General features: G+C 45.6%; 2 protein-coding genes and 1 long non-coding RNA gene across 5 annotated transcripts; 2 read left to right on the forward strand and 1 right to left on the reverse strand.

Moving 5' to 3' along the window:
• The first annotated feature begins 24,703 nt into the window (after positions 1-24,703).
• LOC125519949 (lysine-specific histone demethylase 1 homolog 2) lies at positions 24,704-31,017 on the forward strand. Its single transcript, XM_048684731.1, has 2 exons — positions 24,704-26,323; positions 30,020-31,017. The coding sequence occupies exons 1-2, from the start codon at positions 24,778-24,780 to the stop codon at positions 30,751-30,753; spliced, it is 2,280 nt and encodes a 759-aa protein (XP_048540688.1). The 5' UTR covers positions 24,704-24,777; the 3' UTR covers positions 30,754-31,017.
• Positions 31,018-36,724: 5,707 nt separating this feature from the next.
• Positions 36,725-37,504, reverse strand: LOC125519951. Its single transcript, XM_048684732.1, has one exon. The coding sequence runs from the start codon at positions 37,474-37,476 to the stop codon at positions 36,925-36,927; it is 552 nt and encodes a 183-aa protein (XP_048540689.1). The 5' UTR covers positions 37,477-37,504; the 3' UTR covers positions 36,725-36,924.
• Positions 37,505-38,807: 1,303 nt separating this feature from the next.
• Positions 38,808-42,203, forward strand: LOC125521096. 3 transcript variants are annotated; one of them, XR_007289015.1, is made up of 4 exons: positions 38,808-39,065; positions 39,218-39,364; positions 39,780-40,213; positions 41,443-42,203. It is a non-coding gene; the product is annotated as an uncharacterized LOC125521096 (long non-coding RNA). The 3 variants fall into 3 exon arrangements; XR_007289014.1 differs by having other exon boundaries at positions 38,809-39,065; positions 39,245-39,364; XR_007289013.1 differs by lacking the exon at positions 39,218-39,364 and having other exon boundaries at positions 38,813-39,065.
• Positions 42,204-69,860: the final 27,657 nt, after the last annotated feature.

Here is a 69,860-nt window from a genome sequence, read left to right on the forward strand (position 1 = left end):
CAACCTAAAGACAGGAAATAATTTGCCGGCTCAAATTACTTGGTGGGATACAAGTCAACAATTGTAGTGCATGTTCAGAATGGCGGCTTAAGTAAGGGCTAATGATATATGAAGTAACGATAAGCCCGCAGAATAAGCCGCCATGACTAAGACATCCAAGAGCTACCAAGAGTAAAATTTGCTAAGTGTTAGGACAAACAGGTTCCACAGGTTGAGGCTATAAATTCGGATCTACCGCTATTCATAAAAGGGAATAAATTCAAAACCTACAAAGGCGACAATGGAAAAACAGAGGTGCCCTGGAAGAAGATCTATTGTGATGAGGATATATTCTAGTATCAGAAATAGGTGCTAAAACTACTACCGCGCAAGATTTATGTAGTTTTTGGATCTAATCTATGGATCTAAACAAAGAAAAAGAAGGGCGGCGATGAACACCGACGAAACCTAATGGAAGATCTATGGCGAAAGAAAGGATGGCTTACTAATGCTGTTAGGGAGGCGGAGCGGCACTGCGGTTTTCTGGTCTGTTCAGGGTGATGCAGCGGCTGGAGTTGAGGTCGGAGATGAAGGTTGACGGCGGCTGAGCTCGTGCGGGTCGGTGCGTCGTGAGGAGGAAGAAAGCGAGAAGGAGAAAGAGAAGAATGAAAGGTGACGATGTGGTCATATTTATAGACTTGGAAGTACAAACGGCAGGCGCGAGAATTGAGGAACAGTAAAATGGATATGTGACAGCACAGGCGCCTCGATTTTAGGAGGGTCAGTAAAGAAAGAGATTTATTAAGATTTGGATTCTATGTAGCATTAATCGCAGATGACGTCATGATGGGTTATCGTAACTTTTGGACACAACGTGATGGCGGGTTACAATGTTTCACAGTAAGAAGAGGAAGGATTTTTCTAAGTGTTGAAGATTGACATGAACAAGTTCAAATCAACCTGGGGCCTAATGTTGGGGATATGACTATTAGGTATGACCCGCCCAGGAGGGGCCGGGTCATCCCTATGGCGATTCATCTCTATGAAGCCCAAGAGCATATTAACAATGGCGGTTCATAGGTAGGCTTAGTAGAAGGCCCAAACCCGAAGGCGGCTTAAGGCCCACGGATATAAACCGCCATGTATGTAAACTTATATTGTAAGGTATGTAAGAAAGGACACCGAGCCGGATACGTTGTATAAACCGGTCGGGACTCTCTAAGCCGTAGGGAATCAACCCGTGTATATAAGGGGACGACCCAGCGGCGGCTTAGGACAATAAACAACAGATCGAGAGCCAGTTTAAGCGTATTCCCTCCCTGCTCATCGAAACCCTAGCAATACCACTTCAAAGGGGATTAGGCTTTACCTTCACCGTAAGGGGCCGAACCAGTATAAACTCCTCGTGTCCTATGTCCTGATTAACCCCTTTAAGCTAACCTCATTGCGATGGCTCCACGACTAAGTCCTCACACTAGGACATCTGCCGTGACAATTCCATGACACCTACCTAAGGATTGAGCAAGATCCTTCAAGTAAGTTGTCATCGATGCAATAAGGCAATAAAAATTGCTTCTAAAAGTGTTAGATCATTTAGTGTAAGAGAAAATTGAGTGTTGTACGAACTTGTGATGGCAAAGAATAAAAGCGACATACTGCATAATAAAGGTTGCTATCATAAGGGGCAATATAACGTGACATTCTTTTGCACTAAGGGATTGAGCATACAAACAAAAAAGCGCATGGCAACCTCTGATTCCCTCTGCGAAGGGCCTACCTTTTACTTTTGTGTATTTACTTTCATGCAAGAGTCAAAGTTTTTCTCTCTATTCCTTTTTATTTTTCTCTTTTGGCAAGCACCATGTGGCGAGGAAAGATCTAGTCACATATATCCAGTTGGATATGGGTAGCATGAGTCATTATTGTTGACATCACCCTTGAGGTGAATACGTTGAGAGGCGAAATTATAAGCCCCTATCTTTCTATGTGTCCCGTTGAAACGTTTTGCTCATGTGTATGCGGTGAGTGTTACCAATCATAGAAGACTATATGATGGTTGAGTATGTGGATCTCTTCTTAAACTCTGTTGAATAAGTTGAATTGCAATTGCTTGGTGACTGAGAACATAGCTTGTTGAGATTCAAGAGAATTCGTTGTTTGAACCTTAACATGTGAATTGGTTGCTACTTTACATGAGAAGTTTTATAAGAAAGAATTGTTTTTATGATGCTAGGAAAAGTGATTGAAATTGTCATTGATTAAACTTGTGCACTTTGCTAGCACTCACACTTCATAAATTATTTCTTTTATCATTTACCTACTCGAGGACGAGTAGGAATTAAGTTTGGGGATGGTGATACGTCTCCAACATATCTATAATTTATGAAGTATTCATGCTAATATATTATTATTCTTGGATGTTTTATAATCCTTTTATAGTAATTTTATATCATTTTATGGGACTAACCTATTGACCCAGTGCCCAGTGCCAGTTGTTGTTTTTTGCTTGTTTTTTACATCGCAAGAAATCAATATCAAACGGAGTCCAAAACCGCGAAACTTTTTGTGGATTTTTTATGAACTAGAAGACATCCAATGGGCCAGAGCAGCACCTGGGGGTGCCCTGAGGGGAGCACAACCCACCAGTGCGCTCCTGGGGGCCTAGGCGCATCCATGTCGGTTGTGCCCACCTCGGTGGCCTCACGTACCCCTTCTTTGCCCTATAAATTCCCAAATATTCCAAAAACCCTCAGGGTAACCCTAGATCAGAAGTTCCACCACCGCAAGGCTCTGTAGCCACGAGAAACCAATCTAGACCCCATTCCGGCACTCTGCCGGAGGGGGGAATCATCACCGGTGGCCATCTTCATCATCCCAGTGGCCACCATGATGAGGAGGGAGTAGTCCACCCTCGGGGCTGAGGGTTTGTACCAGTAGCTATGTGTTTAATATCTCTCTCTCTTGTGTTCCTAATGGCACGATCTTGATGTATCGGGGGCTTTGTTAATATAGTTGGATCATATGGTGTTTTCTCCTGTCTATCTTGTTGTGATGAATTGAGTTTTCCCTTTGAGATTTCGTTTTATCAGATTGAATACTTTTATGGATTTAAGAGCACTTGCTATATGTCTTGCATGTGGATACCCGTGGTGACAATGGGGTATTACATTGATTCACTTGATATGTGTTTTGGCACTCAACTCACGGATTCCCGAGGTGACATTGGGGTAATCTATGCATAGGGGTTGATGCATGTTCTTGTCTTTGTTTCTCCGGTAGAAATCGTGTGGCACTCTTTGAGGTTCTTTGTGTCGGATTGAGTATTATGAATCTGAATTTGCTTTGGTGTTATTTTAGTACAAACTCTTGGATAGATCGATCGGAGAGAATAGCTTTAAGGTGGTTTCGTACCCTACAAACAATTTATTCTTATGTTCTCTGCTAGATAGGAACTTTGGAGTGATTCTTCATCGCACTTTGAGGGATGGTTATGTGATCCAATTATATTAGCATTGTTGAGAGATTGCACTAGCGAAAGTACGGACCCTAGGCCTCATTTTCAAGCATTGCAATACCGTTTGTGCTCCGTTTTATCAATTGCTACCTTGTTGTTTTATTGTTCTTATTACAAAAATCAATATCTACTATCCATACTACACTTGTATCACCATCTCTTCGTCGAACTAGTGCACCTGTACAAATTACCATTATATTTGGTGTGTTGGGTGTTGGGGAACGTAGTAATTTCAAAAATTTCCTACGCACACGCAAGATCATGGTGATGCATAGCAACGAGAGGGGAGAGTATGATCTACGTACCTTGTAGATCGACAACGGAAGCGTTTGGTTGATGTAGTCGTACGTCTCCACGGCCCGACCGATCAAGCACCGAAACTACGGCACCTCCGAGTTCTAGCACACGTTCAGCTCGATGACGATCCCCGGACTCTGATCCAGCAAAGTGTCGGGGAAGAGTTCTGTCAGCACGACGGCGTGGTGACGATCTTGATGTACTACTGCAGCAGGGCTTCGCCTAAGCACCACTACAATATTATCGAGGACTATGGTGGAAGGGGGCACCGCACACGGCTAAGAATATGATCACGTGGATCAACTTGTGTCTCTCTGGGGTGCCCCTGCCTCCGTATATAAAGGCTCAAGAGGGGGAGGCCGGCCGGCCATCATAGGGCGTGCCAGGAGGAGTCCTACTCCCTCCGGGAGTAGGACTTCTCCCCCAATCCTAGTTGGAATAGGATTCGCGAGGTGGGAAAAGAGAGAGAGAGAAGGAAGGGGGCGCCGGCCCCCTCTCTCCTTGTCCTATTCGGACTAGGGGGGGAGGGGCGCGCGGCCCAGCCCTGGCTGCCTCTCCTCTTCTTCCACTAAGGCCCATATAACTCCCGGGGGGTTCCGGTAACCTCCCGGTACTCCGGTAAAATCCCGATCTCACCCGGAACACTTCCGATATCCAAACATAGGCTTCCAATATATCAATCTTTATGTCTCGACCATTTCTAGACTCCTCGTCATGTCTGTGATCACATCCGGGACTCCGAACAACCTTTGGTACATCAAAATGCATAAACTCATAATATAACTGTCATCGTAACCTTAAGCGTGCGGACCCTACGGGTTCGAGAACAATGTAGACATGACTGAGACATGTCTCCGGTCAATAACCAATAGCGGGACCTGGATGCCCATATTGGCTCCTACATATTCTACGAAGATCTTTATCGGTCAGACCGCATAACAACATACGTTGTTCCCTTTGTCATCGGTATGTTACTTGCCCGAGATTCGATCGTCGGTATCCTATACCTAGTTCAATCTCGTTACCGGCAAGTCTCTTTACTCGTTCTGTAATACATCATCCCGCAACTAACTCATTAGTTGCAATGCTTGCAAGGCTTAAGTGATGTGCATTACCGAGAGGGCCCAGAGATACCTCTCCGACAATCGGAGTGACAAATCCTAATCTCGAAATACGCCAACCCAACATGTACCTTTGGAGACACCTGTAGAGCTCCTTTATAATCACCCAGTTACGTTGTGACGTTTGGTAGCACACAAAGTGTTCCTCTGGCAAACGGGAGTTGCATAATCTCATAGTCATAGGAACATGTATAAGTCATGAAGAAAGCAATAGCAACATACTAAACGATTGGGTGCTAAGCTAATGGAATGGGTCATGTCAATCAGATCATTCAACTAATGATGTGATCCCATTAATCAAATGACAACTCTTTGTTCATGGTTAGGAAACATAACCATCTTTGATTAACGAGCTAGTCAAGTAGAGGCATACTAGTGACACTCTGTTTGTCTATGTATTCACACATGTATTATGTTTCCGGTTAATACAATTCTAGCATGAATAATAAACTTTTATCATGATATAAGGAAATAAATAATAACTTTATTATTTCCTCTAGGGCATATTTCCTTCAGTCTCCCACTTGCACTAGAGTCAATAATCTAGTTCACATCGCCATGTGATTTATTAGCAATAGTTCACATCACCATGTGATTAACACCCATAGTCCACATCGATATGTGACCAGCACCCAAAGGGTTTACTAGAGTTAGTAATCTAGTTCACATTGCTATGTGATTAACACCCAAAGAGCACTAATGTGTGATCATGTTTTGCTTGTGAGATAATTTTAGTCACCAGGTCTGTTATATTCAGATCCGTAAGTATTTTGCAAATCTTTATGTCAACAATGCTCTGCACGGAGCTACTCTAGCTAATTGCTCCCACTTTCAATATGTATCTAGATTGAGACTTAGATTCATCTAGATTAGTGTCAAAACTTGCATCGGCGTAACCCTTTACGACGAACCTTTTTTCACTTCCATAATCGAGAAACGTATCCTTATTCCACTAAGGATAATTTTGACCGCTGTCCAGTGATCTACTCCTAGATCACTATTGTACTCCCTTGCCAAACTCAGTGGTAGGGTATACAATAGATCTGGTACATAGCATGGCATACTTTATAGAACCTATGACCAAGGCATAGGGAATGACATTCATTCTCTTTCTGTCTTCTGCCGTGGTCGGGCTTTGAGTCTTACTCAATTTCACACCTTGTAACACAGGCAAGAAACTTTTTCTTTGACTGTTCCATTTTGAACTACTTCAAAATCTTGTCAAGGTATGTACTCATTGAAAAACTTATCAAGCATCTTGATCTATCTCTATAGATCTTGATACTCAATATGTAAGCAACTTTGCAGAATAATTCTACATTATTTCCGATCAACAATATGTCATACACATATACTTATCAGAAATATTGTAGTGCTCCCACTCACTTTCTTGTAAATACAGGCTTCACCGCAAGTCTGTATAAAACTATATGCTTTGATCAACTTATCAAAGCGTATATTCCAACTCCGAGATTCTTGAACCAGTCCATAGATGGATCCCTGGAGCTTGCATATTTAGTTAACACCTTTAGGATCGACAAAACCTTCTAGTTGCATCGTATACAACTCTTCTTTAGTAAATCCATTAAGGAATGCAGTTTTGTTTATCCATTTGCCAGATTTCATAAAATGCGGCAATTGCTAACATGATTCGGACAGACTTAAGCATAGATACGAGTGAGAAAATCTCATCGTAGTCAACACCTTAAACTTGTCGAAAACCTTTTGCGACAATTCTAGCTTTGTAGATAGTAACACTACTATCAGCGTCCGTCTTCCTCTTGAAGATCCATTTATTTTCTATGGCTTGCCGATCATCGGGCAAATCCATCAAAGTCCATACTTTGTTCTCATACATGGATCACATCTCAGATTTCATGGCCTCAAACCATTTCGCGGAATCTAGGCTCATCATCGCTTCCTCATAGTTCGCAAGTTCGTCATGGTCTAGTAACATGACTTCCAGAACAGGATTACCGTACCACTCTGGTGCGGGTCTCACTCTGGTTTACCTACGAGATTTGGTAGTAACTTGATCTAATTGGTGTAGTAGTCACAGGAACAGATTTCTGTGATGAACTACTTTCCAATAAGGGAGCAGGTACAGTTACCTCATCAAGTTCTACTTTCCTCCCACTCACTTCTTTTGAGAGAAACTCCTTCTCTAGAAAAACTCCGAATTTAGCAACAAAAGTCTTGCCTTTGGATTTGTGATAGAAGGTGTACCCAACAGTCTCCTTTGGGTATCCTATGAAGACATATTTCTCCGATTTGGGTTTGAGTTTATTAGGATAAAACTTTTTCATATAAGCATCACAACCCCAAACTTTAAGAAACGACAACTTTGGTTTCTTGCCAAACCACAGTTCAGAATGTGTCGTCTCAACGGACTTAGATGGTGCCCTATTTAACGTGAATGCAGCTGTCTCTAATGCATAACCCCAAAACGATAGTGGTAGATCGGTAAGAGACATCATAGATCGCACCATATCTAATAAAGTACGGTTATGACATTCGGACACACCATTATGCTGTGGTGTTCCAAGTGGCATGAGTTTGTGAAACTATTCCACATTGTTTTAATTGAAGATCAAACTCGTAACTCTAATATTTTACTTCTGCGATCATATCGTAGAAACTTTCATTTTTGTTACGATGATTCTCCACTTCACTCTGAAATTCTTTGAACTTTTCAAATGTTTTAGACCTTTGTTTCATCAAGTAGATATACTCATATCTGCTCAAATCATCTGTGAAGATCAGAAAATAATGATACCTATCGCGAGCCTCAATATTCATCGGACCACATACATCAGTATGTATGATTTCCAACAAATCTGTTGCTCGCTCCATTGTTTCGAAGAACAGAGTCTTAGTCATCTTGCCCATGAGGCATGGTTCGCAAGCATCAACTGATTCATAATCAAGTGATTCCAAAAGCCCATCAGCATGGAGTTTCTTCATGCGCTTTACACCAATATGACCTAAATGGCAGTGCTACAAATAAGTTGCACTATCATTATTAACTTTGCATCTTTTGGTTTCAATATTATGATTATGTGTATCACTACGATCGAGATCCAACGAACTATTTTCATTGGGTGTGTAACCATATAAGGTTTTATTCATGTAAACAGAACAACAATTTATTCTCTTACTTAAATGAATAACCATATTACAATAAACATGATCAAATCATATTCATGCTCAACGTAAACACCAAATAACACTTATTTAGGTTCAACACTAATCCCGAATTTATAGGGAGTGTGCGATGATGATCATATCAATCTTGGAACCACTTCCAACACACATCGTCACTTCACCCTTAACTAGTCTCTGTTTATTCTGCACTCCCGTTTCGAGTTACTAATCTTAGCAACTGAACTAGTATCAAATACTGAGGGGTTGCTATAAACACTAGTAAAGTACACATCAATAACATGTATATCAAATATACTTATGTTCACTTTGCCATCCTTCTTATCTGCCAATCACTTGGGGTAGTTCCGCTTCCAGTGTGATAGAGGCTAAGGTGTCCCGATGTTTCGATGAGATGGTGGCTATCGTTTTCTGTGGGAGTCAACCTTGACGATCCGACTACGAACGTGCGAGACGTCGCGCCTTAGCAATCGCTAAACCAACTTCCGAGGGTTATTGACCACGCCGGAGCACGATCAACCTGACCACGAGGGTCTGTTTCCTGCGAGCAAACGAAGAACAAGCAAGAAACTGAGATTGCAATCGGGATATTGCGAATATAAGATGAAAGCTTTATTGATCAAGGTGGGGTTCTGTGACGTCTTGGTCTGGTCGTTGGACACAAACGAAGTACGCGAAGTTGCAGCTATGGTGAACTTTTAATCTAAACAAAACCCAAAGTCTAAACGATGCCCTAAGGGCTGTATATATGGAGGAAGAGGGGGGGAATTTCGTGGCCCTTGAGGGTGGGGTCCGAAACCAACCCTAACTCTTGTTTCCCCACACATACGGACTCTAAAAATAGCCTATACTTAAGTATTTCGAAATTACATGGGCCTGGCCCATTAATAAGGTGACGCAGCACCTAGAATAGCCTATGGACGAATATTATGAAGTGGCATCTTGTATATTTCGTCCAAGGCTTCATGCACTCCTTATGGCGGCTTCAAAGTCCTGAAATCATCACTTGTAACTCCGTTCTTGATCCCCTTGCGCATGCCATCAACTCCATGCGTGTTCTTGCTCCAATGTTCATCCTTCTCCAAGCTAGGCCCTTCATTTGTAAGCAAAACAAATGTATCCAATTTAGGCAGCATCATAATCTCATGAACATTAGAATCATTACCAAGAAACGAAAGTACCTGGTAATTTAATTGGCGTGCGCGAGCTCTAGTAATTGGTCCAGTATATGTAACAGTAGGGGCTGTGGGTGTAACAATGGTATTGATGTCCTCATCATCCTCCCCTTCTTGAAATGAAGTCGTCCTCGACGGAAGCTCATCTTCCTCACCCAAATAAGGCTTCAAATCTGCAATGTTAAAAGTGAGACTAACCCCAAAATCTACAGGTAGCTCAAGTTTATATGCATTATCATTTATTTTCTCTAACACCTTAAAAGGACCATCAGCACGTGGCATTAGCTTTGATTTGCGCAAATTAGGAAATCTATCTTTACGCAAATGTAACCAAACAAGATCTCCAGGTGCAAACACAACATGTTTTCTACCCTTATCTCCAGCAAGTTTATATTTAGCATTCATACGCTCAATGTTTTCCTTAGTTAACTCATGCATTTTTAAAATCAATTCAGAACGTTCTTTAGCATCAAAATTAACCTTCTCTGAAGATGGAAGAGGCAACAAATCAATAGGTGCACGAGGTAGGAAACCATACACAATTTCAAAAGGGCACATCTTAGTAGTAGAATGCAATGAACGATTATAAGAAAATTCAATATGAGGCAAGCATTCTTCCCACATTTTCTTGTTATTCTTCAAAACAGCCCTAAGCATAGTAGACAATGTTCTATTGACTACTTCAGTTTGTCCATCAAGTTTGGGGGTGACAAGTAGTACTAAAAAGCAGCTTAGTCCCCAACTTAGCCCATAAACATCTCCAAAAGTGGCTAAGAAATTTAGTATCACGATCTGAAACAATAGTATTTGGCACACCATGTAAGCGAATAATTTCACGAAAGAACAAATCAGCAACATTAACAGCATCATCGCTTTTATGACATGGTATAAAGTGTGCCATTTTCGAGAACCTATCCACGACAACAAATATGCTATCCCTCCCCTTCTTTGTTCGAGGTAAACCTAAAACAAAGTCCATAGATATATCCTCCCAAGGAACACTAGGTACAGGCAAAGGCATATATAAACCATGAGGATTGAGTCGTGACTTAGCTCTTTGACATGTAGTGTAGCGAGCAACAAAACGCTCAACATCCCGTCTCATCTTTGGCCAAAAGAAATGTGTAGCAAGTATATCCTCTGTCTTCTTGACGCCAAAGTGTCCCATTAATCCTCCTCCATGCGCCTCCTGCAACAACAAAAGACGAACGGAGCTAGCTGGAATGCATAGCTTGTTAGCACGAAACACAAATCCATCGTTAAGAACGAACTTGTTCCAAGTTCTCCCTTCCTTACAATTCTGCAATACATCTTTAAATTCAGCATCATGAACATATTGATCTTTGATGGTCTCCAAACCAAATATTTTAAAGTCAAGTTGTGAAAGCATAGTATAACGACGAGACAAGGCATCAGCAATAACATTTTCTTTACCCTTCTTGTGTTTAATGACATAAGGGAAAGTCTCAATGAATTCAACCCATTTAGCATGTCTACGGTTCAGTTTTTCTTGACTTTTAATGTGTTTCAATGATTCATGATCAGAATGTATAACAAATTCCTTGGGCCATAAATAATGTTGCATGTTTCTAAGGTCCGAACAAGAGCATATAATTCTTTATCATAAGTAGAATAGTTCAGACTAGGCCCACTCAATTTTTCAGAAAAGTATGCAACGGGTTTTCCATCTTGTAATAACACACCTCCTAATCCAATTCCACTAGCATCACATTCAAGCTCAAAAGTCTTATTGAAATTAGGAAGTTGGAGTAAAGGAGCATGTGTCAACTTATCTTTCAATACCGTGAAGGCTTCTTCTTGTGCAGTACCCCAAACAAAAGGCACATCCTTCTTTGTAAGCTCGTTGAGAGGTGCAGCAATGGTGCTGAAATCTCTCACAAAACGCCTATAGAAACCAGCGAGGCCAAGGAAACTCCTCACTTGTGTGACCGTTTTGGGCTGCGGCCAACTCTCAATAGCTTCAATCTTGGCTTTATCGACTTCAATTCCCTGTGGAGTAACAACATAGCCAAGAAAAGATACTCGGTCGGTGCAAAAGGTGCACTTTCCAAGGTTTCCAAACAAACGTGCATCACGTAGAGCAATAAAAACAGCACGTAAATGTTCCTCCAAAGATTTGCTATAAATCAATATGTCATCAAAGTAAACTACCACAAATCGTCCAATGAAAGCACGTAAAAATTCGTTCATTAACCTCATGAAAGTACTAGGTGCATTAGTTAACCCAAAAGGCATGACTAACCACTCATATAATCCAAACTTAGTTTTAAATGTTGTTTTCCATTCATCTCCCAATTTCATACGAATTTGATGGTATCCACTACGCAAATCAACTTTGGAGAATATTGTAGAGCCACTCAATTCATCAAGCATATCATCTAACCTAGGAATAGGATGACGATAACGAATAGTAATATTATTAATGCCTCTACAATCAACGCACATACGCGACGTACCATCCTTTTTCGTCACTAAAATGATAGGAACAGCACAAGGACTAAGGGATTCGCGTATATAACCTTTGTCGAGCAGTTCTTATACTTGACGCATAATCTCCTTTGTCTCCTCTGGATTGGTACAGTATGGTGCACGGTTAGGTAGCGAAGCACCGGGAATTAAGTCAATTTGATGCTCAATCCCTCGAATAGGTGGTAATCCCGGTGGCACGTCTTGTGGAAAGACGTCAGCGAACTCCTGCAAAATGTTAGTGACAGCAGGGGGCAAAGAGGAAGGCACGTCCTCGAATGAAAATAATGCCTCTTTGCACACAAAAGCATAGCAAACAGATTTGCTAAAATCTAGCTCATCAATATCAGATTTGGTGGCAAGTAAACATGCAATTTTCAATTTAATTTCAGAAACAACAACAGATGGTTTATTATTAGGCTTCATTTGGTGCTTAAATTCTTTTGCCACAATCTGATTTTCACTCTTATTTATCTCCTGTTTTGCTTTATTAGCTCTATTAATATCATCTTTCAAAATGGAATCAGGAGTCATAGGAAGCAAAGTAATATTTTTATCCTTATGAACAAGAGCATACTGATTGTTTCTACCATGGTGTACAGAATTTTTATCAAATTGCCATGGTCTACCAAGTAATAAGGAACATGCTTGCATAGGTACCACATCACAATCAACATAATCAGCATATGTAGAGATACTAAAATGCACACGAACAGTACTTGTTACCTTAATCTTGCCGCTATTGTTGAACCATTGGATGTATAAGGATGTGGATGTGGTCTTGTGGTGAGAGATAGCTTCTCCACCATCTCCATGCTAGCCAAGTTATTGCAGCTCCCTCCATCTATGATCACGCGAACAGAACGTTCCTTCACAACTCCCTTTGTATGGAACAAATTATGCCTCTGATTTTGCTCAGCTTGTGTAACCTGCACACTCAAAACACGTTGAGCAACTAAACATTCATACCTGTCAGCATCTTCAGGAGCCATGTATTGCATCTCATGATCAGAATCGTCTCCACCGTGTTCGTCACGTGTAATAAGAGCCAAAGTCTCCTCATCATAGTCACTAGCGGACTCATACCCACCATCCTCAGTAACAATCATCACACGCTTAGATGGGCATTCTCTCGCATAATGACCTCCACCCTTGCAACGTCGACAAATAATATCATGTGTTTGCCCTGTTGATGCCATGGATGAAGAAGAGCTCTTTGCAGGCCCAGAAGGTGTGCTCTTGGCAGATAGTGGTGATTGTGCCTGCTTTATTGTATCACGGTTGGAGGTGGCAGCCGACGGAGGCACCAGTGTAGCAGAACGTGTGGAAGTAGATGATGCACGTGGTGTCCATGATGAAGGTCGACCTGCAGAAAAGTTAGTCCGCACCAATGCATGTCGATCCTGCACTTCACGTTCAGCTTTACAAGCAAGATGGAATAAACGAGTGATATTAGTATACTCCTTATACTCTAGAATCGTCTGAATCTCTCTATTTAATCCACCCATAAAACGTGCAAGCATAGCTTCATTCTCCTCAACAATACCACATCTAATCATGCCGGTTTGTAATTCCTGATAATATTCTTCTACAGAATTTTTTCCCTGTCTTAAGCGCTGCAATTTTTGAAGTAATTCACGTTGATAATATGGTGGAACCCAACGAGTACGCATAGCAGTTTTCAAAGCAGCCCAAGTAGCCGGAATAGGATATAATCTACAATGCTCAGACCACCAAACACATGCAAAACTAGTGAAAGCACAAACAGCAGCAGGAACACGTCTCTCCTCGGGATATTGTAAACATGTAAATCATTGTTCAGTTTCTAACTCCCAAGTAAGATATATATCAGGAACATATCTACCCTCAAATGGTGGAATATTCAATTTTAGTTTAAGGAGATGGGCATGATCTCGTACCTGAGGGTGAGCCCTACCATTGCCATTATTTGCATGTGGACGACCTGGTGGTTGCTGTACTGTTGGTGGCACGTAGTTCTGATTTTGATCAACCTCATCCTCATAATCTCCCACATAATCATCCTCCTCCACATCAGCAGTAGGAGCCACAGAAGTATCAACAGCAGCACCAGCAGTTTGGCCCGACTGAAGAGGGACACGGCTCGCTCGGTGGAGGGTTGTTTCCCGACGTGGAGGTAGTCGGTGTTGTTGCTGTTGTTGCAGAGGTGCGGCAGGAGCAGCCGGTGGTGGTGGTGGAAAACGTGAAAGCAATTCAGCAAACTTGTTATCGAGCTTTGTTTCAAACGTTTTCTCCATGCCATCTATCTTCTCCATGGCCTCTTCAAATCTGTTTATCACATCTTGCACCTGTCCACTCATCATTTGCTGAAACGTATCATGAAGCTCCTTGTTCGTCAAGTTCTCCCAGTCAGTCTCGTCGGCTTGTGATCCTGGCATGGTTAGCAGCAATAGAAACACACAAGAATATGATCCTATAGACTACTAACAAGTGGTGGTGGTGGCGGGTGTCACAAATCCGTCAAGCAAATCTCACATTCTTACCAGTTCTTACCCAGCAGTAGGCGGTGATCGGCAACCGTTGTAGTCAAAAACTCTCAAAAGCTTGGATAGAGCGATTGCCAGGGAGAGTCAAACGCACGACGTAGATGTATGTGGAGCTGGGAAGGCTTATAGTATGGTAGCAAAAAGGGTCAGCAATAATCAATTCAGAGATGCAAAGTTGAATAAACGCTCAACGACGGTACTGTGCTGGTCCTAGGCTAGACCGTGCTAGAGACGCGAGCCTAGAACACTAACAAAATCACAGCGCTGCACGTAAATAAGGGAAAAGCACACTCTGGAACTCTCTTTTTTTCGCTCTTTTTTTTGCGCTCCTTTTTTTTGTGCTCCTCTTTTTTTTTGCGAAAAATCACTATAATGGCGAGTGTCTCAAAACTCTTCCCTCGTCAAACTGATAGGATGGGCACGAATTTTTTTTTTCACTTTTTTCGAAAATCAGGGCAGCGACGACGAAAAAGTGCGACAAAAAATCACTATGATGGCACGTGGCTCAAAAGACTCAGAAAAGCCTAAAAATAGGATAGGGAAAAAAATTTGCCCGTGAAAATTTTGGCCTAAAAACTGCCCGGGGGTCTCCAGACTTTTTTTTTCCGAGACCTACGCAGGCAAGGAAACACGAATCGGAATTTAGATTGATCTCAAGAACAAACCTAATATGAGAAGAACTCGGATTGGTGGTGGATATATGGTTGTGGTATATGGCAGCGGTGATGGTATATGGTAGCGGTGATGGTATATGGATAGAGATTGGTGGTGGTATATGGATACGGATTGGTGGTGGTATATGGATATGGATTCAGAGCGGTGGCGGATAAGCAAAAGTGGTAGATGGGCGATGATGATGGTGCGGCGGCGGCGTGACAACTTATGACCAGAACTCGAAACTCTAAAAGACTAGACTCTAAGACCAGCAACTTGACACGACGATGCAACCGCAAATTCAACAAAGCAAAAACCCTAAAAAGATTATGCAAAGGCTCAGATTGGTTCGGATATGATGAACTAACCCTAATTTTTTTTGTGTGGCTTTTTCGTGGACTGTAGGTATGAAGAACAGACTCGATCTAATCTACGAAAAACTGTAAAATCTCACCGAGCAACCTGGAAATCTGATACCACTTGATAGAGGCTAAGGTGTCCCGATGTTTCGATGAGATGGTGGCTATCGTTTTCTGTGGGAGTCGACCTTGACGATCCGACTACGAACGTGCGAGACGTCGCGCCTTAGCAATCGCTAAACCAACTTCCGAGGGTTATTGACCACGCCGGAGCACGATCAACCTGACCACGAGGGTCTGTTTCCTGTGAGCAAACGAAGAACAAGCAAGAAACTGAGATTGCAATCGGGATATTGCGAATATAAGATGAAAGCTTTATTGATCAAGGTGGGGTTCTGTGACGTCTTGGTCTGGTCGTTGGACACAAACGAAGTACGCGAAGTTGCAGCTATGGCGAACTTTTAATCTAAACAAAACCCAAAGTCTAAACGATGCCCTAAGGGCTGTATATATGGAGGAAGAGGGGGGGAATTTCGTGGCCCTTGAGGGTGGGGTCCGAAACCAACCCTAACTCTTGTTTCCCCACACATACGGACTCTAAAAATAGCCTATACTTAAGTATTTCGAAATTACATGGGCCTGGCCCATTAATAAGGTGACGCAGCACCTAGAATAGCCTATGGACGAATATTATGAAGTGGCATCTTGTATATTTCGTCCAAGGCTTCATGCACTCCTTATGGCGGCTTCAAAGTCCTGAAATCATCACTTGTAACTCCGTTCTTGATCCCCTTGCGCATGCCATCAACTCCATGCGTGTTCTTGCTCCAATGTTCATCCTTCTCCAAGCTAGGCCCTTCATTTGTAAGCAAAACAAATGTATCCAATTTAGGCAGCATCATAATCTCATGAACATTAGAATCATTACCAAGAAACGAAAGTACCTGGTAATTTAATTGGCGTGCGCGAGCTCTAGTAATTGGTCCAGTATATGTAACAGTAGGGTTGGGTGTAACAATGGTATTGATGTCCTCATCACAGTGACCAGTCCCTTTGCAGTAGAAGCACTTAGTCTCAGGCTTAGGATCAGACTTGGGCTTCTTCACTTGAGCAGCAACTTGCTTGCTGTCTTTTTGAAGTTCCCCTTCTTCCCTCTGCCCTTTTCTTGAAACTAGTGGTCTTGTCTACCATCAACACTTGATGTTTTTCTCGATTTCTACCTTCATCAATTTCCGCATTACGAAGAGCTTGGGAATCGTTTCCGTTATCCCTTGCATATCATAGTTCATCACGAAGTTCTACTAACTTGGTGATGGTGACTAGAGAATTCTGTCAATCACTATCTTATCTGAAGATTAACTCCCACTTGATTCAAGCGATTGTAGTACTCAGACAATCTGGCACATGCTCACTAGTTGAGCGATTCTCCTCCATCTTTTAGCTATAGAACTTGTTGGAGACTTCATATCTCTCAACTCGGGTATTTGCTTGAAATATTAACTTCAACTCCTGGAACATCTCATATGGTCCATGACGTTCAAAACGTCTTTGAAGTCCCGATTCTAAGCCGTTAAGCATGGTGCACTAAACTATCAAGTAGTCATCATATTGAGCTAGCCAAACGTTCATAATGTCTGCATCTGCTCCTGCAATAGGTCTGTCACCTAGCGGTGCATCAAGGACATAATTCTTCTGTGCAGCAATGAGGATAAACCTCAGATCACGGATCCAATCCGCATCATTGCTACTAACATCTTTCAAATTTTCTCTAGGAACATATCAAAATAACAGGGAAGCAACAACGCGAGCTATTGATCTACAACATGATTGCAAAATACTACCAGGACTAAGTTCATGATAAATTTAAGTTCATTAATCATATTACTTAAGAACTCCCACTTAGATAGACATCCCTCTAATCCTCTAAGTGATCACGTGATCCAAATCAACTAAACCATGTCCGATCATCAACGTGAGATGGAGTAGTTTCAATTGGTGAACATCACTATGTTGATCATATCTACTATATGATTCACGCTCGACCTTTCGGTCTCCGTGTTCCGAGGCCATATCTGTATATGCTTGGCTCGTCAAGTATAACCTGAGTATTCCGCGTGTGCAACTGTTTTGCACCCGTTGTATTTGAACGTAGAGCCTATCACACCCGATCATCACGTGGTGTCTCAGCACGAAGAACTTTGCAACGGTGCATACTCAGGGAGAACACTTCTTGATAATTAGTGAGAGATCATCTTATAATGCTACCGTCAATCAAAGCAAGATAAGATGCATAAAAAGATAAACATCACATGCAATCAATATAAGTGATATGATATGGCCATCATCATCTTGTGCTTGTGATCTCCATCTTCGAAGCACCGTCATGATCACCATTATCATAAAATTTAGCATGTCTTGACCATATCACATCACAACATGCCCTGCAAAAACAAGTTAGACGTCCTCTACTTTGTTGTTGCAATGTTTTACGTGGCTGCTACGGGCTTAAGCAAGAACCAATCTTACCTACGCATCAAAACCACAACGATAGTTTGTCAAGTTGGTGCTGTTTTAACCTTCGCAAGGACCGGGCGTAGCCACACTCGGTTCAACTAAAGTTGGAGAACTGACCCGCAGCCACCTATGTGCAAAGCACGTCGGGAGAACCGGTCTCGCGTAAGCGTACGCGTAATGTCGGTCCGGGCGTTCGTCCAACAATACCGCCGAACCAAAGTATGACATGCTGGTAGCAGTATGACTTATATCGCCCACAACTCACTTGTGTTCTACTCGTGCATATAACATCAACATATAAAACCTAGGCTCGGATGCCACTGTTGGGGAACGTAGTAATTTCAAAATTTCCTACGCACACGCAAGATCATGGTGATGCATAGCAACGAGAGGGGAGAGTGTCTACGTACCTCGTAGACGACAACGGAAGCGTTTGGTTGATGTAGTCGTACGTCTTCAGGCCCGACCGATCAAGCACCGAAACTACGGCACCTCCGAGTTCTAGCACACGTTCAGCTCGATGACGATCCCCGGACTCCGATCCAGCAAAGTGTCGGGGAAGAGTTCCGTCAGCACGACGGCGTGGTGACGATCTTGATGTACTACTGCAGGGCTTCGCCTAAGCACCGCTACAGTATTATCGAGGATTATGGTGGAAGGGGGCATCCGCACACGGCTAAGAATATGAATACGTGGCTACTTGTGTTCTCATGGGGGTGTCCTGCTCGCGTATATGAAGGCTCAAGAGGGGGAGGTCGGCGGCATATAGGGGCGCCTAGGAGGAAGTCTACTCTCCGGGAGTAGGCTTTCTCCCAATCTAAGTTGAATAGGATTGCGCGAGGTGGGAAAGAGAGAGAGAGAGGAAGGGGGGCCTGGGTGGTGTGCCCTGGCTGCCCCTTCCTCTTTTCCACTAAAGCCCATTAAGGCCCATATACTCCCGGGGGGTTCCGGTAACCTCCCGGTACTCCGGTAAAATCCCGATTTCACCCGGAACACTTCCGATATCCAAACATAGGCTTCCAATATATCAATTTTATGTCTCGACCATTTCGAGACTCCTCGTCATGTCCGTGATCACATCCGGGACTCCGAAAACCTTCGGTACATCAAAATGCATAAACTCATAATATACTGTCATCGTAACCTTAAGCGTGCGGACCCTACGGGTTCGAGAACATGTAGACATGACCGAGACACGTCTCCGGTCAATAACCAATAGCGGAACCTGGATGCTCATATTGGCTCCTACATATTCTACGAAGATCTTTATCGGTCAGACCGCATAACAACATACGTTGTTCCCTTTGTCATCGGTATGTTACTTGCCCGAGATTCGATCGTCGGTATCCATACCTAGTTCAATCTCGTTACCGGCAAGTCTCTTTACTCGTTCTGTAATACATCATCCCGCAACTAACTCATTAGTTGCAATGCTTGCAAGGCTTAAGTGATGTGCATTACCGAGAGGGCCCAGAGATACCTCTCCGACAATCGGAGTGACAAATCCTAATCTCGAAATACGCCAACCCAACATGTACCTTTGGAGACACCTGTAGAGTCCTTTATAATCACCCAGTTACGTTGTGACGTTTGGTAGCACACAAAGTGGTTCCTCCGGCAAACGGGAGTTGCATAATCTCATAGTCATAGGAACATGTATAAGTCATGAAGAAAGCAATAGCAACATACTAAACGATCGGGTGCTAAGCTAATGGAATGGGTCATGTCAATCAGATCATTCAACTAATGATGTGATCCCGTTAATCAAATGACAACTCTTTGTTCATGGTTAGGAAACATAACCATCTTTGATTAACGAGCTAGTCAAGTAGAGGCATACTAGTGACACTCTGTTTGTCTATGTATTCACACATGTATTTTGTTTCTGGTTAATACAATTCTAGCATGAATAATAAACTTTTATCATGATATAAGGAAATAAATAATAACTTTATTATTGCCTCTAGGGCATATTTCCTTCATTGGGGACACAAGAGATTTTTTATTATTTGGTTGCAGGGTTGTTTGAGAGAGACCATCTTCATCCTACGCCTCCCACAGATTGATAAACTTGAGGTCATCTAGTTGAGGAAAAATTGCTATTATCCTACAAAACTCTGTGGTTGGAGGCCCAACACATGTCTATAAGAATAAAGTTGCGTAGTAGACATCAGTGAGGCACTTGGGCACTCTGTGTGCCCTTGCCATTGCATTAGTTGCATCAGTTTGAGTTCTCCATGGTGATACATGGGAGTGAAAAGTTGAGAAGCTTATTACTCTTGGGTGCTTGGTACCCTAAAGCTTGTTCCTCTTGGGTGCTTGGGCGCCCTAGGCGGTTGGTGGTGCTTCTGAGCTCAATCATTATGGTGTAAAGCTCCGGGCAAGCGTCGAGGTCTCCAATTAGGTTGTGGAGATTGCCCCGAGCAATTTGTATGGGTTCTGATGACTGCCCCCAAGGGTTGCCAATGTTGGGAAACATAGTAGAAAACAATTTTTTTTGCCCTAGCTATGATCACCCAGGAACAATATGAAGATGCATAGCGGGTTGTGATCAACGATCGTTATCAACTCCGGAGTGCAGTGGAAGTAGACGAGTCGGTGTAGATCATGCTTGAAGTCCCTTGAATGTTGATGACGATCCCGCGAACCGCCCACGAACGATCCCTCGAACGGAAGACCGAAAGCACGACCTCTCTACTTGGTTGCAAGCGTACAATCTTCATGATCCGGCAGCGCTTCACCGTCCAGAGCTAATCGTCGCCGGAGAATTAGAGGGAGGAGATTAGAACCACACATGGCTTCTAATTACGAGGATTAGAGGTGGCTAGGGCTCACTCTAATTAGTCAACTAGGACCAACTAGAATGTGCACTAGATCAACTAGAGCAGGCTCCAAAACTTGTGTGTCCATAGGGTGGAAATCCTCTAGTATATATAGGTTAGAGGGGAGGGAGAGGGTAGCCACCAAAGGGGAAGGAGCCCCCTTGGTGCGCCAGCCTTGGGGGGGGGGGGAGTCCTACTCCCTCCCCAAGTAGGACCCCCCCCCCACTAGGAAAGGGGGGGCACTTCCACTTGGGCCCTTGTGACCCAAGTTGCCTTCCACCTCTTGGCCTTTTTAGGCCCGTTGATATTTTAATTAAATATAAAATGTTCTAAAAAATTTCAGACCATTATATATATAATTTAACATCCCCAGAAACATTTTCCACATATATATAATTAATCGATAATACCCGGTATTACCCGATATTCACCGAAACCCTTCCGGTGACCCCGAAACGCTTCCGAAACCTCTCGGAACTATTCTGGATATTAATGAAAAAATTCCACAACTATATTCTCATCACTCCCATCCCATTAACACTCAGTAGATCATGATTACCTTAAGCTTGTGACCCCATAGGTTCGGTAAACCATAGACATGAACGAAACCCCTTCGTTCAATGACCGATAGCGGAACCGTGGACATCCATATCAGTCTCTATGATTACACGAATGATATTCGAGTGAACCTTTGGTTATCATGTGAGGTTCCTTTTACTTCGTGATACTTTACAAAACCATGTGTGCATCAGTATCCTCTAGAGTCATCACTATGCTCACTATACCGTTGCTCCCGTTACCGGTTTTGTTCTTCTTTCTCGTTGGCGTGTTCCGGCATCCCCGTGACATAGTCACCTATGTCTGGCCAGATGATGATGGATGTTGTCACACCGAGAGGGCCCTAAGAATATCTCTACATCTTCGGAGGAGCAAATCCCACTCTCGAGCTGTCCGGACACTTCTCAAACTTTCCGGTGAGCCTGAAAGTTGTTGTTACGATCACCTTGTTACAGATGACATTTAAGCAACCCCAAAGCCCACCGTCTGGTAGGAAGTGACCGAGACACTCTCATGGTTTGAGGAACTAAAACACATGCTAACACTTCGTGTTATAACAGATGATATTAGACGATATGATCACTTAGTATAACAGACAAGTATTGGGTCAATTCAATATGATCGTTCTTCTAACGTCATACCCTCAATGTTTTTAGGACTATCGTTAAACTTAACGATATCCTAAGATCCGGAAAACGTGATCACCAACAACACTTGAGGCGGTCTTTGAGGCAGGACCGGGAACCTATTGTTTACCGTTTATCATTCCACACGTGCATATGAGTTTTCCACTGAATCGCATATTCTGGGATCATAACAGTTATAGCATGGAATATAAACTCTTAACTATGAATAATGGAAATATAATAATACAATATTATTGCATCTAGGGCATATTTCCAACAGCCAAGGTGTACGGGTTCGGTGACCGCCCTAAGAGTTGCCACTTATACGGGTTCGGTGACCACCCTCAAGGGTCCCTTAGTGGAATCACGTCATCTTGCATTATGCAAGGGTGTGAGGAGATCTTGTTGCTTCTTGGGGAGCATTGTGCCTCCACACTGCTCCAAACAGATATTAGCATCCGCAAGGGTGTGAACTTGGGATACATTGTTGTCTCTACGTGCCTCGATTATCTCTTACGCGAGCCCTTTACTTATGCACTTTACTTTGTGACAGCCATGGTGTGACATGTTATCTATCTTGCTATCACTTAGTTGTTTATCTTGCTTAGCATAAGTTGTTGGTGCACATAGGTGAGCCTAGTTATTTTACGTTTTGTGCTTGACAAATTAAACGCTAGTTTTATTCCGCATTTGTTCAAGCCTAAACCGTAATTATTTTAAAGCGTCCATTCACCCCCTCTAGGCGACATCCACGATCTTTCATGAAGAAAGCAAATCCTTTGAAGAAACAGAAACTTACCAGAATGAGCATATACCCGCGGAAGAAAAACTACGCTAAGCATGCATTCAACTTAAAGACCAGGTCATGAGAAGAGTAGAAAGCATGCAAACCGAGTAGCAATACAAGGAAGCTAAATGAACATAGAAGGAAACACACTCAAGTACCGCTAGACTGAAGACAAAACAAAACATGCATTGAAAAGACTAAGTATTTGAACAAATTCTTCAATGGAGAAGGAGACAAAGTTTTCACAATGCAAGTACTAAAAGTGAATAGCTGGAAAATGAAACTAGTAGCTGTGAGAACACAATGGATTTGTTTGACCAGTTCAAGTTATGTGACAACTTTACGTCTCGTTGGAGAGGTTGAGATTTAATTCAGAGACCAAGTCTTTTATCTTATTATTCTCGAGCTAAGGTATGACATTCCAGCTTAATAGAAATCATAGACTACCCATATCAACAAGTTGCACCTTCTTTTCTGGGAGCCCATCAGAAGGAACCTCAAAGTTAAGCATGCTTGGCTTGGAGCAATTTGAGGACGAGTGACCGACTGGGAAGTTGATCCCGGGTGTGCACTAGTGAGGACAAACTGCACCGAAAAGACTAATGTTGGTCTGTGGAGTTAGTCTAGACTCCAAACTCTACGGGTGGGAACCGATGTGCGATAGGTTTGGTCGGGGCTTTACAATTGGTACCAGAGCCGATCCTCGCGGTTACATAACCGTGTGCGGATATGTGATGCATACATAGGGCACATGAGAATGCAGGCACTGACATGCACAGACGTGTGCCAAGAAGGAATGTTCCTTCTGGGCCGACAGGATGTCGGTTCCTTTGAGGGAGGGTATATGTGACATCTCGGCTTAATAGAAATTATAGACTGCTAGTATCAACAAGGCACACCTTCTTTCCTGGAAGCCCATCTGAAAGGTGGGTGCCCGACTAGGAGTTGATCCTGGGTGTGCACGTGTGAGGACAAAGTGCGTAAAAAAGACAAGTGTTGAAGTGGCTGAGCCGGTGGGTTTGGCTAGGGCGTTACATAAGGTCACTTAGACCTCAACCATTCACTCATGTAAATCTTTAAGATAGACTTCCGAAAATTTCACATACTCATTTTTCAGTGTTCCACAATGACTCTTGGAGGCTATGAAAGACTCCTAACCATTTGGAAGATCACACTCTTTAAGAATAAGTTTTCGGTTCACATAGAACATAATCTCCAGCGATGCTCAATCACTTTGGATCTGTGTGTTTGGGTTTTTCTCACTAGGATTCAGTCAAATGTTTCAGATGATGGGTTGCTCTAAATGAAACTTGTCATGCAATAATTTAGAGCAGTCAGCCAACTAATGATGGACAGGGGTGGTTATTTATAGCTGGGTAGCAACCCGGGGTCCTGATATGACCGTTGGTCAGGTGGGACCCACTAGACAATTATTGTGAGCGGTCATGTCTGATTTGGCCGGACATGAATACATGCGTTGACGCTCTGAAGCGGCGTTGACCGAAAACATGCGGGAGACAGAGGGGTTTTTGGTGGGCCAAGTCGGTTAAAAGAGGGCTTGCGAGTGGTCCGGACTCCCACAAAGCCTCCCACGTTTGTCTCCAGGTTGCGGGAGAGATCACGTTTTAATTACGCCACAGACCGATACAGCCCCGTGTTAGATGGCTTTCGCTGTCCGGACGCATGCGGAAGATTTGCGGGTCGGTGTTGGAGATACCCTTATAACTAACTATATACATGTTGACTATTACATTGAGTATAAATAACATGGGAGCATATTATTATTAACCATGCTCTTTATTTGCATTCTTCACGACTCCGATGACGCTGCCGCTTCCGTGTTCCGTCTTTTTGGCTTCCCATGTCATGACTCCATTCTTGTACCACCAAACAGCGGGGCACATGACATTGATGCAATTTTTACAGGAAAGTCAACTTCCTTTTGCGCACCTCACAGAATGAACCACTTAAACTGACAGCAGGCCGCCGGCCCACGTCATCGTCCTCTTTTGGGTTAAGCCCGCACGCCCGCACGCGCACCTCGGCCCTCTCGCTGCGACGGCTGGGCCTGCCTGTCATTCAATCAAACGCATTAAAGTATTTTTCCCAGGTTCCCACCCACCTTCTCCCCCGAAAGCCCAAACTGACGCAGCCGAGCAAACCCAAACCCCAACTCCCCACACGACCCTTACCGGCGATGTCGCCGTCGCCGCCGCCGCCGTCGGGTCGCCCGCGCCGTGCGGCGTCGGCGCGTCCGGGGTCGTACGACGAGTCGCTGGTCGACACCGAGCTGCAGGCCTACCTTGGGAACTCCCCGTCGCGGCGCATCCGGCGCCTGCGCCGCCTCTCCCCGGAGGAGCGCCAGCGCGAGACGGAGACAGAGGCGCTCATTTCGCTCTCCCTGGGCTTCCCCATCGACGCCCTCCTCCCCGCCGAGGAGGCCATCCTCGCGGACGCCGATGCCGCCGCCCCCAACGACTACATCGTCGTCCGCAACCACATCCTCGCCTCCTGGCGCGCCGATCCGCGGGTGCCGCTCCCCCGCGCGCGCGTGCTCGAGACCGTTGCCTCGAGCTACGATCACCTAGTCGCCGCCGCGCACGGCTTCCTCACCCGCGAGGGCCACGTTAACTTCGGCGTCTCCGCCGCCTTCCCCGCATCCTCTCCCGCCGACGCGCTCCAGGCCCCAGCCGCTTCCGTCCTCGTCATCGGTGCTGGCCTCGCTGGGCTCGCTGCCGCGCGGCAGCTTCTCCGCTTCGGCCTCCGCGTGCTCGTCCTGGAGGGCCGCGCCCGCCCTGGTGGCCGCGTTTACACCTCCCGCCTAGGCGGGGGCCAGGCCGCCGTCGAGCTCGGTGGGAGCGTCATCACTGGCATCCACGCGAACCCGCTAGGCGTGCTCGCCCGCCAGCTCGGGATTCCTCTCCACAAGGTGCGTGACCGCTGCCCACTGTACCACACTGACGGCCGGACTGTGGGCACCAGGCTAGATAGAAGTATCGATTTGGTGTTCAATACGCTTCTTGACCACGCCACCAGGCTGCGGGAGGCTCTCAAGGAAGCCGCAGAGGGAATCTCTCTGGGGGAAGGGATCGAAAGGCTGAGAAGGTTGTACAATGTGGCCAAAAGCGAGGAAGAGAGGGAGGTTCTGGACTGGCATCTGGCAAACCTTGAGTTCTCCAATGCTGGTTGCTTATCGGAGCTCTCTCTGGCGCACTGGGACCAGGACGACCAGTTTGAGATGGGTGGTGACCATTGCTTCTTGGCTGGAGGGAATTCGAGGCTGGTACACGCCTTATGTGATGGTGTACCAGTGTTGTATGAGAAGACGGTGAAGCGGATTGAGCATGGAGTAGATGGCGTGAGCATCACAGTGGAAGGAGGGCAGGTTTTTCAGGCGGACATGGCGCTCTGCACTGTTCCGCTTGGAGTGCTCAAGAGTGGGAGCATTGTGTTTGACCCAGAGTTGCCTGAAAACAAGCTTGGGGCGATTCAGAGGTTGGGGTTTGGTTTGTTGAACAAAGTGGCTATGGTGTTCCCATCTGTATTTTGGGATGAGGAAATTGACACATTTGGGTGTTTGAATAAGGAGTCGAGCAAGCGTGGGGAATTCTTTCTCTTCTACAGCTACCATACTGTCTCTGGCGGCGCAGTACTTGTTGCACTTGTGGCGGGAGAGGCTGCTTTGGAGTTTGAAAAGGTTGATCCTGTTGTTACACTTCATCGAGTACTTGGTATTCTTCGAGGTAATCACCACTAAAATTAACAACCATGTTCACGGTGTCTTCACAAGTTTAGTTAATATATTCAATGAATGTTGGGAGTTAGATCATCTATTTGTAAGAACTAGATGATACCCCCACGCGTTGCTGCGGGAATTCATAGTAGTAATAATATATATGATCAACATTTATGTATTGAATAATATTTTAGTTAGAATCATGATCTAGTAGTTGCATGGACTACATAAAGTTTATTATGTTTGCATGAATAACTCATACTTCAATTGTAAAAACGGTAACATTTAAGAGAATTATGCATTATTTTTGTGATTTGTGCACTCTTGGGAGATGTGTCATTCCATTTATTACACGATCATCAGTTACAACTGGATGAGCATATGCTTGGAGTTGTTTCATGCTATTATCTACCTTGTTGTTTCACCTATGAACAATCTTAGCAAAGGTATCTGCTGCCTATTATTTTATCGTAAACGCTCTGTTCTCTCTATATATACCAACCATAGTATTGAGGCATAAAACTTACTTGAGAGGGGGGGGGGATCAGAACTCAGAATCGTGGACATAGTGGACTACTTGCAGTTACATATGTCAAGTATATTTGAAATCCGAAAGGTAGCAAGTGTATCTATCTCAAGAAAACATTCTAGGAACAGAAGGGAGCAAGATTCTCCCATTCTGAAATTAGTATTAGACAGTTCAGACATTTCTTCAGTTCTTAATAGGCATCCAAGCAGCCTTGAATAAATGGAGTTCAAATAAATCTGTATACAACGGAATAGGTTAGATGATATCAAAACAAAAAGCATGATGGTCAGCAGTACGTACACAAAACATCAATGTTTGCTTGATGGCCTTTACTGATCTACTACTTACATATGATGCATACATATGGAATAAAGAAAATAAATTCACTTATAAAACAGTCATCCGCGCACATGAGATGTTTCAAGTAAGGCCAGTGCATAGTGTCAGTGTGCATGCTTACATCAGAAGTAGGATGAAAACGGAGCGGAAACGGACGGAACTGGCTGCTACCACATTTGTTTTCATATTTTTTGCAGAAGCAGAAACGAATACAGAAACCCCGGAAATGATACAAAGCGGACATGGAAACAGAAGTGGGCGTTGACCAGAACATAGAACCCTTGAGTCATAGAGAAATAATAAAAAAAACAAATTTAATGAAATATTACCATAGCTACAAAATAATATGATTATGTTAGCAACTTAGCGTAGTACTTCTGGACAATTTGGGCCTAAAATCATCTATTCTGCTCAGTGTGTTGTTTGGTGGTTGGGCTACAAAGCGGCCATAGGCCTATACAAAAAACGGAAATTCCATATTCACGGAAACATAAAGTTCCGTTTCCACGCCTGTTCCACCGGAAAACACCGTTCCATTTTTGTTTCCATTTCCGCATAAAAAATTCCATTTCCATTTTTGTTTTGCAAATTTCCGTTTACGTTTCCATTTTCATATTTCCTCTCCATTTCCATTTTTCCTCCGGAAAAGCGGAAAGTTTCCACTCCATTTTCATCCCTAACCAGAAGTGATTCAGTAAAGCTAGCCCGGGACTCCCTGCGGAATCAACCTCCCAGCAGCGCCTGAACTGAGACATTAGGAGAAGATGAAAATAAATCAGCACCATGGGCAAGGTGCACTGGCAGTCGTGCCAGACCGGGAGAATCATTGAAGGCAAGGGGCTCGACGATCAGAGCGGCCCACCGGCAACAGGACCACATCCCGAGATATCCCGGAAAGTCGTCGGAGATGAGGTGGTCTAGCGATTTTGCCGGAGCCGAAGAGCCGCCGGAGGCGAGCGGATAGGCGGTCAGCCAAAGGATTGTTCTCAACCGGAGATTGCTTCCCCGCCGCCACATCCCATACGGTGTCGGGGAAAGGATGTTCTGGTGGAGAGGGCTCGATCGGTGAGACTTGAAGAGGGGCGAGAGAACATCACGTTAGTTGTTTTTATATTTTGAGATGGATCCAGAAAAAAGGACCCGGGTGGACCCAGAAAAAAGGACCCGAGTGGAAGACGATGGGCCTATGGATGATGAATACACATGGTAGTGGGTAGAAGCTGGAGAGGCCATACTTTTGTCTTCCACATACAAATAGGTGAGGCCATCAGTTTGTCTTCCACGCACAATAGATAAAAGGGCAGCCCGGTGCATGTAGCTCCTGCTTGCGCAGGGTCCGGGGAAGGATCCAAAAAGAGGGTCCTATTGAAAAAGAAATTATCCAAAATAGAAAGAAGTTTTTTTTCTGCTTTGGGTCTATAGTACGCAGCCTTTCCCTACATTTCTGCAAGAGGCTGTTTCCAGGACTCGAACCCGTGACCTCATGGTCACAAGGCAACAACTTTACCGCTGCGCCAAGGCTCCCCTTCCTTTCACGCACAATAGACACGTGACATAAATCATCCAATCCATGCTGCAGCGGGAATAGCCAGCTAATTCCGGTAATTATTGCCCTGTTTATTGACCTCCACATGCATTCAACGGGCCAAGAGGAGTGCGCTTAGTGAGAGGAGGTCAAGGAGGAGGAATGCGCTTAGTGAGAGGAGGTCAAGGAGGACACGTCGGGGAACTATGATGATTAACCTATGGCGGGTCCCTCCTGTAAGTGGGTAACAAAATGATGTTGTGGCTGGGTGCTGATGCGGATAGCTTGCGTGTCAAGAGAAATAAGATAGTTGGGATGAACTCTTTAGGTATTATAGATATGCGGAAAGGCATTTAAAAAACTACATGAAGTGGTTTGCGGTGTTTGGGTAAACACTAAACAAAGTGCAATGAGCAAGAGAGGCAGGATAATGCTGATGCGGATAGCTTGCGTGTCAAGAGAAATAAGATAGTTGGGATGAACTCTTTAGGTATTATAGATATGCGGAAAGGCATTTAAAAAACTACATGAAGTGGTTTGTGGTGTTTGGGTAAACACTAAACAAAGTGCAATGAGCAAGAGAGGCAGGATAATGTTGAGTGGAAGCTTTTAAATGATGTGTATATCTGCTAATCCATATGAAAAATTATGTTTGAAACATATTAATGTTGTATACCTGGTATACACTCTGTATTCCTTGGTGGAATAGGTGGTCATTTAAGATCAGGTTTAAATAGCTAGAACAAGTAGTGCATGTGATTATGTTATAATCATTGTCACCACACTATTCCATTGAAATGTCGTTTTGTCTTGATTTGAGTCGTGATTTATATAGTAATAAAATAGCTATTTTGATGTATTATACCTTTTTTTTCTGGACTTATTAGAAGGTGCAGTCGATTGTTTAGAGTATGGATGTCATTTGTTAGTAGCCATTACCTGTTTCTTGGTAGTTTTTTTTTCTCCAATCACAGCATCTCCAATGCTCCTAGGTATAGGTGCTTATTTTTTTTTTCACGACACGTGGCAGAGAATATGAGAAAAGTTAAGAATTGCCCCTTAAGCATTTATGCTTATATGGGTGTTTGTGAGTTGTGTGGGAGCATTTAACTACCTATAAGCACATGTGCTTACATTGGCCATTTCTGGATTAGTTTATTAGATGGATGCTTAATGATATGGTAACAAGAACAGGGGTTGTGCAATAGAAGCTTATTAGGGGGATGCATGCAAATTCTTTATATTGGAATATATGATTTGTTTACTTGTTATAATAAGCACTTAAAATGTTATTCATGATTTGTTTGCAGGTATCTATGGCCCAAAAGGCGTTACTGTGCCTGACCCCATTCAATCTGCTTGTACAAGATGGGGTAGTGATCCTCTCTGTTGCGGTTCATACTCTCACATCAGAGTTGGGTCTTCTGGAACGGACTATGACATTCTTGCTGAGAGTGTCAGTGAAGACCGGCTCTTCTTTGCTGGAGAAGCGACGAACCGTGCATACCCTGCAACGATGCATGGTGCCTTATTGAGCGGACTAAGAGAAGCTTCCAGAATTCTCCGGGCTTCACAAAGCAGAGTGGATTCCGATCATAAAAAGTATGCTCTGCAGAAAAGCCTTAGACCTCCCGATGGCATCCTTGAAGATCTTTTCACGGAGCCAGATCTTGAATTCAGCAGATTCTCATTTGTGTTCTCCTCCATGACACCCGACGATCCACAGTCTATAGGCTTGCTCAGGATTACACTTGAGAATCCCCATTTGGAAGGGGACCAAAAGGATCAGGAGCCTGCGGCCGAGAAGGAGGCTCACCAGAAAGCCTTCCACTTATATGCCGCCATCTCTCGAGAGCAGGCCAATCAGCTGCAACTGGCAGGCGATGACGATCGAGGTAGGTTAGAGTTGCTATGCAAGGATCTTAGTGTAAAGCTGATGGGCTACGACAGTACATGTGATACAGGTAGCTCTCTGATTTTAAGCATCCAAAGCGCTCAGAAAGCCAGGAAGAGGCTGCAGCGCCCCAAGGACTTCAAATTCTGACATCGTTTTGTGTTACCAGATTGCCTCCCTCCCCCCTCTTTGTAGAAGAGAAGCATTCTTAGCTAGGTTGAAGAATCTGAGGTTAGATTGTTTTGCAATTTAGTGTTGTACAAATTCAGACATTGGGGCCATCCAAGACCCTGTCGTGTTGCGCTCCTAGTTGTAAATTGCAGCATCTGGGTTCAGTAGATTAGACCTGGGATGCAAATGGCATGATGAGTGGATCCAGATAGTTTTTTTTAAGGGGTATATGCACTGCAGATAGTAATGTTTGCTTTGCCTGTTAACGTGGCTAATAATTTCAGACGGGCATCTGTCACTCTGACCATGAGCAGCCGCAAGATGATTTCTGTTAGAAAATGCAGGCTACTCCCAGCTCCAGCGTCGGGCCCTCCATACGGAGTAGGACGTCGAAACTAAAAAAAAAAGTAGATGGTACCACACGGATTATTGTGTGAATTTGTTGCAATATATTTCATGGAGATTGGAACATCAATATTTGGTTAATAATATGAGAACTTAAACTAAAAATAGATATGATTACTTGTACCTGATCACTAAAATATACTAGTATAGTATTAAATATAAGTAGCATATCAATTTTCTCATGCATGATTATATATTGAGGTGGATCTTTTGCCATGAATGAAGCCATGCAGCCAGATGCCTCGTCGAGTCCACCGCCTCCACCGGCGTTGGAGAAGCCACCTCCGACCCCTCCGCAACGTCGGATGTCGAGTAGAAGATCCACCGTACTATAGGCAAAACGAAGGGCGGCTGGCATAATTCTTTTAGGAGTTTTCTTATTCTATTGGTGTTTAATCAATATAGAGCATATGTTTGTTCAAAAACTAAAAGGGTGACTTCCTATTCAAGCACCCTTATTCCTCTCTAGCCAAATCTTCCCCATTGTTGACTCTGATTTTCTGCAAGTGCATATCGTTTAGTTGTATTTGTTTTTGAAGTAAGAGTATCGATTCAACAAAGAGCCTAGGAAATGGTCTTTTGCACCCTATAGAGGTTTATTGGTATATGCCTACAATTTATTTTAGATCTCAATCAAAAGTGGTGTGAAGGTGGAAATATTATAAGTGTGTGTGAAAGCGAGAGCCAAAGTGGGCAAGAATTGTAACCAAGGACAAAAGAGTAATAGAAGTGATGTAAACTACAACATGGTTAAAAGTGTTCCTGGTGAGTATGGATTCACCACTGCCATGATGATAAAGATATAGATCATCCCAGAAGTAGTACTTCAAACCGCCGAAGAACTTCTTTCTTCGTTGATGCAGGTGGCATATATTTTCCATCAAGGAAGTTAGCATAACCTGCAAACCAAAGCATTTCCTCCTTGACAACACCAAGAATTTCTTCCGGAAAGAATCACTAATGGGATAGGAGCATCAATACAACGCCCTCAATTCTCGAAAGGTGATATGCAAGAGGGTTATCTTCTCCTTTTTCTATCAATGACTTGTAAATCAAATTCTTGAAGTAATAGAACCCACCGAATCAAGCGAGGCTTTGCATCTTTCTCAGTAAGAAGGTACTTCGGAGTTTGATGATATGTGTAAACAATCACTAGAATAAAGAATAGGCTCTAGACTTATCACACGAGAAAACAACTAGTAACTCTTTTTCTGTGGTGGCATAATTTTTCTGAGCATTATCAAGAGCACGACAAGCATAATGAATAATGTTCAGCTTCTTATCATCGTGTTGTCCAAGAATAGCACCTAAGATGTAACCACTATCATCACACACAATTTCATAAGGTTGATCCCGTTTTGGTGGCTAAATGATGGAGCCATGATTATGCTTTTTGTAGCTGTTCAAAAGCTATAATGCGATCCTCATCAAAATCGAAAGGATCATCCTTCTGGAAAAGGTTACTTGACAATTTGAGTACTTCCAAAAATATATTTAATAAGCAGTCTATAAAAACCCGCATGACCAAGGAAGCTTCATGTTCCTTTCACATCTCGTGAATATGGCAGCCTCTCAGTGACTTCTAATTTTGCTTTATCCACTTCTATTCCTCTGCCAGAGATCTTGTGCCCAAGCACAATACCTTCCTTTACCATGAAATAACATTTTTCCAGTTGAGAACACGATTAGTATCCCCACTCCTCTGCAAGACATTGCTAAGGTTATGCAAACAATTAAGTGGTTTCATAGACGGAGAAATTTTCCATCATTACTTCCATTATCAACTCAACAAAATCAACGAATAGAGCGAAAGTGCTCTTTTGATTCCGGGCTCACATGCTCCATCTTGAACTTTAAAATCAAAATAAATAGTAAAAAAAATCATTTTTTTGAATTTTTTTGTGATAAACATCGATGAATGCTTTCACTGGATGCAAAATTTTGTGATGAAATGACATTCGGGGAAATGTGGGCATAAAAAACAAGATCCATGTTTTGCATCGGGGGGCATTTCATGTAGCGGCATCAGATAGAAATGGACATTAGTGGCGACCCATGGAGGTGGTTTTGACCCAAAAATACAGTCGACCATGATGTACACCCAGGGGCAGTTATATTTGTTAGGTACACTCTCTGAGGTGGTTCTAAATTTTAATCATATGTAAGAATAGGTTGAGATGGTTTAAGCGCCTTTAGTTTCTCGCACGTGCATGATGTTTCATATTCGATTCTGCATGTAGTAAGTTAGTACCTTGGGACGCAACCATTTCTCTAATCCTTCCCCCTGATTATCTTGTATCACTCCTCCTTTCATTTCCAATCCATGACCAAACCCTAGCACTGCCACCACACATCGGATCTTAAGCGTGTCACTTCAAGGGACTGAGCCCATCACACACCTCTGCCAAATCAGGCCGACGTTGTTGCTAAACTGTCGAGGGTAACCATCTACCGAGACCTCTATCAAACTGGCATGTTAGCTGCCATGGCGGTGAGGAGAGGTTAGCCCGTTGATGCTTGGAAAAGACTGCCTTGCCGCAGACCTCCACCAATGCCTCCTCCAACAGGGTACTCGCCCCTTACCACGACGTCGACCGGGATTTTTGGCATGGTGAGGTCCTGTATTTTACTGGCATGCATGTCAATGGGTTTGGTTTAGGGTCTGCTTACTTATGTTTGTAGTTGTGAACTATGATAAATCATCATCAACTTCACCATGCTAGTTTATTATGATCATATGTTTCACTAGTCGATAATTTTTTGTTTTATCGATGATGAAAAATATCCATACTATCCTTGGGTTTTATAGATTAGGCGTTAGAATTTGGTTCTACTTCTGCCTAAGCCCAAACTTTGTGGTAAGTTCGGTAATATTTGAGGCAACTTATAACATAGGGGGGAAAGGGTTTGGATGTGGTTCTATTCATGTCCAACAACATTTACTCAATTATCTTGAACAATTTCTTTTCAGTGCTAGCCTTAAATTTGTTCTTTGTGTCACACACATAACACACTCAACATATCAAATGCCAACGTAGAAGAAGAAATTGTCAAAGAGAGTTCATTAAAGGGTGTTAGCCCTACTTATAGATAGGTGATGAAACTCGAGACCTTGTTGACCTGCAAAATTCTTGACCACAAGCCGGATTACACATTTGCTTACAAGGAGGGGAGAGATAGAGAAAGAAGAAGAGAGTGTGTTCCACCTCTACACATGCTTCTAGAGAACTATAATAAATGCAAAGGAAAGAGAAGGAGTGTAAACTATTGTATGTATGAGTGAGTGATGTCTACTATGCAACTTTATTCTTCTAGACTTAGTTGGGCTTCCAAGCGCAGAGTTTTGTAGGGCAGTAGCAAATTTTCATCAAGCGGATGACCTAAGGTTTATCAATCCATGAGAGGTGTAGGATGAAGATGATTCTCTCTCAAACAACCCTGCAAACAAATATAGATGTTCTGTTGTGTCCCCAATACACCAAATACAATTGTGAGTTGCATATGTGCACTAGTTCAACGAAGATGTGATGATAGGTGTGTAATATAGATGGTAGCAATAACTTTTGTAATCTGAACAAATAAAAACAACAAGTTAGCAAGTAACAAAAGTGAGTAAAAATGGTGTCTCAATGCTTGGAAACAAGGCTCAAGGTTCATACTTTCACTAGGGCAACCACTCAACATCATTAACATAATTAAATCACATGATAATCGCTCAAAGTGCAGCAAAGAATCACTCCAAAGTTTCTAATCCCTCAAAGTGCTACGATAACACCATACGATACGTATCGTTCAACCTTTAAGCCTATATTACCCCAGTGTCACCACAGGTATCCACAAGTTAATTACTAGACAAGCATCATGTAATCTAAAATCCAAAATATTCAATCCAACATAAAGAAACTTCAAAGAGCAAGACTCAATTCACCACAAAAAGGATAGAGGGATATGAACATCATAAGATCCAACTTTATTAATCAAGCTCATGATACAATAAAGATCGGAATCCATCAAGAACATGGAAGAGAGAGATCAGACACATAGCTATTTGTACATATCCTCAGCCTCGAGGATGAACTACTCGCACATCACCATGGAGGCAACAAGGTTGATGAAGAGGCCTCCATGGATGGGTACCCCCTCCGACAGAGTGCCAAAAAGGCCTTTAGTTTGCATCACTTTGGAACAGAGGCTTGCAACAGCGATAAAATTGTTTCGGGTCTCACTCCGAGGGTTTTGGAATATATGTGAATTTATAGGCCAGGAATTAGGTCAAATGAAGCTACAGGGGCCCCACAAGCCTGGATGGCGCAGCCGGGGGGTAGGTCGCGCCCTTGGGCTTGTGGGACCCACATCCATCTTCTGGTCCTCTCCTGAAACTTCCAGGGTTTCTTTTTTTCCATAAAAAAACCATCATAAATTTTCATGGTGTTTGAACCCTCCTGGATATGGACTTCTTGCGAAACAAAAAACATGCAAAAACAGAAATTGACATTGAGCACTAGATTAATAACTTAGTCCATAAAAATGTTATGAATGTGCATCAAAACCATATATAAATGATGTAAATATAGCATGAATACTTCATAAATTATAAATAGATTGAAGACGTATCAGTGATCGATAATAATGGCTCTTGATGACATGACAATAACCTACAATACTACATGTTATATTATTAGTCTTGCTAGTCATATCAATTGTCACATCATGACTCTCTCTATGAAGACATCTCCAACGTATATCATCAAAAGAGACACACTATTAGTCCGCGCACTGATCCGCGGACACGGATACTGGAGTCGACCATCCAACCCTGTCACCTAAACGTTTGCCCTTGTTTTCCCTTCTTTTAAGTCGCAACACTCAAAATAATTATGGAAAATAACATAATTTATCCATAAATAACTTGCAAATATCCTTAATACAACAATAGTTCAAATGTCAATATTATATATTAGATAACCAGATGTTCAATAAGTTTTTTGATTCATTGATTCGGAATTCAACGATACTCGAGTTAGAATCGAAACAAGTCCTCCCACACACTGTTGCCCTTGAGCTTCATCCAACAATGTATGAATGTAAATGACCTCTCCTCGGTCCTGTGGCACAAAACGTTCGCACTCATTCTCCATCAGTGAGTACCCCGCCATCGTTTTACTCTAGAAAACAACAAGATGGTCAACAATAAAAGTTGAATGGCATTTGACCGAACACCCTCGGGGCGGGTGTCTGCCATGGATGGCGTCGGCAGGAAGGTTGAGGATGCCTCGCTGTAGACGAATCCTGGGTGGATGGCGTCGTAGTCCAAGGCAGACAGGCACGTGGGTGGGGGTTGCAGAGGTCCGAGGATGCATGGGAGCAGCTGAGAGGTACAAAGGCGGTGTCAGACAAGGAGGGTGAGAATGCAAAGCAGGCGGGCAAGGTAGAGTGGAAGAAAAGTGGACCAGAAGGGCATTTGAGCGGGCTGGAGGTGTCGGATTCCAACGTGGCAGCGGTCCAGACTCCTACAAGCCCCCTTCCAGTTTGCCTCCAATTTGCGGTAATTCGGACAACCGAACTGGTGTGTGGACCGATGAGCTACTGCATTGGATGACAAATTATGCCCCGACTGCTTGCTCCGAACGGTTACGGGCATTGTGAGTGTCCACATTAAAGATGCCCTTACAAGTTCTTATTAGTTTGATTGAACTTGACAGCAGATTAAGACAAAGCAAACAACTAACTGGAAGTCTGCAATGCTCATATGCTACCGAGCAATTGACCGAGGGAGTAAGCCAGAAGGGCCTTGTTCCGGTCGACAAGATTCATGGCGTAGAGCGGCGATGACTTGAGCCGCACCAAGCGATCCCTACAGCCCTCCACGTACGTCACGCAGCGCACGTACTCCTCCCCGAGCCTCGCGAACCGGCAACGCGCTACCATGTCGCCGGCGACGTGCTCCATGCACTGCACAGCGTAGGAGTACTCCGTCAAGCATGTGTTGTAGGCCGCCCTCTCGTCGCCAGAGAGCGACCCGTTGCGGAGCAGCTCGGCCGCGGCGGCAGCCGTGGCGCCGTAGGACTCGAGGGCGCGGTGCGCGGCGAGGAGCGCATACTCGGTGACCTCGATGTGGACGGACGGGCTAGGATCGAATCCCCCGCGGAGCGTGTACATGCACATGTCGTGCATGAGCTTGGTGCCGCACGCCTTTCGGCAGGCCGCCTCCACTGCCAGTGACGGGACGCCGGGGCAACGCTCGCCGGCGGCGCCCAAGAAAGGGAATGCGAGAATGAGGAGGAGTATGGTCTTCATGGTCTTTGTGTTACGGGAGATGTGTTTGTGTCTGAGGCTCTGAGCTGGCCACAACGTTGTACGTTTATACTGGATTTTCTGGTTGAGAACTGGAGATGGACTGACACGTGTAGCGCGCCTACACAAATGATGACATGTATATGGACAATTGGCAGAATGCCAATCTTGCTTGTTTTCTCATTGTGCTCATTAATCTCTCGCTATTTTCCACTCCACTGATGACATATATGTGGACAATTGGCAAAATGCCAATCTTGCTTGTTTTCTCATTGTGCTCATTAATCTCTCGCCATTTTCCACTCCACTGATGACATATATATGGACAATTGGCAAAATGCGAATCTTGCTTGTTTTCTCATTGTGCTCATTAATCTCAACCATAAGAGATGTGGTACTTGACTTGTGAAGCCTATGTTTTCTTTCTATGTTTTCTTTTCTTTGTTAGCAGGGAAGGGACCCGAAGATCCTAGAAACTGGCTTATATTAACAAAGAGATTTTATGCAAAACATCGTACTACAGAATTTAGTGTGGAGTATTAAGCTGATCCAATGGTTAATATGACTCGATTTGGATTTGGCCAAAGGACTTTTTTTTAGCCACGTACCATAGAACAATTGTTCTACGGTATTTTCATTAATTAACTAAAATATGTACAAATACAAAACAAGTGAAAACCCCTTCAACCTATGGCAGTTCTATGAAACATTGATATCAAATTATAAGTTCTGTTCTACCCAAGTACGAATCCTTTCGGCTTTGGTTTGGTTTGCTTTGATCTGAGCAGCCCATAGTCCTTCCTATAAGTAATGCATCCAACCAGGTATGTGAGGAGGAGCCGGCCTGAAGATCATGTCATTTCTGATAGACTAAATTCCCCAACATCCCGTAGTTACAGTGTCCAATGCAATATCTTGTGGCAAGTGCAGAAATGCAAACTGGAATTCATCAAATACTGATATACCTCTTTTTCTAAGTGGAATAATGTTGTTCCAGCACTATAGGGCAAAGGGGCAATTTCAGAATAGGTGCAACAATGTTTCTTCTCTGTTATCCGCACATAGGGAATTTAGATATTAGATATATTAAAACCGAGCACTCTCCCAGCCCTCTTAAGCCATCAGCATTTTTAATCGTTGGATCGTCATTTTTAGTCGTTTTTTACCATCGGATTTGCTCTTAATTGCATCCAAATCGCGCGTGCAGGCTTCATGACGAGCGCTAGCCTTCTCGGGCCGCTGCTTCCGTGGTTTTTTCGGCCATCGTAGATTCAGTTGGGCCTACTGGGCCTGTACTCTCTGATCCCGTCCAGAGCAAAAGTGGAGAACCCAAAACACTGGACGCTCGGGTCTCTTTAGCTCGCAGCCGACCCCGGGTAACCTAGGTCCGTCGCCGTCCAGAGAGAGCGCATAACCGTCTCCTCCTCGATCCTTCCCACCGCCGCCTCCATGTTGCTCTGTGTTCGTCGAATCGAAGGGGACAGTAGATGAGAGATGAGAAACAGACGATGAAGGGATGACGAGTCGAGCTCAAACAAGGCGCACAGGACGCCGTCGGCCGCCCCTCGACTTCAGCGATGTTCGACGGCCACGTATGATCTCGATCTCTTTCCCTCTCCCTCTCTCGCTTCCCCCGTTTCCCTTTCCATCTTCGATTAGGACGAGGTTACGCACCTTGAATGATTCAGCGGCAATTGCATGGGTTCATGTGTGTGCGTGCGCGTGTGTGTGATTCCCACGACAGTGGTGGTTATTTGCGATGTCGCTGCAGGTTTGGAATGGTGGGAGGCTGCGCAGTTGGTGCAGAACTATGGGGGATTTTCGGGTGTCAGCTGTCACGCTTAAAGATGGACTTTCAGTCTAACTTGTAGCGTCGGATTTTATTTGAAGGGTAAGAAATCCGATATTTTTCAGGGGCTCAAGCTTTGCCGTAGAGTTCTCAACCTACGAAAACATATTGTTACTCTTGGAGGTGGTCATCAATATTTCACTGCTTGGACCCTTGATGCCAATCTCGAAGAGTTGATCATAGATGTCATTGCATTGCAGCTGGAATGTAAGGTTGGATTCTTAGTGGAGGCAGATGAGCTACAACTAAGGCACCTTTTCTTAGACCTTCTGAGTTTGATTTTTTTTAGATGGTTGCACATATAAATGGTTGCTTTAATCTGAGAAGTGATTGTATTTAAAAAATGATCTTAATTCTTTGTGTTCCGAGTCATGGTGTGAAACAATCCTGAACAATACTACGGACCTCAATATCGAGAATATTTATAAGTTTTATGTGATGTGTTTATTTGCTGTAGGTGTTTGGTGACGAGAGATGCGATGAACATTCTGAACACATTACTTGCGAAAAAAATTGGTTCTTATGAGGGATGAACAATTCTTTGGCATATCTGAAACTTCAATGGCAAAGTGGCACCGGAGTGTCTTATTTCTGCACCTTCAGGAGGAATATCCTGACACAGAAATGAATCTAGCTGGACATATTTGCATGCTCGAACAGCTTCCGCGGAAGGAAAAGGAAAAGCTGGCAAGCGAGCTAATGGATATTGCAAGAGAAAAAACAGAAAATAAAAGGCAGCAAGAGGAACATTAGCAAACGCCAAAAGCCAGAGTGACAGCAATCAAGTCACCAGATATGATAGTGGTCCTTTTAAAGAAATGCTGTTCTGCCTTCCCCTGCGTCTCTGAGCAGAAGCAAGCAGGAGGACAACGAGCAGCGCTCTTCTATCATGTACGTCTTCTTCACTGTAATGGTAGCAATAGCACGTTCATAGGTTGATGGTATATTTTCCTTGTATCAGTTCTTAATTTCTTTCTACACATAAGACTGAATTCGAAAAGAATCAAGTGTTGGTCCCTTACTAAATTTGTGTTTTAAATGTTAAAGCTTCATTATCTGAAGCCATGCTCACATGGTAATTCTTTTTTGAGATTTTTACAAGTTCCCTATACGAAGTACTGTATCCTAAAAAAATACAATAAAAACATATCTGTAAGCAGTGTCACCGTCCTTGCATCTCCTATGTTCAGGAGGCCTTCACCTCATCCGAGGATGTTGGCGCTCCGTGTCTGTGTGTGTGTTACTTTATTTTAATATTGCAGCTGCACGATGCTCAATATCGAGGTTATCATTTGTCGTCGAGGCAACAAAATGATTATACGGATTGTTTGTTTATCCATGTTTCTATCTGCAATTTTTTATATAAGACTATTATTTTTCATCGATTTATTTTTTGCTACCTCCATGTGAGCAGAGAGAAGGTATTCGACTTTCATGGTTCAAAGGACTGATGTTTTCACTTTTATTGTCGCACAAATGGTCTATCTCTTATGAACTAAAAGAAATTTAGGTCCAACAACCAAGCTTATTTTATAGCTGCTATAAATCAATTGAGCAGACTAGGAGGTATTCCATTAATTATCACCTGTGTGGATGCAAGGAATTCCATAATGATATTCCATATTCCACTAGAAGAGTACTTCAAGAAAACGACATTTTTGTTCTTGGAATTCTGTGCATAATAGAAGTTGCTTGCCTTAGAATGTTGTGAATTTCTGTTGTGTCCGTTTTTTGCATGATCTCTTCACATGAATGGGGATTGATGCCACAACGATATTCTTCACTATTTGTGTTCTAGCAACCATTCCTACTATTGTGTAGTAGTAGTAGTTCTATTATTTCAGAGTCCGCCATCTATGAGGTGCATACTCAATCACCAGCAGTATCATCACACAATGTTTTTTCTTACTCTTTGTGGTACATGTTACGCCTTCTTCATCCGGCAATAACATCCTAGGAGTTATGCTTATCCACGAGGTTTGCCTTTTCATCTTCAAATTTGTGTAGATTTTCCTTCCCTACAATCCCATTGTCTTGCGACAAGCAGCTCTTGGGTATTTGCTTTGTTCGTAACATAGTGTTTGTAATCATTTTTGGCTTGCTGATGATGTTTGCCGCAGTTAATTTGTTGCAGGTACCTATGTTTTTAAGGCGTCGCCTAAGCGTCGCCTAGTCGTCGCCTAAGCGTCAAGGCGCCCCAGGATGGCAAGGCGTCTACCCCGCCTTAGACAGACATGAAGTGTACGGCTGTGGCTGCCCTAGTTCTGGCTGCTCCTGGGGCTTGGAGATGACGGCCCCGCTGTCTCCCGGCACCATGAAGAGGAGGGAGGACTGGGGGCTCCTGGGGCTTGCTGCTGTGAGGGAGAAGGGTGGGGCCATGAAGAGGAGGGAGGGAGGACCAGAAGGGTGTGGCTTCGTGGCGGCTGTGGTGGGAAAGAAGGGAAGGAGATAGTGGAATTAGGTCACGGGGGTGTATATGGCCACTAGATGGGCTTTTGGGCCACTGGGAGGTGCATAAGTAGTGGCCCATCTCTCAGCCATTGCTCTTTTTCTAGTATTAATATGTGCAGACCTATTGATGACTCTTTTCCTGCAATGTTTAAGGCGTCGCCTTGCCTCGCCTTACCGCCTCGCCTTGGCGCTTAGGCGTCAGAGCGGCCCTCCTCCGCCTTATGACGCTTTACCGCCTTAAAAACATAGGCAGGTACAATCGCCAAGTCCTTGGGACTGGATCTGGGTTTTTCTGGTTCCAGAATTCCTTGGCGAAGAATTCCCAATGATTGCTAGCCAGGATAGCTCAGTGGAATGTCATATCCTATCCAATATCCAAATATATGTTAATATTCGCTTGGGTTCCACGCTTATGTTTTCTTAATGATTCATGCCATGCTATTGCCGGCTATTATCGTTGTTGTATGTATCCTTCAGCTTCTTTAGGTGGTAAATTCATATGTGGAAATGTAAGCACACTTGCCGTAGTTGTTCCCACAGTCTTAATGCATTTCCTATCTGATCAAATGGCATGTATATAGTGTGTATAAAGCCTGCAAAGGAGAAATGATTATTGACCATGTCTAGAGTATGCTTGATTGTGGGTCTTTTACAAATTTGGATAACTTTTTGCTGATAATTCAGTATGATGTTAAGAACTTCCTTGCATGAGTTCGAGAAACTGAATTTGCCATTCCATTGCATGTGGACAAATATTAATGCCATATATTAGATTATATCAACATTACTTCAACCTACAAAGAATCAATACATGAATTCAAAGTTAGGCAATTAGGTTTACGAGCTATTAAGCTTCTGTGTATAAATGTACTTAACGCTTGAATGCAAAAAGAGCACCATAGTAGGGACGATAATGCAGTTTTCCTTAGGCACGGTCCACGTACTTTATGTTGTTTATATATATGATACTAGGGTATTACTACTTAGTGCTTCTATGTACTATACATCCAAAATTTGATGTATGATATGTCAGATATCACTTCATTAATTCTAATGTTGTTTTTCCGGTTCTATGTATTACTTAGTATGGCTGAGTAATGCAACAAGTACTTTATAACTTTTTGTACGATTAAAATTTTAATCACAAAATCAATACCTGTCTTTGCACACTTTATTTATGCATAATATTTAAGAATACTATTATTATTCTATCGCAAAAACAGACGGGTGCGGCAACGCGCGCCATCAATAATTTCTGCCGTTGGATCTAGATTTATGATCGTTTTTTGTCACTGGATCAACCTACAATCGCTATAGTTTTTGCGAGTGGGCATGGGCTGCTGCTCCCGTAACAAAATTGGGCTTCTCTGGTGAATTTGGCCAACATGGGCCTTTGAACGCTTTGCTAGGTGTCGGAGTGAAGCAAGCGGCGCCGCTTCAGCCCCCCACTTCTCCCTTCTCTCACGATCTCTGCGACGGGCGTCCGCTCGCCTCCGTGATGGTATCCCCGTGCCCGAGGATTCTCCCTCCCGTTCGCCTCCTACTAATACTAATCTGGTCCATCGTCTCACTGGATTTGAGACTGCAGTATCAACGTACGCCTTCCCCTTTCCCTCTCTCTGTTCGGTTTTCTTCCCGGTTATTGCAGATCCGTGTCTCCGCCACCGGTGTTCTTCACGGATGTTGATCAAGTCCACACTGCCATCGCCGCCTCTAGGCTGCTTCCCTTTCTCCACGCCACCGCTTCCGTTCCAGGTCGCTCCGCCGCCGTTTCTGTAACGCTCCTTCCATACTGCATCCCATCGTCGGTCCTCATCCCCATCCCCGGCGGCGCACTAGATGGAGGTCAGCAGCAGGTATACCTATGGCAGCCGCGCCCAGCATCCACGGTGGCACAGGTATCCTCCCCGTCCTCCTTCTCCTATCCTTTCTCCTCTGCGTACGACCCTCATCCGCCGCGTCCCACGCACCTCCACTGCTGCGGGATCCATGGTGGCGCCCAGCGGGATTCATGGTGGCGCGGCCACCATAGCCCAGCCCCCTCCACCGTGCCCCCCTTCCTTCCTCCCGTCCTAGCCCTTCTCCCCTTTCCTATTTGCTATAGAACAAAAGGGATGTTCATGTGTGACTGATCCACGCCATCTGCTATAGAACAAAAGGGATGTTGTGGTCACAATCTTGAATGTAATGCCCAATCCTTCTAATCACAAATAAGCTTTGTTAAATTTTTGATATATTTCTTTGTATTATGAGTTTATTCATTCTAGAGTTGGATATTGATGAACCTCATGCCAGCACACCAGGCAAATGATTATGTTTCTTGATGATGCTTCTATATTACTAGCAAGGACATTTGTAATATCTCAATCTTCTCTTTGCAGAATGCGGAGAGATACACAAACATGTAGAGGATGGAGGAAGTGACTCGGTGGTGAACTAATAGCTAGCACACAAGCATGCTTGATATTCCCTGATCTATTGTACGTGTTTGATGCGTAGGCACTGAGGCGCATGCAAAACAGGTGAGCGACGAGCCCGAGCAGCTTGCCAAAGGTGAGGGCACACATAATCTGTGCCGCAATGTCTGGCATCTCTCTAATCCAATTCGCCAAACAAACATCAAATCAATCTGCAGATTTATGATTTATGATTTATTCTCTCCCTCTCGATGTAAGCAGAGCTTTCCAATGCATTTCTTTTCTTGTATGTAAACCAGACTCACATGGCTTGGATATGCAATTGCTTGATATTGTTTTCATCCCATAGAAGCTCTTGTGGCCTAATGGGCAAGTACCACCAAATGCGATTACTTATGTGCTGCCCATGACCATGTAATTTAACTTATGCATCTAAACTTAACTTATTATTTTTTATTCTTATAGTATATTTGATTCTATGTCTGATGGGCATTTTCCTTTTTGATTGCTTGCACAGCTAATTGAAACCCCAATGGAAAATTTCAAGGATTATATCAAGGTATATGTTCGACTCTTTATGTTCATTTTGAATTTCTCATGTTTTACGATGAAGGTTTTTATATGTAATTCTCTGATTACGCTCTGCAAACATGCACCGGTTGTCAATATGTTAGCTGTCCACACTAACAACTTACCTTAGCAGTGCACTTCTATGTAATAACATCAATGCTGCTGGCCAGGTCCTTTCATCTGGACCCATCAGTTTTCTATATCTCAAGAAATCTAAACATTAAGTTTTCAAACTTGAGTAACTGAATTTCGTTTGTCCAAATGAGAATTGTGTAAGTCGTACAGACTTCCTGTGATTTCTTTACCCAACTCATCTTACAGATTTCTTTACACTAATGATGCTAGCATCACACAGGAGGTTGTTCATGTCATCAAAAAGTGCTACAGGAATCTAAAGCCCAATTGAAATCATTTTTTACCCAAAGTGCAACTAAGATGCATCTTCTTTTCGGCAGCTCTACACATTTTGATACTCTCCTACCAAAGCTGGTGTACTAAGATGTTAATTAGTGAGTACTGCTAAACATGCAGTGTGTTGTATCTAAATTAGTTGCATGCCATGTTGAGTACTTGCTTTCGTGGTTCTTAATTTCAGGATTTGTTGCCTGGTTCTATTATTTTTTGGATAATACTATTGAGATGCAGCCGTGTCACTTTGCCCCTAATATTTCTACACATCTTTATTTTCTCTACCTGCGTCCTTCTATTCTATGTGACTCAAATGTCCAAACATTGTTATCTTAGTTCTGGCCAAGGAAATTCAGATTATTGTCATCTAAGGCTATGTTCGGCAACCCTCCACTCCTCTGTCACGGAGCGGAGCGGGCGGAGCATCGTCTTAGCTGCTCCATAAATTACAACTGCATACCGCTCCGCTCCGGAATGGAGTTGCGGAGACAGAGGGAGTCCGAACATGCTCTAAGTGATCTCTATGTTAGCTTCAAGGTTAGCATTAATAGTCAATGGGAGGTTTACCCCAAATATAAAATGTAGATGTGTAAAATGGAAATATAGTAGATCTTGTTTGTTTAGGTAAGCAATGTTATGATTTGAATACCAAAAGTATTCAAGTCCAAGGTTGTTTTGTGTGTAGGCTTACTCGAGTGTAATTATCATCTACGTTTATGAACATGATTTTCAAATTTCAGCAAGTTTGGAAAGGCTACAATGGTTGCTCAGAGTAAGTTTTGCATTGGCGTTATACTGTTAGTACATTGGCATGTAGAATATTTTGTCTTGTGATGTTGTGTATTAAATCACATTTCCTTACTCTTCTGCTATATTGCAGGGTTCAAGGCTTCCTGACAAGTGACCTTAACCATTGTTCAGGTAACTCCTGAACTGCTTGTTGCTCTTGAGTAAAGTGATGCTGAAGGATCAAGGGTGTTTCTCAATCAAGAGCTATTAGTTACCTTTACCATGGTGCATCTCTTCTGATTTCTTCAGTTAAAAGGTCATCGATTGCTGAATTGTGTCTTCAATGCTACAATGGATTATGTCGTGGTTCTAACTCTGACAGTGATGTAGGGGGGTGAGTATAGAGAGGCTAGATCTTAGCTATTGGGAAGTTGTTACACGCGAGGTTTACGAGTTCAGGCCCTTCTCGGAGGAAGTAATAGCCCTACGTCTCGGAGCCCGGAGGCGGTCGACTGGATTATGCATGTATAGATTACAGGGGTGCGAACCCTTCCTACTGAGGAGGGGGTGGCTTATATAGAGTTCGCCGGCCCCCTCCTGCCCTCAGTAATGCAGGGTTTAAAGTACATTTAAGATGGGGCGTTACTGGTAACGCCTCTAATAAAGTGCTGTAATGACCATGAAGACTACTTAACAGCTGACCGTTTGCCTACGGAGTGACTGTAGGTCTCCTGGCAGTCGAGTGAGTAGCTTCATGGTCGAGTGGTAGCTTCTTGGTCGAGTGTCTTGAACCCGTCGAGTGGAGTACCTTCAAGTCGATTGATGGGTGATTTCTTCTAGGGATGTCCTTGGGTAGGACTCTTTGGGACGGGTCCATGCTCCTACCCCAGGTACATAGCTTCATCATTAGCCCCCGAATGGATTGAGGTTAGAGTGGGAGGAGAGTTGGGGATCCTTTCCGACCGGTTCTTCGGGGCTGTAAGAGTGCCTCGCTTAGGGTCAGTTGTCGCAGACGACGTCACCAACCTCTTTCAGTCGCCTTGATCCATTCCAGGCCCTTCGTCGAGTGAATATCCTTGCTTGCGACATGCCGAGTGTTGGTATGAGCGGGATACTCTGTTTTTGGCAAGCGGTTCTGCGGCCCGCGGATCTCACGGGATTTGGATTTTGGGAAGCGCGCGGGACGGGAGCAGCCGCAGTAATCGGAAGTGATAAAGCGGAAACTCCTCGATCCTCGCGTCGCCTTTTTCGCCACATACTGCGCGCGCGTCTGTTGCGGGATTTGACTGGGCTGCCTGGGCCTACCGGTCAGCCACTCGGGAGCAGCCCCTTATAAGTTGCCGGCTCGGGGTTTCCAAGCCGCCGCTTCTCTTCTGCTTCCTTCTTTCTTTCTTCCTCTCTCCCTTCGCTAGCCCTCTTGCGACCCTCGGCCGTACCCTAGCGCCGTTAGCCCGTGCGAGACCTCGCCGGCGACGATGGTGAAGGGCAAGACCACTGCTTTGGAGCGCGCGAAGAAGGCGGCGGCGGCGGGGAAATGAAAGAAGTCTTCGCGAGGTGGATCTTCCTCCCGGACCACCCTGCCCAAGGGTTGGATTCAGGGCGATTGGATGCCATCGGTGCTCCGGCAGGAAGATCTCGACGACATGGTCGAGGGAGGAGCCATTCCCCACGAGGCCGCGCGTCTCCCGGGGAGGGAGATCGAGCCGCAACCCCGCGACGGTGAGTGCGTGCTCCTCGCCACCCACATCGACCGAGGGTTTTCTCTGCCTCCCCATCCATTCTTCCGGAGCTTCTTGAATTTCTTCGGAGCGCAGCTCCATCACTTTACCCCCAATTCCATAGTCTACCTTGCCGCGTTCATTTCCATGTGCGAGGCCTTCCTGGGTTGCCGTCCGCATTGGGGGCTTTTCAAGCATATCTTTACTTGCCGCTCTCAGTCGGTGAAGAAGGCCAAGTCGAGTGACGAGAAGACGCAAGTCATCCAGTTGTGCGGGGGTCTGGCGATCCAGACGAGGGGGAAGAGCTGTTTCCCCTCTATCACCTTCCCGGAGTTGGTCTGCGGCTGGCAGTCGACCTGGTTCTACTGCCAGGACCAGGCGACCCCCGGACAGTCGACCGGTCTTCCTCCTTTTTCACTCGACCGAGCCGAGAAGCCTATCTCTCTGAAAGTCACGCCGGAGGAAAGTGCCCAAGTCAAGGTATTGGCGGGTCGAGTGGTTGAACTTGTCCGTGAGGGGGTGACTGGGATGGACCTGTTAGAGGTCTTTCTCCAGAGGCGCATCCAACCGCTCCAGGCGCGAGACCATCCGATGTGGCTGTATTCTGGCCTTGACGACACCACTCGGATCCACCCGGAGGAGGTCACCGATGAGATGCTGGAGGGGTGGCTGTCAAGCATCACGGGGAACAAAGACAACCCCCGAGGAGCCAGAAGGGTGATTCCACTCGACAACTCATATGAAGTGGATCAGGTATGTCTTTTGTCGGATATCTGGCCTTCTGTATTAGTCTTCTTTGTGTAAGTCGACTGACTTTCGTCCTGTCCGTTGTCCTCTAGGCTACCACTGAGATGTACTCGACGCACAACGGGGCACAAGGGCCGACCGAGGAAGGTGAGGGGAGCGGAGGCGAGAGCGGGGACGACCAGGTCGAGTGGGAGTCCGACGGTGAGGGAGAGGAGGGAGACGACATCTTCTCCAGTGAAGAGGAGGAGGAGGCTGAACCCTCCCGCCCGGAGGGACGGTCCAAGATCGCCCACGATCCAGCGCAGGAACGTGGCAAGGCGGCCGCTCCTGTTGGGCAGTCATCGAAACGCCCTCGGACTTCTTCTCCTCCGTCGACCGGGAAGGCTCCCAAGCATCCTCGAACGGCGCCATCTAAGCCACCCAAGGCCTTGCCCAAAATGAAGATAGTTGTTCCCACCATTTCGGGGTAACAACAACACTTGCTTTCCTTTGTCGACTGTGGACGGATCCTTGGTCGATTCACTGGGCCAACTGACTAACTTTCGAGATTTGCAGTGGTGCAACTTCTGAGGTCTCCGCCAGGAACGACGACCAAGAGATGGAGGACGCTGTCACCTCCAACCCTGGTACGATCACTGCCGTCCTGCTTACGAGTCGACTGAAGCGTTGGTCGATTGAATGTTTTCCTTGCAGCTCCTCCTCATGTTATCGACCTCCCGGACGACGACGACAACGCACCACTGAGGGTGAAGAGGAAGAAGAAGGTGTTGGCTGGCAAGACTCCGCAATCCACTCCCGCGCCTGAGGCTGCAGTTCGGGATGATGGCGAACCCACTCGGGCTTCCGTGACTTCCGCTGTTCCTTTGACGAGTGTGCAACCTTCAGCGTCGACTGCAGATCCGTCTTCGCTTTTTGCTGCGTACCCCGTCCCTGAGGACCAAGCGGCTGCTGCGAAGGAGGCTGTACGCCAGGCTGGAGTCATGATGGAACAGGTAAAAGTGGCTCGGGAGGCTTGCCAGGCGGCTTACGATGCAAGCTCGGCTCTTCAGAGCAACGTCCAGGTCAGTCGACTTCAACACTTGGTCTGTTTTGGTATGTTCTTTGAAGAATCTCTTTTCCGAAGATCTTTAAGTTTGTACACCCACTGGGTGTGTTTTTTTTGGACGAGTGGGGGCACGCTAAGTGCACCCACTGGGTGTAGTCCCCGAGACTATGGTCGACTGCTGGCAGTCGGCTGTAGTCTTTAAATTGAGTCATAGTTGAGTTTCTTCGCTCTGTCTGATCGGGCCATGTCGAATGGAACGGTATCCCATCGATTGCGGGCAGTCGACGTCTTTCTCTTTTTTTTACTGGGTGTAGGCTTATTGTCTCTTAGCTGTTCGGAAGCAACTTGTCTTTGACTCGACTTCAGGGGTCGGTCGGGTGGGATAGGAACCGGTGGGGGCACGCTAAGTGCACCCACTGGGTGTAGTCCCCGAGACTATGGTGGACTGCTGGCAGTCGACCGTAATCTTAGTATTTATTGTCTTTGTTGCTCTTCTTCTTTTTTTTACTGAGATTGCAACTCCTCCCCTTTGACTTCAGAAGTCTTGTGATCTTGGAACCCGCTTGGCTGACCTAGAGAAGCAGCAAATTCAAATGAACCTCGATCTGGAGCTGGCCAAGACGGAGCTGCAGAAGGTCAGAGACGGCGCCGCAGGTAAGACGCCTTTGTCGACTGGTTAGTTTTCAGGCTTGAGTATCTCTTCGCTTTCTCCGACTCAATCATCATTTTTGCAGAAAAACTGAAGGAAGCTCTGGCGAAGAAGGATCAGGACTTGGCTGCTGCCCGTAAGGAGGCTGATGACAAGACCGCTCTGGCCGCGCAGAAGCTGGCTACGGTCGACCAATTAGAAGGGGAGAACACCAAGTTGAAGACCGCTCTGAAGGAAGCCAACATGGAGTGTTCGCGTTGGAAGAAGGAGCACCTCACCCTGAGCGAGAAGATGGAAAGCGTCGCTCGCAGGAGAGACGACCTGGAGAGCTACTTGAGGAGCTTTGCCAAGAAGCTGTACATCAAACTCAAAGGTGCACAATCAGTTCCGACTGGTTCTTTTTGTGTCGACTCGGTTTTATGAAATTTGACTTATCCTTGGGTCGTGCATGCAGAACTTTGCCAGAACTTCGAAGAGGAGACCGGGCGGATCGAAACAGGTTTGGATCCAATCAACTCTCCGGTGCGAGACGAAGCTGCCATGAACCTGCTCCGACTGGAATCCCGCGTTGACGGTGTCGTGGATTACTTGGCTCGACTGAAGGTCGCCATGACGCGGATCGACCCGACGCTTTGGCCAGAGTCCACGCTCCAGAATGATCTCGAGTCTCTGATGACTCGACTCAACGGAATCCCTGACCGAGTGCAAGAGTGGAAGAAGTCTTCAGCTCGGTGTGGTGCCGACGTGGCTCTGTCTCTGGTCCGCGTCCATTGCAAGGAGGTGTGGGAGGAGAAGCTGGCCGCCATCCAAGTTGCCAACACGAGGAAGCACAACTTCCAGGACTTCATGGAGACATTTATTGCTGCTACTACCCGCATCGCAGATGGGATCGACTTGGATGAGTTTGTCGCCCCTGCCAGTCCTCCTCCTCCTGAGGAATGAAAAAAAACTTGCCTCGGGATGCCGAGTGTATTTTGTAATCCGTTAAACTCTGCCTTAAATTTGCCTCGGAATGCCGAGTGGAAGTGTAACAGTTAAACTCTGCCGAGCTGTGGGCTCGAGTACTTTGATCTGAGGTCTCTCGGATATTTTAGGCTTTATTTGAACTTGATTTGTCGTTGAATCTCTTTGTGGATGATCCGTCGAGTGGGATTTGATCTTCACTCGAAATAACTTTGTGTCTGTGGTGCAGCTCCGAAGGAGAAGGTGGCGGTCGACCTGCCCCTCGTCGTCCTTGGGAAATGAGAAGTGTTTCATACTTAGGCGAGTGCGGGACTGCAGCTAAGCCTCCGAGTGGGAGGATTGCTCTCCACTCGGTAGGATTTTTCAAACTTAGGCGAGTGCTGACCGCGGCTAAGTCTCTTCGTAAGAGAACTTAGGCGAGTGCTGGACTGCAGCTAAGCCCCCGAGTGGGAGGTTTGCTCTCCACTCGGTAGGATTTTTCAAACTTAGGCGAGTGCTGACCGCAGCTAAGTCTCTTCGTAGGAGAACTTAGGCGAGCGCTGGACTGCAGCTAAGCCCCCGAGTGGGAGGTTTGCTCTCCACTCGGTAGGATTTTTCAAACTTAGGCGAGTGCTGACCGCAGCTAAGTCTCTTCGTAGGAGAACTTAGGCGAGCGCTGGACTGCAGCTAAGCCCCCGAGTGGGAGGTTTGCTCTCCACTCGGTAGGATTTTTCAAACTTAGGCGAGTGCTGACCGCAGCTAAGTCTCTTCGTAAGAGAACTTAGGCGAGTGCGGGACTGCAGCTAAGCCTCCGAGTGGGAGGATTGCTCTCCACTCGGTAGGATTTTTCAAACTTAGGCGAGTGCTGACCGCGGCTAAGTCTCTTCGTAAGAGAACTTAGGCGAGTGCTGGACTGCAGCTAAGCCCCCGAGTGGGAGGTTTGCTCTCCACTCGGTAGGATTTTTCAAACTTAGGCGAGCGCTGACTGCAGCTAAGTCTCTGCGTAGGAGAACTTAGGCGAGTGCTGGACTGCAGCTAAGCCCCCGAGTGGGAGGTTTGCTCTCCACTCGGTAGGATTTTTTTTGAACTTAGGCGAAACGGGTTCGCGGCTAAGTCACCCACTGGGGGTTCTCGTATGTAAACAGAAGTGACAGCAATCATTGGAACACTCCTGGCTTTGATAAAAATGAACTGCGGAAGTTTCTCTTATTACATCTTTATGGGAAGGAACTTAAGTGTAAAAGGGGCGGAGTAGTTCCGCATTCCAAGCTCGCGGCTCGTCAATCTGGCGATCAACATTGTAGAGGTGATACGCTCCGTTGTGGAGGACTCTGGTGATGATGAAGGGGCCTTCCCAAGTAGGAGCAAGCTTGTGTGGTTTCTGTTGATCCACTCGGAGGACCAAATCTCCTTCTTGGAAGGCTCGACTCTTCACATGCCGGGCATGGAATCGACGCAAGTCTTGCTGATAAATGGTCGATCTGATCATGGCCATCTCTCTTTCTTCTTCTAGGAGGTCTACTGCATCTTGTCGAGCCTGTTCTGCTTCATCTTCGGTGTAAAGCTCGACTCGGGGAGCGTTGTGAAGGAGATCACTTGGCAGAACGGTTTCGGCCCCATAAACAAGAAAGAATGGGGTCCTTCCGGTTGACCGGTTAGGGGTGGTCCTTAATCCCCACAGAACTGACGGAAGCTCGTCGACCCAGGCACCTGCCGCGTGCTTGAGATCACACATTAGTCGGGGTTTTAGTCCTTTGAGGATCAGACCATTTGCTCTTTCAGCTTGTCCATTCGACTGGGGATGGGCGACTGATGCATAGTCGACTCGAGTGCCTTGAGAGGCGCAAAAGGCTCTGAACTGGTCTGAATCGAAGTTTGACCCATTGTCAGTGATGATGCTGTGAGGGACTCCATATCTGAACGTTAGTCCTCTGACGAAACTAATAGCAGTGCCAGCATCGAGGTTCTTGATGGGTTTAGCTTCAATCCACTTGGTAAACTTGTCGACTGCCACAAGCACATGGGTGAGACCGCTCCTGCCTGTTCTCAAAGGAACGACCATGTCCAGTCCCCAGACAGCGAAGGGCCAGACGAGTGGAATGGTCTTCAGGGCTGATGCGGGCTTGTGGGACATGTTGGAGTAGAACTGGCACCCCTCACACTTGTCAACTATCTCCTTTGCCATCTCATTTGCTCTTGGCCAGTAAAATCCTGCTCGGTATGCTTTGGCCACAATGGTCCGGGAGGACGCATGGTGACCACAGGTTCCCGAGTGGATATCATCAAGGATTATCCGACCTTCTTCTGGTGTTATGCACTTCTGACCGATTCCAGTCGCGCTTTCTCTATACAACTGCCCCTTTATGACTGTGAAGGCCTTAGATCGGCGGACGATCTGTCGATCCTCTTCCTCGTCTTCCGGGAGCTCTTTCCTTAGGATATACGTGACGTACGGTATCGTCCAGTCGGGGGTGATTGCCAAGACTTCCATGATTAGGTCGACCACAGCAGGAACTTCGACTTCAGTCGGGTCTGTGGCACTTTTTGGTTGTGGGGCTTCTTCTGTGAAAGGATCTTCCTGGACTGACGGCGAGCGGATGTGCTCCAAAAACACATTGCTGGGAATGGCTTCTCTCTTGGAGCCTATCTTTGCCAGGTCATCAACTGCTTGGTTTTTCAATCGGGGGATGTGATGAAGCTCCAACCCCTCGAATTTCTTTTCTAGCTTTCTCACTGCATTGCAATAACCAGTCATAGCTGGACTTCTGACGTCCCACTCCTTCATCACCTGATTAACCACCAAATCTGAGTCGCCATAGACCATGAGGCGACGGACGCCGAGTGAAATGGCCATGCGCAACCCATACAAAAGTGCTTCATACTCTGCTTCATTGTTGGAGGAATCGAAGTGAATCTGGAGAACATATCTGAGCTTATCTCCTCGGGGGGAGACTAGAACTACCCCAGCACCGGAACCATTCAGCATCTTAGATCCGTCGAAGAACATGGTCCAGTGCTCCGAGTGAACTTGAGTCGGAAGTTGCTGTTCAATCCACTCGGCGATGAAATCTGCAATTGCTTGGGACTTGATAGCCTTCTTTGCTTCAAACCTGATATCTAAGGGAAGGAGTTCAATCGCCCACTTGGCCACTCGACTAGTTGCATCTCTGTTATGCAGAATCTCTGACAGTGGGGCGTCGCTGACGACTGTAATGGAGTGGTCAGAGAAGTAATGCGCAACCTTCTTCGTGGTCATGTAAATCCCATATACAAGCTTCTGGTAGTGAGGGTATCTTTGTTTTGAAGGGGTCAAAACTTCGGACAGATAATAGACTGGGCGCTGAACTCTGAAGGTCTTTCCTTCTTCTTCCCGCTCGACGTAAGTACTGTGCTGACAACTTGTCCTGTGGCTGCAATGTAAAGCAGCAGAGGCTCTTTGCTGATTGGGGCAGCAAGCACCGGCTGGGTGGAGAGCAGAGCTTTGAGCTCTGCAAATGCCGCGTCAGCTTCTGGAGTCCACTCGAACTTGTCAGACTTCTTCATCAGTCGGTAAAGAGGCAGCGCCTTTTCACCGAGACGAGAAATGAATCGACTTAAAGCGGCCAAGCAGCCTGTAAGCTTTTGGACATCGTGCACGCGTACAGGACGCTTCATCCGGAGTATGGTGCCAATTTTCTCAGGATTGGCATCGATCCCTCATTCGGAAACGAGAAAACCGAGTAATTTTCCACGTGGAACTCCGAATGTGCACTTTGATGGATTGAGCTTGATATCGTACCTCCTGAGATTGGCAAAGGTTTCAGCAAGGTCAGTCCGCAGGTCGGAACCTTTTCGGGACTTGACCACGATATCGTCCATGTATGCCTCCACATTCCGACTGATTTGGGTGAGTAAACACTTCTGAATCATTCTCATGAACGTGGCTCCGGCGTTCTTGAGGCCGAACGGCATGGTGACGTAACAGAAGCACCCGAATGGAGTGATGAAAGCTGTTTTGATCTCGTCGGGCCCATACAGACGGATCTGATGGTACCCGGAATAGGCGTCTAGGAAAGACAGTCTCTCGCACCCCGCAGTCGAGTCGACTATTTGGTCGATGCGAGGGAGGGGAAAATGATCTTTCGGGCAGGCCCGATTGATATGCTTGAAGTCAATGCACATGCGGAGTGACTTGTCCTTTTTGGGGACCATGACGACATTGGCGAGCCACTCGGAGTGGTAGATCTCTCGGATGAACTCTGCTGCTAAGAGCCGAACCACTTCCTCGCCAATGGCTTGCTTCTTCTGGACGGCGGACCGTCGAAGATGTTCCTTAACAGGCTTGAATTTTGGGTCGACCCGCAAACGGTGCTCAGCCAACCCCCTGGGAACTCCTGGCATGTCAGAGGGTTTCCATGCGAAGATGTCCCAGTTCTCACGGAGGAGCTGGATGAGCGCTTCTTCCTATTTGGATTCAAGCGTCGTTGAGATATGAGTCGGGGTAGCATCGAGGTCGGTCGGGTGAATGTGGACTGTCTTTGTTTCACCGGACGGCTGAAAAGCTGATTCTGAAGCAGGCTTCTTGGCTCGTAGCAACTCGCTTGGATCGGCAGTCTTTTGGTACTCTTGCAGCTCGACCACTGCCATCTGAGCATCTGCAATCTTTGAGCCCTTCTGAAAGCATTCTTCAGCCTTCTTCCGATTGCCCGTAACAGTGATCACACCTTTGGGGCCAGGCATCTTCAGTTTGAGATACACGTAACATGGCCGGGCCATGAAGCGCGCGTAAGCTGGCCTGCCCAAAATGGCGTGATAAGCACTTTGGAAGTCCACAACCTCGAATGTCAACTTTTCCTTGCGGTAATTCTTTGAATCACCGAAAACCACATCAAGAGAGATCTGCCCGAGTGATTGGGCTTTCTTCCCAGGAATGACTCCGTGGAAACTCATGTTACTGGTGCTGAGTCTGGACATCGGAATGCCCATTCCTTTCAATGTTTCAGCATACAGTATGTTCAGGCCACTGCCCCCATCCATCAGGACTTTAGTCAGTCGAGTGCCTTCAACAATTGGGTCGACCACCAAAGCTTGCCTTCCAGGGGTGGTAATGTGCGTCGGGTGATCAGACTGGTCAAATGTGATGGCAGTCTGAGACCACTTCAGGTAACTGGGTGTCGCTGGGGCAACCATGTTCACCTCTCGGTTAATGACTTTCAGTCGACTTTTGCTTTCGACATCGGCAAAAATCATCAGGGTGGAATTGACTTGGGGGTATCCATCGTCACTGTCTTCCTTGTCCTCGACTCTGTCCGACTCTTTTTCCTTATCCTTGGACCGCTTTCCTTGGAACTGTTGGATCAGGAGTCGGCACTGTCGAGTGGTATGCTTTGGGTAAATAAAATTACCTTCTTCATCCTTCTTGGTGTGGATGTGACATGGCAGATCCAAAACATCATTTCCGTCTTGATCCTTGACTTTCTTGGGCTTCCAGGTGCCCTTGGATTTTCCCTTGAAGTTTCCCTGGGCTACGGCCAGGGCCTCCCCAGGAGCGGCTGGCTCGGCCTTCCGACTGGAATTGCCTCCGGTTTCCTGGGCGACTGCTTTCTGCTTGCCACTCCGGAGTCGATCTTCATCTTCTCCGTTAGCATACTTGGTGGCAATCTCCATCATCCGATTCAGAGACATCTCTCCAGTTCGACCGAACTTCAGATTCAACTCTCTGTATTTAACACCTTCCTTGAAGGCACAAACTGCTTGATGGTCTGGTACATTCTCTACCGAGTGGTGCAACGTGATCCACCTCTGGATGTATTCCCTCAGGGTTTCATTCGGCTTCTGCACGCAAGACCGTAACTCCGTAAGGCCTGCAGGTCGCTTGCATGTTCCTTCAAAGGTTGTGATAAACACTCGGGAGAGGTCCTCCCAAGTGTAAATGCTGCCGGGTGCCAACTGATTTAACCATGCTCTGGCCGAGCCCTCTAACATGAGAGGCAAATGCTTCATGGCCACCTCGTCATTGCCACCGCCAATTTGTACAGCCACTCGGTAATCTTCGAGCCAGGTGTCAGGCTTAGATTCACCGGTGAACTTGCTGATTCCAGTCGCCAACCTGAAATTGGGAGGTATCACTGCGGCTCTGATGGCTCGACTGAAACACTCTGGCCCTGAAGCGCGTACTCTGCTGCTGGCAGGCGCATCTCTGTTGTGACCTTCTCGATGAGCTCTGTTCCTGTCAACCAAACCTTGAACGAGGACGGATCTCGCATCAAAGCCTGGGTCCCTGAGGTCGACTGGAATCCTCTGCCCAACACTATGAGGGCGTCTGTCGTCTTGCCGTCGAGGCGCATATGACCCACTCCTCGGGGGAGGGGTTGGCACTCGACGTCGATCATCACGGTCGAACCGGCGATCGTACTGCTCATTCCTCCTGTACTGATCATGCTGGTCCCCACGTCCCTCACGCCTCGGGGGCGATCTCGGGCTGTGAGCTGACTCGACTGTATCTGTCGCGACGGACCGACTGTGGATCCTATTCCGCGACTGAGAGACAGCGGAATTCTGGTTTCCCACCGCCCGGAGCAATGCTCTGATCTGTAACAAACCCCTGCCAGCCTCCGACTGGGAGGGCTGAATCGATTCTGCTATACGGGCCGCGGCGGCCAGATTCTGAACTGGAGTTCGATATACCTGCGTCGGCGGGAAGAGCTGGCGCCGACTAGACTCGGGAGCCCGCTGGCGCGCTTGCTCGTCGAGTGCTCGCTGGAGATTCTCCAGTCGAGTGCGCTCGGCCAAGTTGGCCAAACGCGCCTCCTCCAAGGCCCGGGCCTCGGGGGTCTCTCCGACGATAGGAGTGCGGAGCGCGTCCATGTTCCGGCGGCGAAGCTCCTCTCGCTGCAATGACGTGAGAGGTTCGGGGAGATACTCATCGTGGGGATGCGACGGATCGCCTCCACCCGCGCCTCCATCAGTGCGAGGGAAACCGGGGGGACTGTGTGTGCCATCGACCGCCAGAACCTCAGCCGCAGGATCGTTGCTGTCGCACTCGGATGCGGTCTCCACGGAGCCTGTCGACAGGTCGAACAGGCCGTAGAGGGATTCGACGGGCTCGATCGCCGCGACTTGTGGGGCTGCCGATTGGCGGGCCACGGCGTGCCTCACCCACCGCTGAAGTCTTGACCGGCCGGAGCGCTTGCGCTGGTGGGAGACGGGGCGGGGAGGTGACGCAGGGGTCGACCGATACTGGGTCGACGGCTGCCGCAGGAGAACGCCACGAATGCATGCGCGGAAGTGCGTCGCACCGCAGACGGGGAGCGCGTCGATGTCGAGTGGTGCCTCCTGAAGCCAGGCGGAGTCGTCGGCGATGAAGGTGAGCGCGCCGAGACGGATCTCGCGGCCCTCCGCCAAAACTCCGCAAGAAACCATGATCAAAGGGATCGGAAAAGATCGCAACTTCTCCAACTAAGCGCTAAGATTCCGGCCCCACGGTGGGCGCCAACTGTCGTGGTTCTAACTCTGACAGTGATGTAGGGGGGTGAGTATAGAGAGGCTAGATTAGCTATTGGGAAGTTGTTACACGCGAGGTTTACGAGTTCAGGCCCTTCTCGGAGGAAGTAATAGCCCTACGTCTCGGAGCCCGGAGGCGGTCGACTGGATTATGCGTGTATAGATTACAGGGGTGCGAACCCTTCCTACTGAGGAGGGGGTGGCTTATATAGAGTTCGCCGGCCCCCTCCTGCCCTCAGTAATGCAGGGTTTTAAAGTACATTTAAGATGGGGCGTTACTGGTAACGCCTCTAATAAAGTGCTGTAATGACCATGAAGACTACTTAACAGCTGACCGTTTGCCTACGGAGTGACTGTAGTCTCCTGGCAGTCGAGTGAATAGCTTCATGGTCGAGTGGTAGCTTCTTGGTCGAGTGTCTTGAACCCGTCGAGTGGAGTACCTTCAAGTCGATTGATGGGTGATTTCTTCTAGGGATGTCCTTGGGTAGGACTCTTTGGGACGGGTCCGTGCTCCTACCCCAGGTACATAGCTTCATCAGATTATGATTTATATATCGGTAAGGCATACAAATGAATTCTGTCAGTAAATGTGGACAAATGAATTCCACAGCTACATGAGCTTTCTTAACTAGATGTTGTTACTATAATAATAATTTTATTACCAAAATAGACGGGCGCAGCAACGCGCGCCATCAGTGATCTAGTAGTTATAATTATCCGGGTGCATTGCCTTTTTGTTAAGTAGATTCCTTGTGTTGACCCTATCATGGAGTAGGATCCAGAGGAAAATCTTATGTCTCAATCTACAAGAAGTTTTCCAAATGCGAACGAACAAGGAGTGGACTGTACGAGGCCCCATCATATGTTTGTACATTTTGATGGAAGTGTATCCTCTGGTTGTTCCTTTCACCGCCCAATAATCTGTGGCATTTGAAACATGTCTCTTTAGAATGTGCTCTTGAAGGATATTATATTCTCGAAATGCTTGCTAAGATATAGGTGTGTGAAAATGCTTTGCCAAGTTCTGTGCACTAAGAATCTGTTGAAAAGCCACAGTGTTATTGATGGAGTAAGAAATTAGCTCAGGAATTTTTATCATAAGTGGTTGGCCCCACCAGCAGTCAGACCAAAAAAGAGTTGCATTTCCCGAGTTAGCTTTGCAAATAGCAAACTCCTTGTAAATAGGAGCTTAAGCATTGACTTCCACCAAAAGGCTGCACCATTCCTGGTAAGGTGTTATGGTAGTAAATTTCTCAGATGATGTTAACCCAAGGCGTGAGGACATTTTAGTCATTTTATATTAGGCTTACACAATAAACGAAATTAATCGAGGCTCGCCCAACGGAGATACTCTCGACCTTTTTTGCCGACAATGATCATCGTTATTTGGTCGAGTCCACCCTCACCCCAGCATCTCCCGCTGCGGCACTGCCATTATTGTGCCATGGCACAACCCCGTCTCATATCGCGTCGTGGCATAATCATCGGGCCAGTCAGCATCCAAGCGCTACTCAGGGGACTCGGCGTCTCTAGGCGAACATGCCACCATTGAGCGAGTGCACTGCTTGCAAGGTTGTCAGAATCGCGATCCTGTTATACGATTCTATGACTTTATGATCCAAACAAACCCCTATGATTCTACGATTTTAGGCATAGAATATACGTTTCTACGATCCTGATAGTGAAGATTCTACGATTTGCGATCCTACCATCGAAGCTCCGATCCGATTCAAAATCGCGATTCTGACAACCTTGACTGCTCGTGTGCCTCGTGACAGGACAGCGGCACGATGCAGGGGCATTGCCGACCTGCTGATCGGTTGCAAGTTCGAGGGCCTTGGCCGGCGATACAAGGACAAGATCGCGCAGCTGGAGAGCCAAATAGAGGGGTTGTGAAGACCTGAAGCTAATCTCATCGCCGATGCACGACATGAGTGTCGTCAATAGAACAAGGTCGTCCTCACCTATTTTGTTGGTAGATTGCTTGAGGGTGTTAGAGATACGTACCGGCGTGCATAATGCAGACCCTATTACAACCTGCATACGCCCGGATCACACACCCAAAACATGAGGGGGAGGGGGCGAGCCTGTATCGATCTGCTCGATGGCCCGGACGCATGTTTTTCCGCAAGCCGGAGACAAAGTGAGGGGAGGGGTTGAGGGCATCTGGACCATTGCCATGTGCATTTCTGACTGACTGGCCCACCCAAACCCCCTCCTGCCATGCCTACATGTTTTTTTGCCCGATGTCAGCTGCCTGCATTCATGCCGCAGTGAGCGGCTGTTCCACATTAACGCCGGCCGAGAGCGGATCCGACCTGTCACTAGCACCGACACTGAAGCGGTGCGTCGGTCGAGAGAGCGTCGCCCGCTACACGCTAAGCTGAACATGCCTGCTCGCCTGAATTCATTAAAGCCACACGTGTGAGGAACCTACTCCAACCGCACATCCGTTCACGAGCCGACCGACAGTAAACATAATGTCAGTTGGCTCCTCGCATCCACCGGTTATTCAAACGAGGCCAGACGCCAGGCAAGAACCACACCACACCTCCTCCTTGCACCATATTCTTAACACTTACCTGTTGGGTTTCGTAGTAATTTCAAAAAAATTCCTACGCACACGCAAGATCATGGTGATGCATAGCAACGAGAGGGGAGAGTGTGATCTACGTACCCTTGTAGATCGACAACGGAAGCGTTAGGTTGATGTAGTCGTACGTCTTCACGGTCCGACCGATCCAAGCACCGTTACTCCGGCACCTCCGAGTTCTTGGCACACGTTCAGCTCGATGACGATCCCCGGGCTCCGATCCAGCAAAGCGTCGGGGAGGAGTTCCGTCAGCACGACGGCGTGGTGACGATCTTGATGTTCTACCGTCGCAGGGCTTCGCCTAAGCACCGCTACAATATGACCGAGGTGGAATATGGTGGAGGGGGGCACCACACACGGCTAAGGAACGATTACGAAGATCAACTTGTGTGTCTATGGGGTGCCCCTGCCCCCGTATATAAAGGAGTGGAGGAGGGGAGGGCCGGCCCTCTCTATGGCGTGCCCTAGGGGAGTCCTACTCCCACCAGGAGTAGGATTCCCCCTTTCCTAGTTCAACTAGGAGTCCTTCCATGTAGTAGGAGTGGGAAACAAGGAAGGGGCGCAGCCCCTCTCCCTAGTCCAATTCGGACTAGGCCTTGGGGGGGGGGGCTGCCCTAGGCAGCCCCTCTCTCTTTCCCGTATGGCCCAATAAGGCCCAATACTTCTCCCGGCGAATTCCCGTAACTCTCCGGTACTCCGAAAAATACCCGAATCACTCGGAACCTTTCCGAAGTCCGAATATAGTCGTCCAATATATCGATCTTTACGTCTCGACCATTTCGAGACTCCTCGTCATGTCCCCGATCTCATCCGGGACTCCGAACTCCTTCGGTACATCAAAACTCATAAACTCATAATATAACTGTCATCGAAACCTTAAGCGTGCGGACCCTACGGTTCGAGAACAATGTAGACATGACCGAGACACGTCTCCGGTCAATAACCAATAGCGGAACCTGGATGCTCATATTGGCTCCTACATATTCTACGAAGATCTTTATCGGTCAGACCGCATAACAACATACGTTGTTCCCTTTGTCATCGGTATGTTACTTGCCCGAGATTCGATCGTCGGTATCCAATACCTAGTTCAATCTCGTTACCGGCAAGTCTCTTTACTCGTTCCGTAATACATCATCTCACAACTAACTCATTAGTTGTAATACTTGCAAGGCTTATGTGATGTGCATTACCGAGAGGGCCCAGAGATACCTCTCCGACAATCGGAGTGACAAATCCTAATCGCGAAATATGCCAACCCAACATGTACCTTTGGAGACACCTGTAGAGCACCTTTATAATCACCCAGTTATGTTGTGACGTTTGGTAGCACACAAAGTGTTCCTCCGGCAAACGGGAGTTGCATAATCTCATAGTCATAGGAACATGTATAAGTCATGAAGAAAGCAATAGCAACATACTAAACGATCGGGTGCTAAGCTAATGGAATGGGTCATGTCAATCAGATCATTCACCTAATGATGTGATCCCGTTAATCAAATAACAACTCTTTGTCCATGGTTAGGAAACATAACCATCTTTGATTAACGAGCTAGTCAAGTAGAGGCATACTAGTGACACTCTGTTTGTCTATGTATTCACACATGTATTATGGTTCCGGTTAATACAATTCTAGCATGAATAATAAACATTTATCATGAAATAAGGAAATAAATAATAACTTTATTATTGCCTCTAGGGCATATTTCCTTCAGTCTCCCACTTGCACTAGAGTCAATAATCTAGATCACATGACCATGTGATTAACATTGATAGTTTTCATCATTATGTGATTAACACCTATAGTTCACATCGCCATGTGACCAACACCCAAAGGGTTTACTAGATTCAGTAATCTAGTTCACATCGCTATGTGATTAACACCCAAAAAGTGATCATGTTTTGCTTGTGAGAGAAGTTTAGTCAACGGGTCTGCCACATTCAGATCCGCATGTATTTTGCAAATTTCTATGTCAACAATGCTCTGCATGGAGATACTCTAGTTAATTGCTCCCACTTTCAATATGTATCCAGATTGAGACTTAGAGTCATCTGGATCAGTGTCAAAACTTGCATCGACGTAACCCTTTACGACGAACCTTTTGTCACCTCCGTAATCGAGAAACATATCCTTATTCCACTAAGGATAATTTTGACCGCTGTCCAGTGATCTACTCCTAGATCACTATTATACTCCCTGCCAAAATCAGTGTAGGGTATACAATAGATCTGGTACACAGCATGGCATACTTTATAGGACCTATGGCTGAGGCATAGGGAATGACTTCCATTCTCTTTCTATCTTGTGCCGTGGTAGGGTTTTGAGTCTTACTCAATTTCACACCTTGTAACACAGGCAAGAACTCTTTCTTTGACTGTTCTATTTTGAACTACTTCAAAATCTTGTCAAGGTATGTACTCATTGAAAAACTTATCAAGCGTCTTGATCTATCTCTATAGATCTTGATGTTCAATATGTAAGCAGCTTCATCGAAGTCTTTCTTTGAAAAACTCCTTTCAAACACTCCTTTATGCTTTGCAGAATAATTCTACATTGTCTCTGATCAACAATATGTCATTCACATATACTTATCAGAAATGTTGTAGTGCTCCCACTCACTTTCTAGTAAATACAGGCTTCACCGCAAGTCTGTATAAAACTATATGCTTTGATCAACTTATCAAAGCGTATATTCCAACTCCGAGATGCTTGCACCAGTCCATAAATAGATCGCTGGAGCTTGTATATTTTGTCAGCACCTTTAGGATTGACAAAACCTTCTTGTTGCATCACATACAACTCTTCTTTAATAAATCCATTAAGGAATGCAGTTTTGTTTATCCATTTGCCAGATTTCATAAAATGCGGCAATTGCTAACATGATTCGGACAGACTTAAGCATAGATACGAGTGAGAAAATCTCATCGTAGTCAACACCTTGAACTTGTCGAAAACTTTTTGCGATAATTCTAGCTTTGTAGATAGTAACACTACTATCAGCGTCCATCTTCCTCTTGAAGATCCATTTATTTTCTATGGCTTGCCGATCATCGGGCAAATCCATCAAAGTCCATACTTTATTCTCATACATGGATCATATCTCAGATTTTATGGCCTCAAACCATTTCGCGAAATCTGGGCTCATCATCGCTTCCTCATAGTTCGCAAGTTCGTCATGTTCAAGTAACATGACCTCCAGGACAGGATTACCGTACCACTCTGGTGCGGATCTCACTCTGGTTTACCTACGAGATTCGGTAGTAACTTGATCTGAAGTTACATGATCATCATCATTAGCTTCCTCACTAATTGGTGTAGTAGTCACAGGAACAGATTTCTGTGATGAACTACTTTCCAATAAGGGAGAAGGTACAATTACCTTATCAAGTTTTCTACTTTCCTCCCACTCACTTCTTTCGAGAGAATCTCCTTCTCTAGAAAGATTCCGAATTTAGCCACAAAAGTCTTGCCTTCGGATCTGTGATAGAAGGTGTACCCAACAGTCTCCTTTGGGTATCCTATGAAGACACATTTCTCCGATTTGGGTTTGAGCTTATCAGGATGAAACTTTTTCACATAAGCATCGTTGCCCCAAACTTTAAGAAACGACAACTTTGGTTTCTTGCCAAACCACAGTTCAGATTGTGTCGTCTCAACGGACTTAGATGGTGCCCTTTTTACCGTGAATGCAGCTGTCTTTAATGCATAACCCCAAAACGATAGTGGTAAATCGGTAAGAAACATCATAGGTTGCACTATATCCAATAAAATACGGTTATGACGTTCGGACACACCATTATGCTGAGGTGTTCCATGTGGCATGAGTTTGTGAAACTATTCCACATTGTTTTAATTGAAGACCAAACTCGTAACTCACATATTTGTCTCCGCGATCAGATCGTAGAAACTTTATTTTCTTGTCACGATGATTTTCCACTTTACTCTGAAATTCTTTGAACTTTTCAAATGTTTCAGACTTATGTCTAATCAAGTAGATATACCCATATCTGCTCAAATCATCTGTGAAGTTCAGAAAATAATGATACTTGCCGTGAGCCTTAACACTCATTGGACCACATACATCAGTATGTATTATTTCCAATAAGTCAGTTGCTCACTCCGGAGAACGGAGTCTTAGTCATCTTGCCCATGAGGCATGGTTCGCAAGCATCAAGTGATTCATAATCAAGTGATTCCAAAATCCCATCAGCATGGAGTTTCTTCATGTGCTTTACACCAATATGACCTAAACGGCGGTGCTACAAATAAGTTGCACTATCATTATTAACTTTGCATCTTTTGGCTTCAATATTATGAATATGTGTATCACAACAATCGAGATCCAACAAACCATTTTCATTGGTGTGTATGACCATAGAAGGTTTTATTCATGTAAACAGAACAACAATTGTTCTCTAACTTAAATGAATAACTGTATTGCAATAAACATGATCAAATCATATTCATGCTCAACGCAAACACCAAATAACACTTATTTAGGTTCAACACTAATCTCGAAAGTATAGGGAGTCTGCGGTGATGATCATATCAATCTTGGAACCACTTCCAACACACATCATTACTTCACCCTTAACTAGTCTCTGTTTATTCTGCAACTCCCGTTTCGAGTTACTAATCTTAGCAACTGAACTAGTATCAAATACTGAGGGGTTTCTATAAACACTAGTAAAGTACACATCAATAACATGTATATTAAATATACTTATGTTCACTTTGCCATCCTTCTTATCTGCCAATCACTTGGGGTAGTTCCGCTTCCAGTGACCAGTCCCTTTGCAGTAGAAACACTTAGTCTCAGGCTTAGGACCAGACTTGGGCTTCTTCGCTTGAGCAGCAACTTGCTTGCCATTCTTCTTGAAGTTCCCCTTCTTCCCTTTGCCCTTTTATTGAAACTAGTGGTCTTGTCTACCATCAACACTTGATGCTCTTTCTTGATTTCTACCTTCATCGATTTCATCATCATGAAAAGCTCGGGTGTCGTTTTCGTCATCCCTTGCATACTATAGTTCATCACGAAGTTCTACTAACTTGGTGATGGTGACTAGAGAATTCTGTCAATCACTATCTTATCTGGAAGATTAACTCCCACTTGATTCAAGCGATTGTAGTACTCAGACAATCTGAGCACATGCTCACTAGTTGAGCGATTCTCCTCCATCTTTTGGCTATAGAACTTGTTGGAGACTTCATATCTCTCAACTCGGGTATTTGCTTGAAATATTAACTTCAACTCCTGGAACATCTCATATGGTCCATGACGTTCAAAATGTCTTTGAAGTCCCGATTCTAAGCCATTAATCATAGTGCACTAAACTATCAAGTAGTCATCATATTGAGCTAGCCAAACGTTCATAACGTCTGCATCTGCTCCTGCAATAGGTGCATCACCTAGCGGTGCATCAAGGACATAATTCTTCTGTGCAGCAATGAGGAAAAACCTCAGATCACGGATCCAATCCGCATCATTGCTACTAACATCTTTCAACACAATTTTCTCTAGGAACATATCAAAATAAACACAGGGAAGCAACAATGCGAGCTATTGATCTACAACATAATTTGCAAAATACTACCAGGACTAAGTTCATAATAAATTTAAGTTCAATTAATCATATTACTTAAGAACTCCCACTTAGATAGACATCCCTCTAATCCTCTAAGTGATTACGTGATCCAAATCAACTAAACCATGTCCGATCATCACGTGAGATGGAGTAGTTTCATTGGTGAACATCGCTATGTTGATCATATCTGCTATATGATTCACGCTCGACCTTTCGGTCTCCGTGTTCCGAGGCCATATCTGTATATGCTTGGCTCGTCAAGTATAACCTGAGTATTCTGCGTGTGCAACTGTTTTGCACCCGTTGTATTTGAACGTAGAGCCTATCACACCCGATCATCACGTGGTGTCTCAGCACGAAGAACTTTCGCAACGGTGCATACTCAGGGAGAACACTTCTTAATAATTAGTGAGAGATCATCTTATAATGCTACCGTCAATCAAAGCAAGATAAGATGCATAAAAGATAAACATCACATGCAATCAATATAAGTGATATGATATGGCCACCATCATCTTGTGCTTGTGATCTCCATCTTCGAAGCACCGTCATGATCACCATCGTCACCGGCGCGACACCTTGATCTCCATCGTAGCATCATTGTCGTCTCGCCAATCTTATGCTTCCACGACTATCGCTACCGCTTAGTGATAAAGTAAAGCATTACAGCGCGATTGCATTGCATACAATAAAGCGACAACCATATGGCTCCTGCCAGTTGCCGATAACTCGGTTACAAAACATGATCATCTCATAAAATTTAGCATCATGTCTTGACCATATCACATCACAACATGCCCTGCAAAAACAAATTAGACGTCCTCTACTTTGTTGTTGCAAGTTTTACGTGGCTGCTACGGGCTTAAGCAAGAACCAATCTTACCTACGCATCAAAACCACAACGATAGTTTGTCAAGTTGGTGTTGTTTTAAACTTCACAAGGACCGGGCATAGCCACACTCGGTTCAACTAAAGTTGGAGAAAATGTCACCCGCTAGCCACCTTTGTGCAAAGCACGTCGGGAGAACCGGTCTCGCGTAAGCGTACGCGTAATGTCGGTCCGGGCCGCTTCGTCCAACAATACCGCCGAACCAAAGTATGACATGCTGGTAAGCAGTATGACTTATATCGACCACAACTCACTTGTGTTCTACTCGTGCATATAACATCAACACATAAAACCTAGGCTCGGATGCCACTGTTGGGTTTCGTAGTAATTTCAAAAAAATTCCTACGCACACGCAAGATCATGGTGATGCATAGCAACGAGAGGGGAGAGTGTGATCTACGTACCCTTGTAGATCGACAACGGAAGCGTTAGGTTGATGTAGTCGTACGTCTTCACGGTCCGACCGATCCAAGCACCGTTACTCCGGCACCTCCGAGTTCTTGGCACACGTTCAGCTCGATGATGATCCCCGGGCTCCGATCCAGCAAAGCGTCGGGGAGGAGTTCCGTCAGCACGACGGCGTGGTGACGATCTTGATGTTCTACCATCGCAGGGCTTCGCCTAAGCACCGCTACAATATGACCGAGGTGAAATATGGTGGAGGGGGGCACCGCACACGGCTAAGGAACGACCACGAAGATCAACTTGTGTGTCTATGGGGTGCCCCCTGCCCCCGTATATAAAGGAGTGGAGGAGGGGAGGGCCGGCCCTCTCTATGGCGCGCCCTAGGGGAGTCCTACTCCCACCAGGAGTAGGATTCCCCCTTTCCCAGTTCAACTAGGAGTCCTTCCATGTAGTAGGAGTAGGAAACAAGGAAGGGGCGCAGCCCCTCTCCCTAGTCCAATTCGGACTAGGCCTTGGGGGGCGCGGCTTGCCCTAGGCAGCCCCTCTCTCTTTCCCGTATGGCCCAATAAGGCCCAATACTTCTCCCGACGAATTCGCCCTATAGTGAGTCGTATTACAATTCACTGGCCGTCGTTTTACAACGTCGTGACTGGGAAAACCCTGGCGTTACCCAACTTAATCGCCTTGCAGCACATCCCCCTTTCGAGACTCCTCGTCATGTCCCCGATCTCATCCGGGACTCCGACTCCTTCGGTACATCAAAATCCATAAACTCATAATATAACTGTCATCCGAAACTTAAGCGTGCGGACCCTACGTTCGAGAACAATGTAGACATGACCGAGACACGTCTCCGGTCAATAACCAATAGCGGAACCTGGATGCTCACATACGTTGTTCCCTTTGTCATCGGTATGTTACTTGCCCGAGATTCGATCGTCGGTATCCAATACCTAGTTCAATCTCGTTACCGGCAAGTCTCTTTACTCGTTCCGTAATACATCATCTCACAACTAACTCATTAGTTGTAATACTTGCAAGGCTTATGTGATGTGCATTACCGAGAGGGCCCAGAGATACCTCTCCGACAATCGGAGTGACAAATCCTAATCGCGAAATATGCCAACCCAACATGTACCTTTGGAGACACCTGTAGAGCACCTTTATAATCACCCAGTTACGTTGTGACGTTTGGTAGCACACAAAGTGTTCCTCCGGCAAACGGGAGTTGCATAATCTCATAGTCATAGGAATATGTATAAGTCATGAAGAAAGCAATAGCAACATACTAAACGATCGGGTGCTAAGCTAATGGAATGTGTCATGTCAATCAGATCATTCACCTAATGATGTGATCCCGTTAATCAAATAACAACTCTTTGTCCATGGTTAGGAAACATAACCATCTTTGATTAACGAGCTAGTCAAGTAGAGGCATACTAGTGACACTCTGTTTGTCTATGTATTCACACATGTATTATGGTTCCGGTTAATACAATTCTAGCATGAATAATAAACATTTATCATGAAATAAGGAAATAAATAATAACTTTATTATTGCCTCTAGGGCATATTTCCTTCATTACCATGGTATCCGACGAGCAGGAAGAGAGGTTCTCCGGCATACAAGCCGGCTGGGTGGCCCGCCTAGCCCACCGGATACGAGCTAGGCAAATCACCGCTCGACCTCCCTCGCCGCTCGAGGCCATCAGTACCACGAGTGAGGCTGCAGGCTTGCGCGCGGAGGAGCATGTGGCCGCTCCAAGTCGGCGAGTGGTTTAGCAAGTCACCGCTCCAAGCCAGCTCGCGGAGGATCACGGTGGCACGGGCAAAGATGCTGTCGTGGACGAGGCAGTGTCATACCGCTCCTCCTGCGCCATCCGCCGTTGCGCCCTGCTGGCGGAGAA

Source organism: Triticum urartu, chromosome 7, assembly GCF_003073215.2.
Source record: "Triticum urartu cultivar G1812 chromosome 7, Tu2.1, whole genome shotgun sequence".
Taxonomy (NCBI): domain Eukaryota; kingdom Viridiplantae; phylum Streptophyta; class Magnoliopsida; order Poales; family Poaceae; genus Triticum; species Triticum urartu.

What these genes read in the sequence shown, in the direction of transcription:
- LOC125519949 (XM_048684731.1), top strand. Translation starts at nt 24,778, where the DNA reads ATGTCGCCGTCGCCGCCGCCGCCGTCGGGTCGCCCGCGCCGTGCGGCG. An exon ending in AGTACTTGGTATTCTTCGAG is followed by an intron (nt 26,324 to 30,019) that starts GTAATCACCACT and finishes ATTTGTTTGCAG; the next exon opens with GTATCTATGGCCCAAAAGGC.
- LOC125519951 (XM_048684732.1), bottom strand. Translation starts at nt 37,476, where the DNA reads ATGAAGACCATACTCCTCCTCATTCTCGCATTCCCTTTCTTGGGCGCC.